The sequence below is a fragment of the Ambystoma mexicanum genome, chromosome 4p (genome assembly GCF_040938575.1).
Source record: "Ambystoma mexicanum isolate Mex_15411 chromosome 4p, UKY_AmexF1_1, whole genome shotgun sequence".
Taxonomy (NCBI): Eukaryota; Metazoa; Chordata; class Amphibia; order Caudata; family Ambystomatidae; genus Ambystoma; species Ambystoma mexicanum.
The window spans coordinates 427,685,854-427,757,942 of NC_090927.1; positions in this window are offsets into that span (position 1 = coordinate 427,685,854).

A 72,089-nucleotide genomic window follows, 5' to 3' on the forward strand; every position below is an offset into this window, starting at 1 on the left:
GCTAGAAGAACAAATTGTTCGACCACAAGTCCACAAAAAGAAGTTTGAGCTCTGGAGCTGGATACTGAACAATGACCAACGACTACTAATGCCCACGACGCTGAATTCTGGAATTGGAGCTCACAAACTTCATGTGCAGAGTCGATATTTAATTAATTGTCCAATAACATCATAAATGATCAGTGTCAAAATAATATCAATGAACACTGCATTTGGCATTATGTCAACATAAATATTGTTAATATCACAAATTTGTTGAAAGACAGTGATGACAAGGGATGGGTGAAGGGGAGGATAATTGTGGTAAAAGATAAATATAGAGAAAAAGAAAAAATAATAATAATAAATAATGATACATGAGAAATAATATATTTAACTACTCACTGTTTCAAATATATATTTTACATGTCGTAAATGCCTAACCTCAAAGATGCAAAGGTCACAAATAAAAATAAATATAAAACAACACCATTCGCTCTTTTAATATAAAGGTGTTACCTTTTTGCTTGATAACGTGTGCTGGATACATTGCCGTCTGTTCTAAACGTAATAACCGGGTTAAATCCCTGAAGAAAAAAATATATAGTCCTATTTAACCATTGCTATACATGATTTTTTACTGGTATGGTAAGATTAATTGGCAGCATTTTGTACATGCTCATTTCCCTTATGGAAATTGTATGTACTTTTGCAGGCTCTTATGCATTGTTTGCCTCGCGTGCTCCTCTTTACGCGGCTAATGCTCTTGATGCATTAATGGATTTGCATTAGGTCAAATTATCGTCATTGTGCCGGCTGTTTGTTTATCTTCGTATCTAAACACATACGCGCATTATTTTTATCAAGCGCTTGTGTTTGCTTGTGCGTTGCAAGACATGTGCGATCCTATTACGGGCCTGATACCTGATCATTTATGATGTTATTGTATAACGTATTGTGTTTAATTGGAGACTTACCTAACAGCCCATGGTTGAAAAAGGCACTTTTGTGTTGCCGAAACACGTGTTACCATGAAGGGCTAACATTAATAAACCTTAATTTTGGAGATACCATATGACTAAATTTGGCGCATTTGTACGAAGGAGATTAAGAACACTATGGGCCTCATTACGACCCTGGCGGAAGACCATGGTGCTATTAGCACCATGGTCCATGCCGGTAAATTACCGACTCCGCCATGGAGAAAGGGGGAATTACCACCCCATTGCAAGGTTGGCGGGGCAGTAATTCCCCCTTCCTCCATGGCCCTTCCCCATTCCCATTTTTGCCCCATAGGGCTCAATGGGAATGGGGAAGGCGCTAAGTACGGTGCCACGGCACCGTAATTAGCACCAAGGTCCCTTTGCGGGTCCCTACATTAACGGCTGGTCTTCACCAGCCGTTAAGGTCGGGTCCCGCAAAGGGACCTCGTAATTAGGCTCTAATAGGTTAACGCCGCCACAGCCTTTTACAGCGCCGTGAACCCATTAGCGCCTGGGTCGTAATGAGGCCCTATAACTTTGCATTTTAGAGATGGGGGTGTGTACCTCTATCTCTCCTGCCAAATGCGACACATCAGTTAATATTACAAGAGTGTAACACTAAGGTCGCAGGATGTGAAAGTCGGTGGCAAACCACCCCCATTTTTTCTTGCATTCATTTGCCAAACAGAACGCCAACACACAAACCCTAGCTAGACCAACAAGATGGCAGAGTATTTACTTAAAGGAGACGAGGAGTCCAAAAATCTGTTCACGGCACGAGGGAGTAACGTGCATGCATTCACAAATACCACCACAAAACCTGAAGATCTCAGGTACAAATTCATCAAGCTAGAACGAGCTTCTAAGAAAGAAATCGACAAGTACTGGGAGATTATATCACTCAAGAATTACCTTACTAATCAACAAATACCCAGAGGTTTGCGAATCTTGATTTTTCCCAACTTTACAAGTGATGACGATAAGGATCTTGCTGAACAATGGGAACAAAACTTGACCACAAGCTCCAAAAACATGCTAGAGCTTCTCATCGAGTATGCCACGAGAGAGCATAAGAAAATCACTACATTGATAGAGGCAATTAAGAAAGAAATTGTCGAAATGAAATCAATGGAAGTCACGAAAGAAAAAAAGCTGCATGAGATTTTAAAGGACTATCAGGACGAAATAAAACTCAGAAAATTGCATAAGTTTTTTAGAGACGAGCGAGATTATCGTGAAGATAGAGTGTATACTTTTCAAGAAAAGTACAATAAGTATACCAAACCCATATCCAAGACCAGTACACCCAATACCTCATCTGGATCTTTGGATGCTGAGGATGCAGCATCAGAGAACGCGGACGGGACAACTCCCATTCCGGAAAAATCAGGTTTCATCAACCAAATCCGCAGATATAAGAAAGGCAACAGAGATATTCCCACTAAGCAAGTCCGTTTTCGTCTCCCCACCGTCTCTAAGAGTGGTCCACCTATAGCAGGAGGAGAGGAAGGAGGGGGAAGGGGGAACATATTAAATCCTGATGCACAAGACGAATTCAGAAGACTTGCAAGAGCAAACACAAGAGATGCAAGGAACCGCAAATAAACAACGTAGTACTAAATCTATCTAATAAAGAACTTACCAGTGAAGAAGTTGCCGTACTCAACAAAGGACTATCGTTTGCTCCTACATGCAGATTCAATCCTATTGACTTACAGATAGATTTATTCAAATACATACGGAAATTGAAACTCAAGAAGTTTTTTGCCACACAGATACAGAAGCATGTGTCAGAGACACCACACATACAAAAAAGCCTGTTAACCATGCAAGATATTGAAAACATACATCTGTTAAGGGCTCTTGAAGAGCCAGAGACCTATGAAATTACCCACATGCTGCAGGAACTGAAAGTGGCACCAGGACCCATGACAGATAAAGAACTCAAGACAAGATCAAAATTCATACCGCAGTTTGCACCTGAGAATGTCATCGATGTATTTCATAAGGCAGTCCTCAATGACATCCAAGAACTAGCCCGCAAAAACAAAACCAACAGAAAGGCCATTTGTAACTTGAATTAATCTGAAAAAAGAGCATTAGACAACCTCAAGAAAGAGGAATATTGTGATAAAAGAGGCAAACAAAGGGGGTAATATTGCAATCATGAATCGGCAAGACTATCTAAGTATGGCATATCAACACCTGTCAACCCCAGATTGCTATGAAAAACTACCGTCCAATCCACAGACAAATATTGTTTCCGAATTACAACAAATGATCAATCACTGCCACCAACAAGGGAATATAACAGATGAAGAGAAAAAATATTTGTTCATCCAACATCCACGCATGCCTACGATATATTTTTTGCCAAAGGTGCACAAAACTTACCAACATATACCAGAGGGAAGGCCAATAGTAAGTGGCAATGGAGGAGCCACAGAAAATATAACAGAATACATCGATAACCTTCTAAGTCCAGAGGTAACGAAATTAAAGGCATATTTAAAAGATACTACTCATACAATACAGATTTTGAACGACATTCAGTGGAAACCAGAATACATCCTTGCATCGCTTGATGTTCGAACATTATATACATCAATACAACACCATTTATCCATTCAAACTATAGACTATGTGTATAAAGATACCAGCGCATCGCATTTTCAGCAAATACACATGTTAAAAGAAATGTTGAAAGCAACACTTGAATTGAATGTATTCATGTTCGATGGCAATTACTACCATCAACGCCAGGGAGTGTCAATGGGTACGAAATACGCCCCGGTATTAGCCAATTTATTCATGGGGATGCTAGAAGATGATGTAGTCTACAATGACAGCCAATATAGCGAGCATGTGGTTGTGTGGGCTCGCTATATTGATGATATCCTCATGATCTGGAGAGGAGAAAAGGAACTACTAGAACAGTTCATAGAACGGATCAATAACAACAAATATGGAATCCAATTTACTTCAGAAATCAATAACGTAACGATTAATTTCTTGGATCTCACCATCTACATAAAAAAAAAATCAGATATACACCAAAACGTTTTGGAAGCCAACATAAGACAATTCTACACTGTTTGCGACAAGTTGCCATTCACAAAGGGTCAAGGTTAACATACCAGCGGGAGAATTTATACGTGCAAGGCGTAACTGTAAAGAACAATCACAGTATGAAAATGAATGTCAACTACTCTCATCAAGATTCAAACAAAGAGGTTATAAGTCCAAACACATCAAGAAAGCAGCCGACAGAGCTTCAGTGATGAAACAGTCAGAGACCCTATACAAAAAACAAGCCATCAAGCTTCAACCTGAGAATGTTAGATTCATCACAACATATTCAAATGACCACTCCAAGATCAGGCAAATACTAAACAGAAATTGGCATTTACTACAATTAGACCCACATCTAATGCCTTTTACTCAAAAGAGACCACAAAGCGTGTTCACAAGAGCAAAAACATTAACGAATTATGTTAGTCCATCATTGCTTCCAAGCATCAGCGAGAGACAATCATCAAACTGGTTAACGACAGACATTTTTGGATTCAGAAAATGTGGAACATGTTCCATGTGCCCATATGCCCATGCACCAGCAACCAAGTTTCAAGATGCCTGTGGAAACAATTTGAATATCAAACAGAACATTAATTGCAGGTCGAAGCATATAGTGTATGCTATAATATGTGTTTGCCACAAAATATACATCGGAAGCACGATTCGCCAACTCCGGACAAGAATTTGTGAACATTTAACCGGTATTGGCAGCCAAAACCAGAATTTACCATTAGCCATACACTGGCAACAAGAGCACCTAATGGCAGATAAAAAAGACATCAGATTCATTGGTTTGAAACAAGAAAAGCTTTGCAGGAGAGATGGAAATCTTGAGATGGCACTACGACAATCAGAAGCCAGACTCATATGTCATTTTCAAGCCCTGAAATTAGGTTTGAACACTGATAGTGAAATGTACTGTTTTATTTGAACCTCTCCAATGTACAATGGGGAATTAATTACAATTTCGCCACATGGCTTAGTACAAACAGCACATGGGTTATGGAGACATATATCTACATATGGGACATGAGATAGGATATCACATTATTCACACACAAAATGATGCACCAGTGCACACTCATTTGATAGTATGACTGTGTAGAAAAGGCTGAAAGAAGGCACTATTTAAAATGTATACCATTTGAATGTGTGAAGATGATGAAAGTGCAATGATCGCTGGCACCTTTGGTATATACATCATATAATTGTTACCATACATTATTCCCTCAAAAACTGGGGGCAAACCCATTCAGTTACAAATATAGACATATGAATAATTGTGCAGTGCTAACATACTCGGATGAGTGTTAAATCACTCAATGTGCAAGTCAGGTCTAAATAGTGTGAGAAACATGTTCAAAGTGTAATTACTGTCCATATAATACTTGCCATTGATTGATAACATTGCTAGCCTTCAACCGTAATCGGAATTACAAACATAACAATAAAACTTGGGTTACCAGTACCGTGCATAGAAGTTATCCCAAAAGATGGCCGACAGGATCATGGCAACAAAGAAATGACCACGTTGTTGCCATGACGCCTGCCGACAACACCAACTTCGAGGTCAGTCATAAGCAGAGACTTGGAGTGAAGGCAGGTGATCCGTAAGACTTGGGAGTCAAGATCACCACGGTAAGCGTTTTACATTTCATTAAATGTGTGCTCACTAGGACAAGAACGTTCGCCGCAATCGACGGCGGCACGAATTAACGCGTATGACAAAAGCAACGCATATATGCGTTTTAACACGAAAATATCAGCTAGCCTGCACAATATCGGTAACAGACCCAAAAGCATTTCTACAGAAGCGGCAACAGCGCCAGGCCCGTAAAGAGGATTGCGCATGTCTTGCAACGCACAAGTAAACACATGCGCTTGATAAAAATAATGCGCGTATGTGTTTAGATACGAAGATAAACAAACAGCCGGCACAATGATGATAATTTGACCTAATGCAAATGCATTAATGCATCAAGAGCGTTAGCCGTGCAAAGAGGAGCACGCGAGGCGAACAATGCATAAGAGCCTGAAAAAGTACATACAATTTCCATAAGGGAAATGAGCATGTACAAAATGCTGCCAATTAATCTTACCATACCAGTAAAAAATCATGTATAGCAATGGGTAAATAGAACTATATATTTTTTTCTTCAGGGATTTAACCCAGTTATTACGTTTAGAACAGACGGCAATATATCCAGCACACGTTATCAAGCAAAAAGGTAACACCTTGACATTAAAAGAGCGAATGGTGTTGTTTTATATTTATTTTTATTTGTGACCTTTGCATGTTTGATGTTAGGCATTGGTATCATGTGTCGTTGCAGACACACACAAGTTATAGTCAAGCAGATATAAACTATGACTTGCAATTTAAGTGGTAAACCGCACAAATAGTGCTGAACTAAACTAAATAATGAGATGAGATATTATGAAAGTCATCCATCTGTGATAAAAGTTTGACAACACATTAATAGCAAGAGAATACGACATGTAAAAAATATATTTGAAACAGTGAGCAGTTAAATATATTATTTCTCATGTATCATTATTTATTATTATTATTTTTTCTTTTTCTCTATATTTATCTTTTACCACAATTATCCTCCCCTTCACCCATCCCTTGTCATCTCTGTCTTTCAACGAATTTTTGATATTAACAATATTTATGTTGACATAATGCCAAATGCAATGTTCATTGATATTATTTTGACACTGATCATTTATGATGTTAATGTATAACGTATTGTGTTTAATTGGTCACTTACCTAACAGCCCAGGTTTGAAAAAGGCACTTATGTGTTGCCAAAACACGTGTTCCATGAAGGGCTAACATTAATAAACCTTAATTTTGGAGATACCATCTGACTAAATCTGGCGCATTTATACGAAGGAGAGTTACAACACTATAACTTTGCATTTTAGAGGTGGGGGTGTGTATCTCTATCTCTCTTGCCAAATGTGACACATCAGTTAATATTACAAGAGTGTAACACTAAGGTCGTAGGATGTGAAAGTCGGTGGCAAACCACCCCCATTTTTTCTTGTGTTCATTTAATAACAAATGAGGCAAAATTAGCTATGATAGAAGTAGAAAACACCATGTGTCAGTATGAAGATAAAGAAGACTTAACTATACTACAATCAAAGCTAAACAATGAGCAACGTAGCATTTTCCAAGAAGTAACAAAAGAAATTGCACCTGGTGTACAACATGAAAACAAAGAATGCACCTGTCAAAATTACAAACCTATACTATTGTATACCAGTGGTGAAGCTGGTTCTGGCAAAACATTCCTAATCAAAATCATCAATAAGTTCTTTCAACAATTGACAAACAACAGACCGTCAGCTGTTGTTACTGCCCCCACAGGTTTAGCTACCTACAACATAGGTGGTGTCACTTTACACCGATTACTACTCCTGCCAGTAGAACACCAAAACAAATTAGATTATTACAAACTTTCTGCAGAAGCTGCAATGGAACTACGCAGAGTATTGAAACAAATGAAAATGCTACTAATAGATGAAGTGAGCATGTGTTGGCTTTGATTCACCTCAGATTACAAGAAGTACTCAAAACAAACTATGAAGAGCTCTTTGCAGGAAAACACATAATTGTTTTTGGAGATCTTCTTCAATTGACACCAGTAAAAGGTGAGCCTATTTTTAAAACATTAGGACACAAACTCTGCCATAAAACTGTTGGCAGCATGGGAAATGTCAACCTTTGGCAACATTTCCAATACAGAGAATTAACAGAAAACATGCGCCAATATGCAGATCTCACTTATGCCAACATCTTAAAAAGTATCAGAGTTGGTATACTTTCTAAAGAAGCAGAAGCAATATTGAAAACCCGGCACATTCATGCACTTTATGGTGATAATGCATGTGCTACAGATGTTATGGAACAATTAGCCCACAAAAATGTCAATTGTATGGCCTTAATGCCAACTCTTGCAAGCTGTTTCAAATTCAATGAAATAATATTAAGTAAAGAAATGCAACCAATAATGGAAATTAGCGCCACAGACAAAGTAGATGTACATGGAATGACACTACCCATGTGTGACCAAGCCACCACAAGACTAAATAGTTTAGAAAAATCCATCTCAAACACAGCAGGCTTGGAAAAGATATTAAAATTATCCTTAAATTGCAGAGTAATGCTGAAACGTAACCTTGATGTGGACCAAGGACTAGTTAATGGAGCACTGGGTACAGTTGTTGGCTTTCAGACATACCCACGTGACAACAAAATTCAGTTTGTCAATATTCTCTTTGACAAACTTTCAGAAGTAAAAAGAATAGGACGCTCAACAGCTCGATTCCTTCTCTTCAAAGACATGTATGTACGCAGAGAACAATTTTCTCTAACTCTTGCATACACAGTCACCATTCATAAATCACTAGACAAAGCAATGATAGACATTGGTAACACAGTCTTTAAAGAAGGCATGAGTTACGTAGCACTATCACGCTTACGTACACTTGACGGTCTATTTCTAATCAACTTTGATGCAAGTAAAATAAACGCTGATATTCCTTGCATTTTAGAATACAATATACTTTGTTCACTACACACTCCCCATCTAAACACATATTCTGTTCCACAAAAAGTAAAACATTATAAAAGACAAATAAATCAAACAGAAAAGCAACAGGATGTCACTGCAAATCCTCCAAAGAGAGAAAAAGAAAGTAATACTTAATCAAGTGCCACAAGCAAAAAAGAATCAATTAGGGAAAGTAAACCAGGTACTTCTTCAAAGAAGGAAGACAAACTCCAAAAAAAGCAGTCAGATACAGAACTACCAGGTCCATTTAAACTCTCAAATATAGTTGGTGTAAGTTGCTACGCAAATGTAGCAATGAATATTCTATTTCAATTACCACCAATTGTTGAGAACATTTACTTACACAGTACAGAGCCTTTGTGTTTGCAAATGTTAGTACTTCATAGAAACGCAGCAAACAATCCTGACAACACATATACAGGGTAATTCATAGAATTTCGCAGAAAAGTGTCGCAAGCGGCTGGCGCAGAGTGTCCGCGTGCGATTGACTGCGCCAGGCACGTGCGCTAAAACCGATTTCCGCGCACAGCGTATTCATGGATTTCATGCTCCCAAACCAGCCGTGGCGCAGAGTATCGCAGCGACCCTGCAGCAGCGCCAGTAACGCCCCCAAGAACGCCCTCGCGCAAGGAAAAGCCATCAAAATCGCTAAATCATCGCAAAGGGCTGCGCTAACCCTGGACCAGTTCACAGGGCAGCCAAACAAGGAACGCAAAGCGGGTAACGTGCATATCAGGGGTACACGTGAAGTCATACAAGCGATTAGCCAGGGTACGTGTATTACAGGGGTACGCGGGAAGTTTAACACGCGATTAGCCAGGGTAAGTGTATTACAGGGGTACGCGGGAAGTTTAACACGCGATTAGCCAGGGTACGTGTATTACAGGGGTACGCGGGAAGTTCAACACGCGATTGGCCAGGGTACGTGTATTACAGGGGTACGCGGGAAGTTTAACACGCGATTGGCCAGGGTACGTGTATTACAGGGGTACGCGTGAAGTTATACACGCGATTGGCCAGGGTACGTGTATTACAGGGGTACGCGTGAAGTTATACACGCGATTGGCCAGGGTACGTGTATTACAGGGGTACGCGTGAAGTTATACACGCGATTAGCCAGGGTACGTGTATTACAGGGGTACGCGGGAAGTTTAACACGCGATTGGCCAGGGTACGTGTATTACAGGGGTACGCGGGAAGTTCAACACGCGATTGGCCAGGGTACGTGTATTACAGGGGTACGCGGGAAGTTTAACACGCGATTAGCCAGGGTAAGTGTATTACAGGGGTACACGTGAAGTCATACACGCGATTAGCCAGGGTACGTGTATTACAGGGGTACGCGGGAAGTTTAACACGCGATTGGCCAGGGTACGTGTATTACAGGGGTACGCGGGAAGTTTAACACGCGATTAGCCAGGGTAAGTGTATTACAGGGGTACGCGGGAAGTTTAACACGCGATTAGCCAGGGTACGTGTATTACAGGGGTACGCGGGAAGTTCAACACGCGATTGGCCAGGGTACGTGTATTACAGGGGTACGCGGGAAGTTCAACACGCGATTGGCCAGGGTACGTGTATTACAGGGGTACGCGGGAAGTTTAACACGCGATTAGCCAGGGTAAGTGTATTACAGGGGTACACGTGAAGTCATACACGCGATTAGCCAGGGTACGTGTATTACAGGGGTACGCGGGAAGTTTAACACGCGATTGGCCAGGGTACGTGTATTACAGGGGTACGCGGGAAGTTTAACACGCGATTAGCCAGGGTAAGTGTATTACAGGGGTACGCGGGAAGTTTAACACGCGATTAGCCAGGGTACGTGTATTACAGGGGTACGCGGGAAGTTCAACACGCGATTGGCCAGGGTACGTGTATTACAGGGGTACGCGGGAAGTTTAACACGCGATTGGCCAGGGTACGTGTATTACAGGGGTACGCGTGAAGTTATACACGCGATTGGCCAGGGTACGTGTATTACAGGGGTACGCGTGAAGTTATACACGCGATTGGCCAGGGTACGTGTATTACAGGGGTACGCGTGAAGTTATACACGCGATTGGCCAGGGTACGTGTATTACAGGGGTACGCGGGAAGTTTAACACGCGATTGGCCAGGGTACGTGTATTACAGGGGTACGCGGGAAGTTCAACACGCGATTGGCCAGAGTACGTGTATTACAGGGGTACGCGGGAAGTTTAACACGCGATTAGCCAGGGTAAGTGTATTACAGGGGTACACGTGAAGTCATACACGCGATTAGCCAGGGTAAGTGTATTACAGGGGTACGCGGGAAGTTTAACACGCGATTAGCCAGGGTACGTGTATTACAGGGGTACGCGGGAAGTTCAACACGCGATTGGCCAGGGTACGTGTATTACAGGGGTACGCGGGAAGTTTAACACGCGATTGGCCAGGGTACGTGTATTACAGGGGTACGCGTGAAGTTATACTCGCGATTGGCCAGGGTACGTGTATTACAGGGGTACGCGTGAAGTTATACACGCGATTGGCCAGGGTACGTGTATTACAGGGGTACGCGTGAAGTTATACACGCGATTGGCCAGGGTACGTGTATTACAGGGGTACGCGGGAAGTTTAACACGCGATTGGCCAGGGTACGTGTATTACAGGGGTACGCGGGAAGTTCAACACGCGATTGGCCAGGGTACGTGTATTACAGGGGTACGCGGGAAGTTTAACACGCGATTAGCCAGGGTAAGTGTATTACAGGGGTACACGTGAAGTCATACACGCGATTAGCCAGGGTACGTGTATTACAGGGGTACGCGGGAAGTTTAACACGCGATTGGCCAGGGTACGTGTATTACAGGGGTACGCGGGAAGTTTAACACGCGATTAGCCAGGGTAAGTGTATTACAGGGGTACGCGGGAAGTTTAACACGCGATTAGCCAGGGTACGTGTATTACAGGGGTACGCGGGAAGTTCAACACGCGATTGGCCAGGGTACGTGTATTACAGGGGTACGCGGGAAGTTTAACACGCGATTGACCAGGGTACGTGTATTACAGGGGTACGCGTGAAGTTATACACGCGATTGGCCAGGGTATGTGTATTACAGGGGTACGCGGGAAGTTATACACGCGATTAGCCAGGGTACGTGTATTACAGGGGTACGCGGGAAGGTTAACACGCGATTGGCCAGGGTACGTGTATTACAGGGGTACGCGGGAAGTTCAACACGCGATTGGCCAGGGTACGTGTATTACAGGGGTACGCGGGAAGTTTAACTCGCGATTAGCCAGGGTAAGTGTATTACAGGGGTACACGTGAAGTCATACACGCGATTAGCCAGGGTACGTGTATTACAGGGGTACGCGGGAAGTTTAACACGCGATTGGCCAGGGTACGTGTATTACAGGGGTACGCGGGAAGTTTAACACGCGATTAGCCAGGGTAAGTGTATTACAGGGGTACGCGGGAAGTTTAACACGCGATTAGCCAGGGTACGTGTATTACAGGGGTACGCGGGAAGTTCAACACGCGATTGGCCAGGGTACGTGTATTACAGGGGTACGCGGGAAGTTCAACACGCGATTGGCCAGGGTACGTGTATTACAGGGGTACGCGGGAAGTTTAACACGCGATTAGCCAGGGTAAGTGTATTACAGGGGTACACGTGAAGTCATACACGCGATTAGCCAGGGTACGTGTATTACAGGGGTACGCGGGAAGTTTAACACGCGATTGGCCAGGGTACGTGTATTACAGGGGTACGCGGGAAGTTTAACACGCGATTAGCCAGGGTAAGTGTATTACAGGGGTACGCGGGAAGTTCAACACGCGATTGGCCAGGGTACGTGTATTACAGGGGTACGCGGGAAGTTCAACACGCGATTGGCCAGGGTACGTGTATTACAGGGGTACGCGGGAAGTTTAACACGCGATTAGCCAGGGTACGTGTATTACAGGGGTACGCGGGAAGTTCAACACGCGATTAGCCAGGGTACGTGTATTACAGGGGTGCGTGGGAATCATCACACGCGATTAGGCTGGGTGGGTCCTCACAGGTGTTCCCTGTACACCCTCCACGGCCCCTGCAGGCAGCCTACAAAACAGGGGACTACCCTGCACACCTGCTCATGTCCCCCTGCACCCCCACCCCCCAGCAGTGCAGGGGCAGCCTCCACCAGGCCCCCACTCATGTCTCCCACCACCCCCACCCTCCCGCCACCAGGGGCAGCCTCCACCAGGCCCCCACCCATGTCTCCCACCACCCCCACCCCCCGCCACCAGGGGCACTCTCCACCAAGCCCCCACCCATGTCTCCCACCACCCCCACCAGTGCAGGGGCACCCTCCACCAGGCCCCCACCCATGTCTCCCAACACCCCCACCCACCAGCACTGTGGGGCACGTGGCCAGCAGGCAGTCAGGCAGCAGCAGATGGCAGGTGGGAGCGTGCTCAGGGCTCTGGGGGGCAGTAATTTCGCCTCCTGGCCAGGAGCGTGGTCTCTCGTGTGTGAACGCGTGGACAGCCTGATAGGTAGTGAAATCCCACACGTCAGCAAAGGCCCTTAGCGCGTAAACCCGTCAACAGCATATGCACGCCTATAGTCACCAGCATATGCGCGCCTATAGTCACCTGCACGTGCAGGAAATTGTTGCGTGACACGTCCCAGTGTCAAAGCGTGTGATTGGTGAAAATCGATGTACACGTAGAAGTGACAAAGCGTGTGATTGGTCAAAATGGATCTACACGCAGAATTGACAAAGCATGTGAATGGTGAAAATGGATCTACACGCAGAAGTGACAAAGCGTGTGATTGGTGAAAATGGATCTACACGCAGGAGTGACAAAGCGTGTGATTGGTGAACGTACACGCCGCGTAAGTGACGCTGTACGTGTGGGCCTGTATATAAGGTACATGTAGAACACCATTTCCTTGTACGTGCTTTTCGTGGAGAGCGAGTGGGTGAAATCTGTACTTCTTGTCGTTTCACACGCGATTTACTTCACGGCGTTTCCAGTTCGTATTCCCTGTTACCTCTGACAGCTTTTTCTCTTTTTTCTCTTTTACTGGTTTACCTGGGCCTGTTCCCTCAAACAGTGTCCCCTTCTACTGTTGTCCTGTCTTCTCAGACAGCGTACACATCTTCTTTTGGCGGGGGTTTAGCCAGCCAAACGCGCTCATTCTTCACGCTCTTTTACCTGGCAGACGGTGAGTCACGCACGTATCCAACTTCTGTGCTTGCCCCGTGTGTAGCCTACCCCTTCAGAGGTCATTCTAGGCTGCGTGTGACACGCATACGTTCATTCTTGTGTTACTGGGTGCCACAGCGTAGTGCAGGTTTTTCTTTATGCACACGTGGTCTAGGAGGGGTTGCGTGCACGTCATCTCCCTTTTTTGGGCCTCCTGTGCGTTGCGTGACCCGTCATCTTTCCCCAGGGGTTACAATCAGCCGTGCTAGAGCACTAGGGTACAATTACCATCTGGTACCCAACCCCTTTGACCCCCAATTGCCCAGGACAATTGTCTACAGCCACTCCCATACGCACATTAATATCAGTGCCATGGCTGGGAGGCGAGGATTCCGTAAGGGTGGCAAAGGTGGAAGAGCCACAAGTGGTGGCCGTGGTGGATCCGGTAGGGGACGTGGTCGTAACTTGCAGGGTGAGCCTGTCCCCCCATGTGTGGAGGACCAGTCAAGGGCACCCATCATCCCCCCCCCTCCCCCCCCTCCCCCCCTCCCGTTGAGGCTGAAGTGGCTGACACCATCCATGCTCAGCCCTTGTTGGACCAGCCCATTGTGGCACCAGACCTGGCTGACTCCATGGCTGACTTCCAGGTCAGCAGGGCTACGACACGTGCGCTGGTGCACGTTGATGCCATCATGCCACGTGGATCTGGGGCAGCAAGGTCATCTGCTGCACCAAGGAGGCAGGGCGGAGTGGCTGCAGGGGCAGCTGCGGCTCCATCCACCCCAGCCCTCACACACCCAGCCAGGACAGTGTCGGTCCTAGTCCATGCTGCTGACATTCCCCCTGACACCATCACACTAGAGCCAATGCCTGCACCAACTCCCATGCTGAGTGTGAAATCCCACACTCCTGATACAGAGTCCACCAGGGCTCCTGCCCCTAGTGTCCAGAGCGGCGCAGGACACTCAGGATCACCACCACCTTCCAAGCGGAAGAGGAAGAGTGCTCGTCCGGCACAGGCTGATGCCCCAGACACGGCTACACAGTCCGGCCCGTCCAGGAAGCCCAGCTTCACGGATGACGAACTGAATGCACTTGTCGAGTATGTGTCCGGACATGACAACGAGATGGTCATTGTTGCAGGATCCAAGACCACACCTGCACAACGCCAGGCACACTGGCAGACCGTTGCGGACATCGTAAGTGCCCTTGGAATCGTGAGGCGCACAGCCAATGATTGCTATAAGCGCTGGAATGACCTAAAGCGCAGGGCAAAGAGTAAGCTGGCCTCAAGTCATGCCGCAACTCTAGTGACTGGAGGTGGGTCTCCAGTAGTAGACATGGAACTCACTCCACATGAGTCAGTCGCTGGGACCTACGTCACGGAGGAACAGATCCAAGGCGTGGGAGATCTGGCTGATTACGAGGCATTGTCCGGTGAGTGCACATGCATGTGTGTGTCATACATGTGCATGGTGTGTGTGTGAGGGCTTCTGTTTGGGTGCCAGGTGAGAGTGTGTGTGCCTCAGTCGTATGGGTCAGCCATGTGCTTCATGCAATACTTCCTGCGCAGCTGCATTTGGCCATAGCAGTATCCCTTCTGCCAACAGTAGACATCTAGCACAACTGCACGCCAGTTACCCTTGAAGTGTCACCTTGACACAACAGATTTGCTTATTTTTCACTGTTCATTCAGTCAGTTTGTTAGCATTCCACCACTTTCACTAGGCATGTCGCTGTCCACTAGTCACATGTCTGACATGGGTATGGTAAAGGGGAGTGACTTTGTTACCTGGATATCATTTGTACACACATGTCCCTGTGCAATTTGACCATTACAGACTGGCAGCTCCAGGTGAAAAATCTGACCTGTTAGAATCAGAAAAGCTATTACATGCGGGAACTGGACTGAATGAATAGGTGCTGCCCTCCTCTCCATCTTCACTCAATAGCAATGGTACATGCCATCTGTGTGATGGCATGTGTGTTTCACCTGCCAATCACAGGCCAATGTGTGATGCCACTGCCAGGCAGCATGCAGAAAATGTGTTCATCTTCCATCTTGGTGTCATCAGTGTGTGCCGTTTGCCTGCACTTCATACGCAGTGAGGGTGCATGCATGGGAGGGTTTTAGTCATGTGGGACATGTCAATCAAGTACTGGTTCTCTTGCTTCTCAGCCCTCAATGTGTGCCATGGTGCTAATGCCTGTTTCCATTACTTTGTTTTCATGTCTTTGCAGGGGAAGACGCACCTGATACTGCTGGGGTTGTGGAGATGGTGCAGACCCAGGAGGTGTCCCAGGGCCGACCAACCACCAGTGAGGGACGTGGTGTGGTGGTGGGGGAGAACCCACAAGTGCTGCAGGTCGTGCTCTCAAGGGGTGTCTCTGGCTGCACCTCCCCCGAGCTGTACTCAGGTGTTGATTCGGATGAGACCTACGTGCCGTCGCTGGTGAGTGTTCCAGGGAGGGATTCTGTTCTGTCTCACCCACCTGCACCAGGGTCAGTACCCTCCATGGGGATGTCAGTGTTGGCAGCTACGCCTTCGGTGGTTACGGATGCAGGGCCACACTCCGCGACATCTGATCCTGTTCCTGGGCCAGCAGATCAGAGGGGGAATGCAGTCCTGCAGCCTCAGGCAGTGCCGGCACAGCAAGGCGCAGTTCGCCTTGCCCCAGACAGGTGTGGTGCCCGCCGACGTGGTGGCCGTACGCCACCCGGCAATACCGCATGGGAGCAATCCATTTACGGTATGGCTACCCAACAGGCTGCATCATCCGAGATGATGGCTCAGGCCATGGATAGGGTGGCCACTTCCATTGTCCCCCCAGAAAGGCTGATGGAGCGACTAGAGCAGGCAACCGACTCCATCTGCCAGTCACACAGGGAGGACATGTTGGGGTCCAACAGGGACAGGCGGGCGGCACTGGCGACTCTGCAGGAGGCCATCTCCATTGAGTCCCAGGGCCACAGGGAAGCCCTGAGGCAGGAGCTCCTACACCTCAGGACGACTCTTGTTGAGCTTGAGGCTTCAACACACCAAAGGACAGAACAGCAGCTGGAGCGTCTCACCCGTACGCTCTCAGCTGAGATGCAGGCAACGAGGGCGGAGGTCCGGGCATCCCGTGAGTTGTTGCATGGGGACCTCCGCACACTCATCCTCCAGAACCAGACCTACCACACCCGCATGCTTGCAGCCATGGAGGAGCAGACTAGGGCCTTGCGTGGGCTGCCTCCCATAGTGCAACCACCTCCGGATGCAGCTGCACAGGGTGATAATAGCGACAGCAGTGACACTCCCACAATAGGGTAGCCGTGTGGGCCATGAGCCCATGGAGGTGTTTTATTTTCCCAGGATCCACGCAGGTGGGTTCTGGTGTGCATCCTGTCCTCGGACCTCCTGGGTGGCCTCCCCAACCCCCCCGGGCCCATCAATGGCCATTTTTGATTGTTTCTTATTTTTATTATTATTTTGATTTCTTTTATTCCCAATTTTTTTGGGAGGATCTGTTGGCTCCGATCTGTTGGCTCCGATCTGTTGGCTCCGATCTGTTGGCTCCGATCTGTTGGCTCCGATCTGTCGGCTCCGATCTGTCGGCTCCGATCTGTTGGCTCCGATCTGTTGGCTCCGATCTGTTGGCTTCCGTGGTTCCTGTGGGCATACGCTGCATTGTGGCTGGGCACATGCAGGCTTGTAATGTATTTGGTTCAGATGCTTGGGTTTGAGTCACACACACCCCTCCTGCTTCCTGTTTCCATGGGCTTGCAAAGGGTGTGCCCAAGTGACAGTGAATTACACAGTGATGTTGGACTCCCATGAGCTGTGTGGCCAGTCTGTAGTCAATACTGTGTATACATTCATAGTGCATATTGCTGTTGTGTTGTACACTGCATGTTGCATTGATGTGTAACTCATCTTCTGTGTCTACCTCCCAATTTGCAGGTCCATTCCTCAAGTCCACACAAGGACCTCTAGTCTGCCGAAGGGGACCATGTTGGCAGCAGTGCACCTACAACTCTACATGGCGCCAACACTGCACAGTTGGTAGTGGTGGGAGTGCAGGCATTTCCAGGTGGTGAGACTACTAATATGTAACCTTTTTGATGTCATGTTAATGGTACTACGTGCTCAAGTATGTTGTTGGTCCGGCATTGCTGTGAGCATTTCAGGTGTTGCAGGTTTCTAATAGTGCCACTGTACATAGTGAGAGTGATGTCATGTTGTGGGGATTACTTTGTTTACCTGCAATTAGCATGACATGGCACGGTGTGTCGTGTGGCAGTGCTGGGGTTGGGTTGGCTGACATGGCACTGTCCTCTTGTTGCATTTTGCAAGTGGGTATTCATTTTAGCTGCTTCAATGTGTAACTTCACAAAACTGCATTGGTGGTGTCTGTGTGGGTAGGGATGCACACATTGTGACACTTCCAGGTGAACAATCTCAGGCTGACATGGAATTCCCGGTTCATTCTCCACACATTCAGGATCAGTGTCAGGTTGAGTCATCATTGATTGTCAGATGGAATGTGCCAGGGCAGTGTGCACTCCACAGGGGTGTGATTTCTATGTGAAGTAATTAGCCACTAGCTGTGTACGGGCTGCCTCCCCCCGTGCCCTTTCCCCTCCCATGCGCAGCGGCTGTGCATGTGGTTGGGGATGTGGGGCCACCACCATGTCCACGGCCAGGCCCCGGCGTGTTGCAACGTTGTGCAGGACACATGCTGCCACTATGATCCTGCACACTACTGGGGGAGCGTATAACAGCTGCCCGCCAGAACGGTCAAGGGAGCGAAAGCGTGACTTCAGCACTCCGAATGTGCGCTCCACTATGCCCCTGGTTGTAATGTGGGCTGTGTTAAATCTTACCTGGGGTGGCGTGGTGGGGTTCCGAATTGGCGTCATCATGTGGGGGCTGAGAGGGTAGGCACTGTCCCCTGTGGAGGTGGGGATTGGTATCATTGGTGAGGTTGTGACCTTGCTCAGTATCCAACATGCATGCATGTGCAGTGGCATACATACTCACCAAGCAGCCATGTATCGCCATGCCGCCCAGCTTCTAGGTCCCGGCTTAGGGTGGACATTCGGTAAATGAAGCTGTCGTGGGTGGAGCCGGGATAGTTGGCATATACTGAGGTGATGATTCCCTTGGCATTACATGCTACCTGCACGTTGATGGAATGCCAGTGCTTGCGGTTCCTATAGATGTGCTCAGATGCCCTGGGGGGACGTAGAGCCACATGGGTGCAGTCGATGGCACCTAGCACTTTGGGGAATCGTGCCACTGCGTAAAAATCCAGGGCGGCAGCATGCCTTTCTGCAGGTGTTCTGGGCAGGTATATGTGCCTGCGGACTGATGGGCGTGCAGTCATGATGTTCAAGACCTGGTGTAGGCAGCGTGAGTGGGTGGCCTGTGACACCCCACCCACTATGGCACTTGTCCGCTGAAATGATCCAGTGGCTAAGAAGTGCAGTACATTGAGGACCTTCTCCAGGGGGCTGAGTGCTTGGGAGCACAGGGTGGGTGATGTGAGGTCATCCTCCCACTCACTCACCAGGTCCAGTATGATGTGTGGTGGAAACCTGTACCTCCCATACACCTGGTCATCAGGCATCCCGAAAAGGCTGGTTCTGGGTGTGAATATTCTGGCCCTGACTATCCTCCTCCTCCTCCTTTGGTAGCCCACTGCCACTGCTGCTAGGAACGGTATGTTCATCCTGGCGTCAGAGCTTGTTATTGTTAAAGTCCGCAATTTATGCTTAGCGCGTGTTCTAGGCGAGCGTGTGACCCGCGCACCCCTGGAATCCAGTTCCCAGTCCAATAGCGTGTGGAAATTCACACGCACCACGGGATACAGCGTGTGACCCGCGCACCCCTGGAATCCAGTTCCCAGTCCAATAGCGTGCGGAAATTCACACGCACCACGGGATACAGCGTGTGACCCGCGCACCCCTGGAATCCAGTTCCCAGTCCAATAGCGTGCGGAAATTCACACGCACCACGTGATACAGGTTCGCTGACGTACTTGCGTGTGTAAGTGGCCACGCACCCATTAAATACACGTACATAGGCCAATCGCGTGTACGCGCACTTTTGTCCAATTACACGCGATGACACTCTGACGTGCAGTATCTCCACGTATGCCCCGTCATCACGTGCTGAGTGGGGAACACCCGTGCGGGTCACGTCACAGACGCGCTTACGCGCTGAGGGACTCTGGTCCAATAGAATCGCGTATGCGTGCTGACGCGCTTACGCGCTAAGGGCCTTTCCTCGGATTTCACGCTGACGTGCAGGATTTTCACGTGCCAAATCACTCCGTATCAAGCTGGCCACGCGAAAACACACGGAAGCCCACGCTCCTGCCCAGAAGGCCGAGTTACTGCCCCCCAGTGCCCCGAGCAGCCTCCCACGTGCCATCTGCTGCTGCCTGCCTGCCTGCCTGCCTGCTGCCACCGTGCCCTGCCATTTGGTGCCTGCACATCAGCCATCTGCAGGGGTCCAGTTGCTGTGTGCACCCCTGCTGGAACAGAAGACTCCCGACTGGTATTACATCGCTCCACAGCCCAGCCCCAGGACCCAGTTGCCCACCCACACCTGCCTCTGGGGTTGCCATGTCGGGCACTTCCACATCTGGCACCAGTGGCAACCCCAGGCCAGAGGGGCAGAGGGGCACCAGCTTCACTGTCACCGAAGTTGGTGTCCTGGTGGAGCATGTCCTGGGGCAGTATGATGCCCTCTTTGGATCGTCCCGCGCCAGCAAGGAAGGACGGCAGAGGATCTGGGCCGACTGTGTGGTTGCCATCAACGCGGAGGGGGTGGCAACCCGCGACGTCCTGAAGATCAAGAAGCGCTGGGAGGACTTGAGGTCCAGGACCCTTGTGAAGGCCCGGCGCCTCGTGGAGGGGGGCCGGGGCCGCATGAGTTCCATCCAGCTGAGGGTCCTGGAACGCGTACGCCCAGCGCTCCACGCCCAGATCCTTGAGAGGGAGGCCCGTCTGGAGTTGAGCGGTAAGTGTCCATGCATTACTGTGTGAGACAGGGCATGTTGCGGTGTGCTGGTTCTATGATACTTGCCTGTATGTGTGCCATAGGCCATGTATGCATGTATGTGTGCAGGGACATCATGGTAATGCATGTGCGACCAGTGATGTGTGATGCACATGGTTGTTGCATGTGTTGAAATGACGCATGGGGAGCCCTATTCAGATTTTGAACATGAGAGCATGCCAGTCTCTGTACGTGGACATGGGTGGGGGTGAGGGATGGGTGCTGATGCCAGGTACATATATGGTAGCCATGTCTGTGTGCCTGACCTGCGTGTCTGTGACTTGTGCATGCCATGGATGCATGACACATGTGTGTGACAATGCAGAGATTCAGTAAAGCAGCCAAATTACCCTTGTAACCGCTGTGTTTGGTGTGTTTGGGGCCAGATGGATGTGACTGAGGTGAAGTGTGTGCATGTGATGGGCATGAGGCATGATGCATGTGAGTTACATATCATTGAATGTTTCAAGAGTCCATTGGACATGCATGGAAATGTCCATGGCATGCACCATGCCTGTTACTGTGTGTGTTTTGCCTGGACTGACCCATGTGTTGTGGAGGGACATGATGGAAGTGTACTTTGACAGTGGTGCTCATCTGCTATTGCTTCCTGTCTAGGGGACCATTGTACAGTGCCCTGATGCTTGTGTTCTTTGTCTCCCTCAATGCAGCGGCTAGTGAAGAAGAGGGCGGAGACGGCGCTGTGGAGCAAGGCGGCGGGGATGCCCCCACGGCTGCAGCGGAAGGGGTGGGTGAGCCCCCACAGGGGCCTGCTACGGTGGGAGACGGTGAGGAGCCATCCAGGTTGGTGGTTTGCACAGAGGAGGAGGAGGCCGCCACTGGGGCACACATGGGGCCTGGTGGGGGCATCCCTGCTGGTGCAAGTGGTGCAGTCCAGGGCCAGGGGCAGGAGGCAGCACAGGTCACCGTGGAGGGGCCTGTGCATGTCGCTGTCCCTGACCCTGTGAGTGCACCACCATGCACCAGCAGGGATGCCCCGTCCCAGGCCCGTCCGCAGGTAGAGGGGATGTCCATGTCACCTGACTCCCCTCCACCTGCGGACGTGGGAACCCCTGGCCGTGCGGAGAAGGTCCTGATTGGGGTCGCGATGCGCACGGCTGTGATCCGTGATGCCGTGCGTGCTTCCCGGGAGGAGCACGCACGTCATCACGAAGTGCACCGTGCCGACGTGGCCCAATTGGGATCGGCCATGTTCGGGGGTTTCCTGCATGTGTTGGCCAATGTGGCGGCCCTCTCCTCCTCTGTGCAGGCTATCCACCAGTTGTTCTCCTTGCCGTCTTCCAGCCCAGATGCCACCAGGGCCCCCTGTGGACCTGCCCCGACCAATGCAGCCAGCTCGGTGGGGATCCCATCCCTGCCACAGTCGGGAGTCAGAGATCCAGCAGGGGTGGACACCAGAGCAACTGGACCCCAGCAGATGGAGGATGTGACGGCATCATCGGGCAGGGCACGTGCACGACGGCGTCGGTGGTTTCCATCAGCCTGGATGCCGTCGTGCTGGCACAGGCAGTTGCGTCGGAGGCAGCAGCAGGCTCAACGTGGGAGGCATCATGGCTCGGGGCCATCAACATCGGGGGTGCAGGCATCGGCCGGAGGGCAGGAGAACCCTGGAATGGGAGTGGCTTCCGTGTGGGAGAGGTTGTGCCAGCGGATAGGTGTGGAGCGGCAGCGGGCAGAGGAGGAACGGCTCACGATGGTCAGGGCGGAGGACTCCATGCGGAGGGCGCTGAGGCGGGCTGAGTGCCTCGAGGGTCTTCGCAGGGAGTTAGAGCTGGACACTGCGTTATCCCTGCGGGACCTCGGGGCCAGGGAACATGCCCGCCTCCAAGCCATTGACCAGGAGTTCGATGATGCCCTGGCCCATGACAACAACCAGTGAGCCGTCCGAATAGCCCGCTGCCTTTTATATATAGTTGTATAGTTAGGGTTAGGTTTCCTTTGTTTTTTTGAATTTTTTTTGGTTGCGATTGGACAATGCACCACTTTTTTGTATATAGTTCACTTTTTAGTTAGTAGTCAGTTAGGTTTTATTTGCTAGGGCTCATGGACCCAGGATGATCTTCTTAATTTCCTTATCTTTATAATTCAGAATTTTTTCTTGGACATTCATCTTGTTTAGTTTGATTTGCTTTGTGTTTTTTCTTGTTTGATGTTCAATACATGATATTTTTTTATTCTTCAATGTGTCGTATCATCTCATTGCTTTCAGGCATGTCATGTTGGGTGTTTTGTCATTCACTTGCAGCCATTGTGTGTGACAGACATGTGTTAAATTGCATTATTTACATTTGGGGTGTAACATGTAATTGCCTTTGATATGTGGGTGGGTGTGATAGTTGGTTGGGCCTTTTGGCAGGGGAGGATGGGCATTACGGACATGATTGGGGAATGTTGGGACCCAGGTGCAGGGGGGCATGGATTGGACATGGGTGGGGGCCTGCTGGCAGGTGCCCCACAGTGCTGGGGTGTGGGGGTGGTGGGAGACATGAGTGGGGGCCTGGTGGAGGGTGACCCTGCACTGCTGGGGGGTGGGGGTGGTGGGAGACATGAGTGGGGGCCTGGTGGAGGGTGCCCCACAGTGCTGGGGGGTGGGGGTGGTGGGAGACATGAGTTGGACATGGGTGGGGGCCTGCTGGCAGGTGCCCCACAGTGCTGGGGTGTGGGGGGGGTGGGAGACATGAGTTGGACATGGGTGGGGGCCTGCTGGCAGGTGCCCCACAGTGCTGGGGGGTGGGGGTGGTGGGAGACATGAGTGTGGGCCTGGTGGAGGGTGACCCTGCACTGCTGGGGGGTGGGGGTGGTGGGTGACATGGGTGGGGGCCTGCTGGCAGGTGCCCCACAGTGCTGGGGGGTGGGGGTGCAAGGGGACATGAGTTGGTGTTCATTAGTTCAAGGAGACATGTGCCTTTGCTGGGGGGCATGCCCATGGTGGGTGGGCTGCCTGCGGGACATGACCAGGGATGCAGGGTAGTCCCCTGTGGTGTGGGCTGCCTGCAGGGGCCGTGGAGGGTGTACAGGGTACACCTGGGAGGACCCACACTGTGAAATCACATGTGGAACTTCCCGCGCACCCCTGAAATACACGCGCCCAGGCTGTTCGCGTGTGGAACTTCCCGCGCACCCCTGAAATACACGCGCCTAGGCTGTTCGCGTGTGGAACTTCCCGCGCACCCCTGAAATACACGCGCCCGGGCTGTTCGCGTGTGGAACTTCCCCCGCACTCCTGAAATACACGCGCCCAGGCTGTTCGCGTGTGGAACTTCCCGCGCACCCCTGAAATACACGCGCCCAGGCTGTTCGCGTGTGGAACTTCCCGCGCACCCCTGAAATACACGCGCCCAGGCTATTCGCGTGTGGAACTTCCCGCGCACCCCTGGAATACACGCGCCCAGCCTGTTCGCGTGTGGAACTTCCCGCGCACCCCTGAAATACACGCGCCCAGTCTGTTCGCGTGTGGAACTTCCCGCGCACCCCTGAAATACACGCGCCCAGGCTATTCGCGTGTGGAACTTCCCGCGCACCCCTGAAATACACGCGCCCAGGCTATTCGCGTGTGGAACTTCCCGCGCACCCCTGGAATACACGCGCCCAGCCTATTCGCGTGTGGAACTTCCCGCGCACCCCTGAAATACACGCGCCCAGTCTGTTCGCGTGTGGAACTTCCCGCGCACCCCTGAAATACACGCGCCCAGGCTATTCGCGTGTGGAACTTCCCGCGCACCCCTGAAATACACGCGCCCAGGCTATTCGCGTGTGGAACTTCCCGCGCACCCCTGAAATACACGCGCCCAGGCTATTCGCGTGTGGAACTTCCCGCGCACCCCTGGAATACACGCGCCCAGCCTATTCGCGTGTGGAACTTCCCGCGCACCCCTGAAATACACGCGCCCAGCCTATTCGCGTGTGGAACTTCCCGCGCACCCCTGGAATACACGCGCCCAGCCTATTCGCGTGTGAAACTTCACGCAAACCCCTGTGATGCACGTACCCTGCTGAAATCGCGTGTTAGACTTCCCGCGCACACCGGTATACACGCACACGTATTTTTTGTCAGCGGGTGTCCGTGTTTGTGGGTACCCCTTTGCACGTCTTTGTTCCTGGAGGGCCACAGTATGGGACATTCATCATGGCAGTATATAGGTGCGATTAGTTGGCGCACCTTTTGGCGCACATTTCTTACAGCCGCAGAGACGCTACCGCCTGCTTTCTTGTGGCGGTCGTGTTTGTGCCTGTGCGCTGGTTTGAGCGTGCGCTTTTTTGCCCTATTCTATTCCATGAATACGTGTTGTAAGCGAGCGTGTGGGCGTTCCGCGCACTTGTGCCCTGTACTTCCCCCGTGACGCCCACGTTTTGGCAAGTTGTTCCCCATTCCCAGTGTTACGCCCGTGTTCCGCCTACTTTTGTTGCGTGCGCCGCGCTATGTGCGATTTTCGCTGTGGCCTGTGCGATTTTCGCAGTGACCTGGCGCACGCTGTTAGATGGCCTGTGCGCCAACGTGCGCCGCGCACTTTTTATCGCACATCCGCTGGTTTTCTCGCGCACGGCCTTCCATGAATCGACGTGCGCTGCTTTTCGTGCGATTTTCGCAATTGCACTGCGATTTTCGCTATTCCACTGCGATTCGCACGTTTTTGCCCACTTGCGCCGCGCTAATTATTCCATGAATCGGCCTCATAGTGTTTATGGAATAAGACAACAATTGGACTACTGTGCTGGAATGGTGAAATTCACTATAAACTCACAGGAAGATCCACAAGAATTTCTAATGTACTTACTATTAGTACTGGAAAACAAAAACATACCTATAAATGAAATCTTCCAGATTTCATACATGTGGAAACATACATGCACTCTCTGCAACAATGTGACACAAGAACAAATCCCCAATGAACGCTTTGTGTATATATCAATACCTAATTGTGAATCCGTTCCATTTCAGCAACTTGTACAAAATGCAAACCATGGTAGATTATGTTCGACCTGCAATTCAGATAATCGCTCCACGTTAGTAATACAAACACATAGTAAATACGAAATACTAATGCTTCTACGTTACAATGCAGATGGTACCACAAACAACTGCAAGATGACTGGATTCACACATGGTCAAATATCACTTGGTAGGAAAACCTTCACAACAATAGGTATAATCTACCACAGAGGAGCCACAACCACTTCAGGGGACTACACTGCATATATAAAAAAGAAATGTGGGTGGTTTGAATGTAATGATAGTAGCGTTACTCTAAAGCAGAGATTACCAGCAAATCTTACAAACGCTTATTTAATGTTCTTAAAACCAAAATGTGATAACTAAACTGTACTTAAACCTTAAGTACACTTGTACTAAAAAAATGTAAACTGTCACAATATTCCAAAAGCTATCTAACTGCCCAAAGATGCTACAACAACTAATCAGATAAATTAATACCACTCAAAAAAAACAGACAGAATACGCCAATTGGTATCTAACTGTCCCAAAATTTAGAAATACCCAAACAGATAAATCAATACCACGAAATTATATCAAAAAATAAACAGTTAGAATATGCCTACTGGTATCCAACTGCTCCAAAATTTTACAATATCCAAACAAATACCTAATATCTTACTGCTCCCAAAAACTGGAACAATCCAATGTATAAAGCATTAGCAGAAACAACAAGTAAACACTGAAAACAAACAAACAAATAAACTGTAGCATAACACAAAACATTTTTTTTTAATCCAACATGGATTTCTTTTCTCCCACAGACCCAATGATTTTAGCAAAAAACACAGAAACTGAGCAAATTGCACAGTACTCTGGTTTGTCATCTACTAAATATGAGGGTAAAAAAAATAAGAAAATGTTGATTGTACAATGTAATAAGTCTTTATAAAATACTAATACTAACATGCTATTTTCTATTATCACAGAAATTAACAAGAAAAACATGGCCTCCCGTTACTAAACCAAATAGTAAGTATAACATGATAAATACAACCATTGCAGCATATCACACCCATACTGGTTTATAACAATGTTCCTTATAAATTTGTTTTTGACCCAAAGTTATAAGCCACTATGAGTGTGATATGCTGCGGTGCTTGTGGCCAGAGCATAGACTCTTGGGTGCATGGCATATGAGTGTGATATACTGCAGTGGTTGTGGCCAGGGCATAGAGTCTTGCGTGCATGGCCAAATGGCCATGCACCCAACATTCTATACCCTGGCCACAACCACTGCAGCATATCACACCCATAGATTCAAGCATTGCAACCAATTTAATGTCCGCGGACACAAGGAAGTTCCTAGAACACATTCAACTTGCCAGCGAACAATACGGACAACATCCTCAGAACACACCCATTTTCCTTATGAACATTTCAGGACACCGTGAGTGTTCTTAGAACACTTTCTGCTTGACAATGAACAATACAGACAACGTCTTCAGGGCACCCCCTGCAAACATTCCAGGACCCCACGAGTCTTCTTAGAACACATTCAACTTTACACCGAATCCATTCTGCTTATTTACGAACATTTCAGAACAGCCGTGTTGTCCGCAGACAAATCGAACACAACAAAAGCACATAAAAAAAATACAACATTGCACCTATCTCATACTCCCCCTCCCTCCCCAAACACTCTTACACACCAACACACTCCACTAAATACAATTTTTAAACCAGGTTTCACCTCGCTGTCCGCGGTGGTCCGCGAATGCAAGATGTCGGGCGCCACCAAAAATCTGACGCGCTCCACGCCGCTTGCCGTCCAATCAGCGAACACGTCGGATGTCCGCGGACATCTCGCAAGCCGCTCGGCCAATCAAGGCACTGTCCGTGGAGCGAACCAGGAAGTCTGTCTGCAAAGCGAACGGAAATATCACTAATTTTTTTGCCTTACATTTTGGTCATTTTAAAAAAAACTACTGGATGGATTTACACCAAATTTGCAAAAGCATGCTTTCGGGACCAAGCCCCCGCTCCTGCCGCAAATTTGGTGTAAATCCGTCCAGCGGTTTGGGCTGTAGGCGTGCGCAAAGTTTTTTCCCATTATGTCTAGGGAAAAAACAAAAGTTTTGGGATCCCGCCTATAACTTTGCCCCCCCTGGACCAAACCTCTCCAAACTTTGCAAAACATTTCAGAGTGGGCCATATACTTTTATTTGCAAAGTTTGGTGAGGATTCATCCAGAGGGAGCGAAGTTATAAGCCACCCAAAAAATGCTCTTCCTATGGAAACACCAACTTAACCATAACTACATGGACGCTACCGCGTCCATGTAATAACAACAAACATTATTCAAAGGAGCGTAGAAACAAGTATGACAACCTTTCTCAGGGCCAAGGTGAACAAATGTGAGGTTATCAGGTAACGGCTGAATGTGGCCATGGGGTGGACAGCTGCTTATAAGGTCTATGGTTTATTAAAGTCAAGTATAATAGTCACTGGAAGGAAAGAAGAATATTTGGTTCATGAATGCAGACCTATCTGAGGTACATCTTCTGCTCATGAGGGTATATTCTGCTTTCATGTTTGTGGGGAGAATTTTGCAGTTAATACTAGCAGGGATCTCCCTCTAGTTTCAGTATTTCGAACTTGGATATAGTAAGGATGTTAGCCTGTGATGATCTTTCTTAGTGGTCCTGTAGGTGCATATTTGTTTATTTAAATGTTCAGGTGTTTCCAAGCAATGTTAGGGAGGATTTGAAAATTAACACAGCTGAATTTGTTTGTTATTATCTTTGCAACTGGAAGCCAGTTAGAATTTTTCAGACAGGTTGATATATGGTCTCATGGTTTGATTCCCAACATATGTTTAGGTGCTCTATTTTGTGTAGGTTGCTGTTAGTTTAGTTGTATTTTGTTTAAGTCTAGTTATATACAGTCTTACAATAGTCTATGGCTCTAGTCACCACAATGTCTATGCCATTCCCAAGTTGGCGACAATTATTAGGAGATGGAGCTGGATGATATTTTGGCTAGCAAGTCTATTTGTGGTTATAAGGAGAGTTTACTGTCAAAAATGATACATAGATTATTTACCTGGCCACAGGGAGGCAATTTGAAAGGTAGTATTTCCATGGTGGGGATCTCAAGGAAGATCATGACTATTTTAAAGGTATTATGGCAGATTTTCTGATCTATGGTCCTATCCTATATTCTATGGATGAGCGTAGGCGTAAACAGGGCAGGGCTTGAGCAGGAAAGGCACAACCAAAATCTGAAAATGACCACTCAGCAGCAATGCACACGATGGGTCGCTTTCCGGCTCATCCGTGCAAAAATGGTCTTTGATGAATTTATTTTAGGAGCCAGAAGCTCTCCCTACTTCCTGGTTTGTGTCTACGCAGGAGCCTGAGGCCTACAAAGTAACAAAGGAGGCAGCGTTGTAATGAGTCTAGAAGAAAACAGGTAAGTACAAAAAAGTGTTTTAGTTTGAGTGTATGCATGTGTGCGAGGATTGTATGTATGTATGAATGCATATGTCCATGCATGCGAGCAGGGATGTAAGTGCGTTTGTTTATGTATGTATGTGGGGGGGTGTCTAAGTGTACATGTATGAATGAATGTAGTGTGAATGGTGCACATTGGTGCGAGAGCATGTGCATGAGAATGTTCTGGATGCTTGTGTGAATGACAGAACAGCTGTGTGGGTGCGTGACTGGTTGGTGAATATGTGTGTGCATCTGTGTGTGTACTGTGTTTGCGTGTCTCTGTGTCTCAGTGTGTGCATGTGTTTGTCTCTGTGTCTGTGCATGTCTGCAAGGCTGGGGCATGGTTTACTGGCGTTTATGGGCAAAGCAATGCCAACTGAGTTGTCTGACAGGTGGCATGGCATTTATTTGTACTGCTGTTAAGGTCAAAAGCAACATAAATGCTCTTACACGGGGGAAGGAGAGATTTGTGCAGCCTACAAGGCAATATGTTCTTACTATATGGTATGACATGTTTTATTGGCATTCGGGGAACATACAACATGAGTGTTTTAAATGGGGGAGGGGTTGGTGTTGCCAGCAAGAACATGATTTATTTCTGTGGCATGACTTTTTTTAACACTAAGGCAAAGCTCACAGTAGTATGTTCTTACATGGGGTTACTGACACATATAGGCAAAGGCCGCATGAATATGTTTTGTTACAGTATCATAACTGGCTTATGGATAAAGCAAACATGAGTATTTTCTTGTTTGGGAGAAATTGGCATGTATAGGTGCACCAGAATGGACTATGTTGGCGCTATCAGAATGACAATGCGATTTAAAATTGCAGAGTAAAAATGTGTTGGTATGGAAAAAGCTCCTGTGGATTGTTTTGAATCTAATGGATTGTTTTCAAGTCTTACCCTATAAAAAATACATTGTAGACTGAGTGACTTTTTACCTAATGTATCATAGAAAATATACTGTAACATTCACCATTTTAGCTCATATTTTAAGAAATGTGCTCGGGGGAGAACCATCCTCCCCGAAACTCACTTGATTGGTTTGTGCTCCCTCACTATGTTCAGTCTCCCCTGCGCATTCGACCGGGGGCAGAACAAATCCACTTCCCTCTGTGGGCTCCCCTTAAGGTGGCCCCTACTATATTAGCTCCAGGCCCCACTTGTTACACAATCCTGGCTATCCTTCTGAGGAGGAGTTCTGTTATAAGCAGATTGTTTTTATCAGTTTCCAGGTTCAATAGTACCTTTGAATCATCCAAGTTAATTGGACAGACTTTGAGAAGTGTTTGATAATGTCTGCTAGGGGTTTAAAGTGAACATGTATTAGCCATGAGAATAACATGGAGCTATCGAAACACCAGCTATTAGGGAGACAATTCTTAAGTTGAAGTCTCCCATTTTAACCAACCTTTCCAATTTGGACTTTTTATCTTTGTATTAGTGTCTGATGGTTTACTGTATCATAGAAACCCTATAGATTAAGGAGTGCTAGAGCTCGGGTTATTGGTGTCAATTGCTTTCAGAATTTACTCTTTCAAGGAAATACAACTAAAGAATGTAAGCAATGAAAGGAATGCTAGCTATTGGTCTGCAGATTTCAGATATCTCTGGGTCTGTGCTAGATTTTTGTAGGAGGAATGTTATGTTATGTTGACTGTTTTTAGTGATGTAGAGACACCACCTGATGTTAGTGATGTGTTCAATATATATGTTCAATAACTTGGTCAATGGACCCACAATGTTCGCTACGATATGATATGGCATTTATAACGTGCCTATACACAAGTGTTTCAAGGCATGACGAGGCAAGGGAGGGGAAATAGAGGGAATACAGACAGCTATCCTACTAGGCCAGGTGTCATTCATATTGTGCAAGTGCATGTCTCCATGGTCAGGGTGGCTGGTCATGAGTTATGTTGTTAAACTGTGGCTTCTAGATTCTTAATGATATTAATGATAGTAATGAGCTCTTCAGTTTCAATGTATAGACATAGATGGAAGGCTCTGGGTTTTGGTGGCTGCTCCATCTGATCATTTCTGGTGGTCAATATTGGCGTGAATGTTGGCAATTGTATCCTGTGAGACCTTAGCAAGGTAGGTGGCCAGTTGCTCTTAAGGTTTGGGTTGATTAATAGTTTGTTGCGGGTGAGTTCATTATACATTTTGAGAGCATCTTTAGTTTCACATTGTGTAGAAAAGATACAGTTCTGATAGCATAGTTTATTTCTTTCAATTGTATGTGGTAGCTTCTGGTATGAATTGTGCATGCCAATGTATCATAAGGTGACTTTGATTTTCTTCATGTGTGTTCTAGATTGCACCTTGTCCTTTTAAGGGAGGCCAGATTGACATTGAAACCTTTTTTTTGGTTTTGGCTTTTATTGTTTTATGTTTCTTTAGTGTGGTAATATCCAATTTCTTAGTAATTTCTAGGTTCAGTTTTTCCATTAAGAAGGATGGGGTTGGGGTTGTTTCTGGCTCTATAGTCTTTCTTGGGAAGTGTGGAATTTCCTTTAAAATTTGGTTTGGTAACTTTGTTCATTTTTCTGATAACCTATGGTGTTTAGGTAGTCTTTTTGGTTAGATTGTTTTTGTAGTGGTTGTGGATCTCCCATTCATTTAGTAGCATGTGGTAATCAAACCATGCCAATCCCACATGTGTGGTCTGTTTGAGGTCCTGCCCAAATGAGCAGATATTAATGTCAAGGGCATGCCTATATTGTTGTATAGCCTTTTTAATCCAGGCTTTGAAACTCAGATGTTTCACTGTGTCGGTGAATAGGTTACATTTGCATTATCGGTTTAGATGATACTTAGGTTAATGCCCCTAATTAAATCCCTTTTATTTGAGATGCCTTGTATACTACCCAGGAGATCTAACTATCACTGGGAACACCAGGGGTTGTTGACTGATGGACATTTACCCACAATAACTGTCATGGAGATTTTAAGGTTCATGTAGCATATCCACACTCAATTCTCAAAGCAATGAGAGGTGGTGTGTCCACCTGGGATTTCCATAGTCCCTCTGCATATGTGAGAGCTACTCCTCCTTTTGTATTAGCTCTATTTGAGACAATTACTGCATAGCCAGATGACATTATAGAATACATTAATACCTGGTAATTGTCAGTGAAGCATGTTTCTATAATTCATAGCAAGTCCACCTGGAACTCTTTTATGCATTGGCAGACACAGTTTGCATTTCTGATAGCTCATCCATTGATAACTCTGCCTATTGTTTAGATAGGTGATTTTCCAATTCTTCAGAAGGAGCAGAATTACTGGTCTTTGTGTTTTTAGGCCAATCAGTGAAATAGGGTATTGTATTGTAGGCAAGGCAAGGCTAACCTGGAAATATAGGTGGTTGGAACCTTAGTAGCCTTTCTGAGTTATGTACAGTTTTTGGGGAAAAGTGTTCTGGGAGCTTTTCTTAGTTGTAAAATGCTTTGAAGGATAATGGTCAGTTGCAGGTTCATACTGTCCTTGAGAACAGTCCAGCAGAAAGAGCGGTTAAGGATCTAAGCGAGATATGGGCAGTGATTGAGACTAAATCTTTGACAATTTGAGTAGCAAAAGGGTTGATAGTGCAGCATAGGTTGACACTGCAAAGGATGGATGAACATTCAATAGGAGAGGTATGGGAGAGATAGTTGAGCATTGAAGAGGTAGAGCTGGTGGACAGAATGAACATTGTGGAGGGACAGAAAGGAAGGCTGTAAGAGTGACACAAATTGTAGACGTTTTAGAAGACAAGTAGTGAGCAAATTAATTTGGAGAGAGGGATGAGGCAATGGATATTGGCCTGGGAGATGTGAGAAAAGATTGGAGGGTAGATGAAAGTCTGCAGGATGATTGTTAAGTAGGAGGATTTGGAAGAGTCTGGTGCAGAGACTAGGGCAGCAATGGAAATGTAGGCCACTTTGCATGTTTGTTTTTGAGGGTCTGAATTTCAGAGGTTATTCAAGGCTGAGGACGGGGAGGGGAAGGTAGGAATGTAAGAGCAAGATAGTGTTAGTCAATTGGAGTTATAATTGCATAGTAAAAGTCAGAGAAAGCAAGTTCAAAGGAAGAGTCATGATTAAGGGGAAGAGACAGGAGAGAGGTCCTCACATCATCAAGGCAAAGGGCAAGAGAGTCCTGGCTGAATTTCCTCTTACTCAATGAAGAGGGTGCATGAGGAGCAGAAGGTGATGGGACCAAGATGTTAAAGTGAAGAATTGAGTGATCAGAAGGAGAGGTTGGAGGAAGAGAGTGAATTAGAGAGGTCAATAGAGGTCCCACCAGAGTGGGTAGGCTGATCCTGGAGGGATTGGGGGAGTGGCCACATAAAAGGGATTTAAGTTGAAAGCAGGAGGCTGCAAGGGGTTTAGAAAGGTTAAAGTCCACTAGCATGACAAGGGTAATACTGTAGGAAGCGACTCATGGAGAAGAGAAGATCAGGGAAGGAGTTGAAAGGACCAGGGGGTCAATAGAGAGCCAGAACAGTGAGAGGAGTAAGAGCGAGGAGTTGAATAGTGGCATATTCAAAAGAGGAAGAATTGGTGTCAGTGGGGGCATAGAACAGCAGTGTTGAGGGCCTTCTTGATAAGGAACCCCACACCTCTGCCTTCCCAACCGGTCTGGTAGAGTGGAGGAAGGTAGCAGAGTCGGTGTAGAGAGCTGCTAGTGAATCAAAGTCAGGAGTGGAGATTCAGGTTTCTGTGACAACAAGGAGTCTAAGTTGAGGGTGATCAGAGCTAATCAGAGTCAACGTGGTGGAGTGATAGGAGGTAGGGGAGAGGAACAGGTGTTGTGTGGTGCCTTTGTTGTGGTAGGTGAGAAGAATACATTAGGTTATAGATACTGGGATTACCGGAGTGTTTTATTTGAAGAAAGGTTGCATCCTAGGAGAGAAGGAGGGTAGGTGGGTGAAAGGGAATGGGTTGATGGCTGGCTGAGAAGAAGCAGGTGTAAGATCTGAGGTGGGCTATAATGGGGCTATAGATAACCAAATAACAGTTAACAGACCCTATACCACAATGCTCCTTGGTCCTGTGGGGTAACAGAAATGTTGTGGTGAATGAATAGTCAATGGGTGGAAAGATACCTATGCATGGAAGGAGAAGTCAGGTAAAGGCTGAGCTTGGTGAAGTGCTTGCTTGAGCAGGGGTTCAGGCCTTAGTTCCCTCGTGGCCCAAACAGAGATCTGCCCTGTGCTGCTTTTGTCCCTTGGCTGCAGACTCCTAGGCAGAATGCCCAATGGAGAGTGGATAAGGGATGTAGTGTGTTACATATTCCTCTGGGAGCCAGTTACACTGTTTTGAATGGGTTCCACGCTTGCAGGCACAGTCAAGCAGGATATGGTCAAGGAGCAAACAAACTTAAACAAATGTGATTGAAATACAAACCTCCAGACAGTCATATATCCCTCTGGGAACCAGTCACAGTGTTCAAGATGGCTTCCACCAATGCAGATTAGATACACCACTGGGGTACAAGACTATAGAAGTCTGAGATAAAAAATCTAATGCAGGTAAGGTACAGATTAAATATACTAGCAAGGGTCCAGGTTATTTTTATTCAAACACAGGTGAGATGCAATATTAATATACAGGCAATACATAAAGGGCCTTATGGGCCAGATACATTATTTTACATTCATGTATATTTAAGCTGCATCTGACTTGAATTCAAAAATATGAATCTGGCCTAATCTGCATTTGACCTGCAAAAAGAAATGTATGTGGTCCCTAAGGCCCTGATTTGTACTCTCTTGGTTAATATGAATTGGACTTGCGTTTAAAATAATGAATCTGCTCCCTACAGACCTGCATTATTGATGGTATACTTAAATTGATATGACATGCATATAAAATAATGAATCTGGTGCATAAGTCCCTGTATGTATACCTGTATATTTAGGCAAACTAGTAGCAAGGGATGAGGACCCTTAATGATGTTGGCACAGCAGGTGGCCTGTCTAGCCAGCAGCACGTGTGTGAGTTAATGTAGAATTGTTTGGCTGCTCCCCATGAGGGCAAAGTCTGAGATAGTTGTTAGTTCAGCCAGGGTTATTTCCCCTAAAATCAGGAGGCTCATAGTGCCACATGTTGAATAAGTGACATTTACATAAACATAAGTGACATTTACATGATTTAATAAACATATGTAGTAACACTTTCATGATATTTTGTAAAATGATATATGTTTAGATTGATGTTTATTTTTTTTAAAAACACTTTTGTAAAGGTTTTCTCTTGTTAATACCAAATACAAATAAATACATACATAAATTAACTATCTGTTCAAGGATTCTGCCAAACTATCTAAGGAACCGTGCAAATCCCAAACATAGAGATTTGATTCTTCGATTTAGATTGGATGTATTAAGAACAAATCAAAATCTAAAGACCTAAGGCAGCGAGAGTGATAGCGTATGCCGACTATGCGCTCAACAAGAGGAATCTCTACGTCATCATGTTTTGTAAGGAATTGAGAACAGAAAGAACAAAACTACTTCACAAGCTATTAATTCCAACTTGCGTTTTGGACTCTGACTTATGGTGGGAAGCCCTCTATGCGATCCAAATCAAAAAATAGTTAGAGCCTTAGGAAGTTTCCTGGAATCGATGTTAAACGGGTTAACAGCACTAGCCGATTAGAAGGAGACACGCACCCACACAGCCAACGAACAAGCATGCTAGAAAAAATGGAACTCGCCATGGAATTCTAGAGTAGATGTCACTGAATCCAGAAGACACAAAAAATGGACAGAAGTAAAGAGCATGCTGCTCTTGGCTAGTGGTGGGAGGGAACATGATAAAGCAAAAAAAGTTTGTAATTTTACTCTAAAATGTTTGTTTAATAAAAAATAAAAGAAATTTAAAACATAAGTGACATTTACTAAAGTGAATGCTCCCTTCACTGCAGAGTACAAGGTAATGATATTTACCCATAGCCCCTTGCAGAGATTATGACAATGATTAGTTACCCAGTATATGTCAGACCCTTCAAAATAGACCAGAGTTGAATCGTGGTTTGGGAACAGATAGTTGTAATAGTAACTGTCACTGAAAGGACACATGATTTGTGCTGTGCATACCAGTATGTCTCACACATTTTATGACATGTAGTTCTCTGGTAAAAACAGAAACAATAAAAAACTACTAAACATATACACTGTGAATACAGCAACAGAAATATAAAAAAAATACACAATGAACAAGTATCAATGAATATTGAACATATTCCCATGAATAAACACCCAGACAAATCCAATAGAAAGCTGAGTGTAAATAAATCATTCAAAATATCAAAGGTGGAGCACATGAAACCTGCGGCACAGTTGATTTGGTGGTCGGAAGGCTGATGAGGTTTTTGCCTACTTGATGACATGCGCACCAGTTTCATACCCTAGAAAATCTATCAAGGGTAGAGAATGTAGGTTCAAAACCTCACATCTAATGCTGTTACAGAAAACAACAGGCATCATGTGTTTGAAAAGACTGCTTACGTCACACAGTATGTTAGTGAGTCAGGGCCGAAGGCACGGGTGCATCATTCCATGTTGAATGACAAGGAGCTGCCATCTTTTGGTGAAGTTATGAACAGTGTCTTGGAAGCCTGTGTCAGCCATGTTGCAGTTATACATTGGGCCCAGAATAGTGCTGAGATGTGTTGTTCAGGTGGCCGGTTCACCCCAAAGAGATCAGAACCTATATGTACAAATGTCACTATCAAGTACAGCATGTGTTCTTCGACTTTGTTGCTTGTATGTTGTTATGCATTAATTGCTGAACCAAATTAAAAGTTCTAAAGGATCATTTCAGTTGTATTGCAGAGAGCTGCTTTTAGCATTGTAGAACGTAACTTGATAAGTGGGTTAAATATCCATGTAATATTAACTCCTCACATTGTCTATAATGCAATATTTGCATGTTAGTCTGAATAGGTATTGCAGGGATATGACTCATTCGTGATGCAATTGATATAATAATATTCATAAAATAATAGTGAGCTATATGTTCAGATTAAAGATTGAATGCAGTGCAATTTGAGACAAAAACATTATTGTAATGTTGGAGCATCCGAACATGAAACCAGTGTTCAATAAACTTTGTGAAATCATTGTTTGAATGTATGTTAAACATACAATACTTCCAATATATTAATGGGGTAATTCATAGAATTTTGCACACAAGTGGCGCACGCGGCTGGCGGACAGTGTGCGCATGCGAATGTCTGCGAAAACCGCGTGCGCTAAAATCGATTTCTGCGCACAGCGTATTCATGGATTTTAGCCTCCAAAACCAGCCATGGCGCAGGGTGGCGAAGCGTCCCTGCAGCGCCAGTTACGCCCCCAAGAACGCCCTCGCGCAAGGAAAAGCCATCAAAATCCCCAATCCAGCGCAAAGGGCTGCGCTATACCTGGACCAGTTTACAGGGCTGCCAAACAGCAAACGCCAAGCGGGGAACGTGTATTACTGGGGTTCGCGTGAAGTTTCACACGCGAAAGGGCCTGTGCGAGAGGGGTACGTGTATAACTGGGATTCGAGTGAAGTTTCACACGTGATTGGAGTAGGGTATGTGTATTACGGGGTTCACGTGAAGTTTCACACATGAAAGGGCCTGTGCGAGTGGGATACGTGTATAACTGGGATTCGCGTGAAGTTTGTCACGTGATTGGAGTAGGGTACGTGTATTACGGGGTTCGCGGGAAGTTTCACACGCGAAAGGGCCTGTGCGAGTGGGGTACGTGTATAACTGGGGTTTGCGGGAAGTTTCACACGCGATTGGAGCAGGGTAGGTGTATTACGGGGGGTTGTGGGAAGGCTCAAACGCGATTGGAGCAGGGTACGTGTATTATGGGGGTTCGCGGGAAGTTTCACATGCAAAAGGGCCTGTGTGAGTGGGGCATGTGTATAACTGGAGTTCGCGGGACGTTTCACACGCGATAGGCCCTGTGCGAGCGGGGTACGTGTATTACTGGGGTTCGCGGGAAGTTTCACACGCGATGTGAGCAGGGTACGTGTATTACGGGGTTCGCGGGAAGTTTCACACACGAAAGGGCCTGTGCGAGTGGGGTACGTGTATAACTGGGGTTCGTGGGAAGTCTCACACGCGATTTCAGCAGGGTACATGTATTACGGGGGTTCGCGGGAAGTTTCACACACGATTTCAGCAAGGTACGTGTATTTTGGGGGTGCCGGGGAGTCCTACACATGAATTGGCAGTGTGGGTCCTCCCAGGTGTTCCCTCTACACCCTCCACGGCCCCTTCAGGCAGCCCACACCACAGGGGACTACCCTGCCCCCCTGGTCATGTCCCGCAGGCAGCCCATCCACCATGGGCATGCCCCCCAGCCAAGCCACATGTCACCTTGCCCTACTGATCACCAACTCATGTCCCCTTGCACCCCCACCCCCCAGCACTGAGGGGCACCTGGCAGCAGGCCCCCACTCATGTCCCACTCATGTACCCCTGCACCCCCACCCCCCAGCACTGAGGGGCACCTGGCAGCAGGCCCCCACTCATGTCCCACTCATGTCCCTCTGCACCCCCACCATGCAGCACTGTGGGGCACATGCCAGCAGGCCCCCACTCATGTCCCCCTGCACCCCCACCCCCCAGCACTGAGGGGCACCTGCCAGCAGGCCCCCACTTATGTCCCACTCATGTCCCCCTGCACCCGCACCCCCCAGCACTGAGGGGCACCTGCCAGCAGGCTCCCACTCATGTCCCACTCATGTCCGCCTGCACCTCCACCCCCCAGCACTGTGGGGCACCTGCCAGCAGGCCCCCACTCATGTCCCCCTGCACCCCCACCCCCAGCACTGTGGGGCACCTGCCAGCAGGTCCCCACTCATGTCCCCCTGCACCCCCACTCCCCAGCACTGTGGGGCACTTGCCAGCAGGCCCCCGCTCATGTCCCCCTGCACACCAACCCCCCAGCACTGTTGGGTAACCTGCCAGCAGATCCCCACTCATGTCCCCCTGCACCCCCACCCCCCAGCACTGAGGGGCACCTGCCAGCAGGCCCCCACTCATGCCCCGCTCATGTCCTCCTGCACCCCCACCCCCCAGCACTGTGGGGCACCTGCCAGCAGGCCCCCACTCATGTCCCACTCATGTCCCCTTGCACCCCCACCCCCCAGCACTGAGGGGCACCTGCCGGCAAGCCCCCACTCATGTCCCCCTGCACCCCCACCCCCAGCACTGTGGGGCACCTGCCAGCAGGTCCCCACTCATGTCCCCCTGCACCCCCACTCCCCAGCACTGTGGGGCACTTGCCAGCAGGCCCCCACTCATGTCCCCCTGCACACCAACCCCCCAGCACTGTTGGGTAACCTGCCAGCAGATCCCCAATCATGTCCCACTCATGTCCCCCTGCACCCCCACCCCCCAGCACTGAGGGGCACCTGCCAGCAGGCCCCCACTCATGCCCCACTCATGTCCTCCTGCACCCCCACCCCCCAGCACTGTGGGGCACCTGCCAGCAGGCCCCCACTCATGTCCCACTCATGTCCCCTTGCACCCCCACCCCCCAGCACTGAGGGGCACCTGCCAGCAAGCCCCCACTCATGTCCCCCTGCACCCCCACCCCCCAGCACTGTGGGGCACCTGGCAGCAGGCCCCCACTCATGTCCCCCTGCACTCCCACCCCCAGCAGTGAAATGCCGATCTCATGACACAAACCAAAAGTCAACTATGTACATCAACACATGTCCGTCACACACATACACTGGTTGGCATTGCTTGTGTAAACCCACATTTTCACATGCATCAACCCAATGAGCGAATCCCACACATGGAACTAAAAAATGAAAATGTATTATGTACATGAAATCAAAAATGAAATGAAAGCATACCAAAATATGAAACCTGAAATGAAAAGCATGTGAAAAAGATGATTGAATGAAAATGATAACCAATCCAAAAAAATTTGAAAGAAAAACAGTCCAAAGTCACCCTCCAACAACGCAAATCCAAAGGAAAAGTACAAAAAAATCTCCATTACTTCATGTTCATAATAAAAAAAAAGAGAAATCAATCCATAGTCCAACTATTTACAATCCATTTTCTGGAAAAAATAAATCCATTGGTCCATGTCCATAATGCAGAAAAAAAAAATGAATACATGATGAAACTATATACAATCCATTGTCCAGGGATGTAAAGGGTCCATGATCCCAACCAAACAAATGAAACCTACCTAACAAACTACCTAAAAATATAACTATATACAAATTTGTGTGGCATTGTCCATTGACCACAAATAAAAGGAAAACGAAAAGCAAACCTAACTGTAAAAACTATTTACAAGGGCAGCGGGCTAGTCTGACGGCTCACTTTTGGATGTCCCGGGCCAGGGCATCATCGAACTCCTGCTCAAAGTCCTGGAGGCGGTTCTCTTCCATGACCCCGAGGGTTCGCAGGGACGACGACATGTTCTCCTCCAACTCCCTACGAATTGCCTCGAGGCATTCGACCCGCCTCAGTTCTCCGCCCTGACCATCGTGAGCCATGCCTCTTCTGCCCGCTGCCGCTCCGCATCTATAGCATGGCCTAACTGCTGCCACACGGAAGACACTTCCAGTCCTGGGTCCTCCTACCCTCTGGCCCATGCCTGCCCGTCCGATGTCGAAGGCCCCGAGCCATGACGGCTCCCACCTTGTTGCTGCTACTACTGTGTCTCTGCCTGTGCCCTGGCTCTTGCTGCCTGCACATCCTCCTCCGGCTGGGGAGCAGTTGTTGAGGTGGCCACCTCTGCTGGATGTCCGACTCCCGACTGTGGCAGGGATGTGTCCTCCACCAGCCTGGCCGCAGGGTCAGAGGCAGCTCCACAGGGTACCCAGGTGATACATGGGTGGGAAGGTGGCATGGAGGACAACTGGGGCATAGGGGGTTCAGTTGAGGAGGGAGTCGGAACAAGGTCCAGAAAATGGAGGAATCCGGCCCTGGTGAGCTGTCCCAGTAGGTCAACGCGGTCAATGAGCCATTAGAGAAGATGTGCAGTCTCCTCATGAAAAAACTGCAGGTCACCTCGCATGGACCGTTGAAGCAACGCCACCCCACCCAGGACAGGCTCAACCCGATACCGGATAGCCACGTCCGCAGGGAGAGGAAGGCCAGTTGTTGTAAACGGATCCCCTCCCTGATAACGGGTCTGGACGTAGGCATCCCTGCTGGTGCGGGATGATGCAGTCACAGGATCGGGGACAGGATTACACACAGGCACCTCCGCGGTGGCCTGTGCTGCCTCCTGTCCCTGCCCCTGCACTGTACCACTAGCACCAGTGGAATCCCCACCTCCAGACCCCGTGTCTGTCCCTTGCACTGCCTCCTCCTCCACCAAACCCCCCACCAACCTGGATGACTCTGTGCCATCTTCCTCCGTCACACCCTGTGGGGTCTCAGCTGCCCCTTCTGCTGCCGAGGAGTCCAACTCCGACCTCCGCCTCTTGGACCTTCCCTCGGCAGCTGCGGCCTGGGATGCAGCACCGGACTCCTCACTCCCGACAAGATGACAACCTGGCAGGGGAGCCGGGCCTTGCGTCTCCGGCTGGCGGGATGATCCCTGCCGCTGTGCTCCACAGCACCCTCTCCGCCCTCTTCTTCAGTTGACGCTGCAGACAGGGAGAGATAGAACACAGGCATCAGGGCACTGTACAATGGACTGATACACACATGACAGTTGCACATGATTGGCATTGTTTAACTACAGAGACGGCATCACACTCCACGACACACATGTCATTATAACTCACACACAAGAACATTTCAACAGCAATATTGCACCAGGCAACACCATCCATACACTTACAACAGCATGAACAGCCAAAGGTGAGCCTGACATCACATGAAACACAAGGAGTGCACTAGACATGCACACACGCCACCACACTTACATGCATGTCTACATCTCCTCCAACTGTTGCAGTGATGAGATCGCCATACATGTCACATCTGCCATTCATCCTTCTACATATCAGTGTCATGTGCATCCATGTTGCATCACAGTTGCACACTTGTCAGATACACATACATGCACATGTACACAGTGCAGATACATGCATTATGAACCATCATCCATGCCACAACCATGCCAATGTACATACACAGAAATTCAAACATTTGTGCTCCCACACCTGCATTTGCCCAGCATGCTTACCAACACATACACCATCAATGTGTCTCACAACTGAGAGGACTCACATGTGGCAGCCTCACGCCCATGTTCATACACATCCCTTCATGGCCCTACATAAACACATGTGCAACCTGCACACTACTGGCACACCACGACACGCACAGCATACTATCAACATGCATGTACACTTACCGCTCGACTCCAGATGGTTCTGCCTCTCAAGGATCTGGACATAGAGCGCTGGGCATATGTGTTCCAGGTCCCTCATTTGATGGTTCGACACCTGGCCCGGGCGCCCCTGGGCATCCGCTGCCTTGGCGAGGTGCCGGGCCTTGTTGAGGGTCCTGGACCTGAAGTCCTCCCAGCGATTCTTGACATGATGTAAGTCACGGACTGCCACCCCCTCCGCATTGATGGCAGTCACTATGTCCATCCAGATCCTGGTCCGTCCTTCATTGTCGGCGCGAAAACTTCCAAAGAGGGCATCATACTGCCCCAGGACTTGCTCCACCAGAACACCAACTTTGGTGGCAGTGAAGCTGGTGGCCCCCTGCCTCTTTGGCTGGGGGTTGCAAGTGCTGCCAGATGGTGTTGTGCTGGACATGGCAACCCCAGAGGCAGGAGTGGGTGGGCAACTGGGTCCTGGGGCTGGGCTGTGGTGCGATGGAATCCCAGTCGGGAGTCTTCGGTTCCAGCAGGGGTGGTCACAGCAACTACACCCCTGGCTGATGTGCAGGCAGCAAATGGCAGGGCACGTGGGCAGCAGGCAGTCAGGCAGCAGAAGATGGCAGGTGGGAGCATGCTCTGGGCTCTGGGGGCAGTAATTCAGCCTTCTGGGCAAGAGCGTGGTCTTCCGTGTGTTTTCACGTGGCCAGCTTGATACGGAATGATTTGGCATGTGAAAAAATTGCACGTCAGCGTGTAATTGGAGGAAAGAGCCTATGCGCGTAAGTGCGTCAGCACACTCACGCGATTTCATTGGATCAAAGGCCCTTAGCGTGTAAGCACGTAAGTTACATTACACGCGCGGGCGTTTCCCTCACAGCACGTGATGACAGAGCACACGTGGAAAAACTGCACGTCCGAGTGTCATCGCGTGTAATTGGAGGAAAGCATCCGCGTACACGCGTATCTGACGTGTACTTGTGGGCCGGTTTAAAAGCTATGTGTAGGATGCCATTTCCTTGTACGTGCTTTTCGTGGAGAGCGAGTGGGTGAAATCTGTACTTCTTGTCGGTTCACACGCGATTACTTCACAGCGTTTCTAGTTCATACTCCCTGTTACCTCTGACAGCTCTTTTCTGAAAAGTTGGGACTGTTTCATCAAACAGAGTTCACTTCTTTTGTCCTGTCTCCTCAGACAGCGTACAATTCTTCTTTTGGTGGGGGTGTTGCCAACACGCACACGCGCATATTTTTCACGTTCTTTTTGTGGCAGACGGCGAGTTCCGCACGTACTTAGCAACTGTGCTTGCCCCGTGGGTCGCGTTCCCCTTCAGAGGTCATTGTAGGCTGCGTGTATTACACGTACTCTTAGTTTTGTGTTTCTGGGTGCCACAGCGTAGTGCAGGTTCATTTTTTCACGCACGTGGTCTGCGAGGGGTTGCGTGCACGTTAATTTTTGATTTTGGGCTGCCTGTGCATTGCGTGACCCGTCATCTTCCCCCAGGAGTCACAGACAGCCTTGTTAGAGCACTAAGGTACGAATTCCATCTGGTATCCTACCCCTTTTACCCCCAATTGCCCAGGACAATAGTTTACTGCAACTCCCATATGCACAACAACATCAGTGCCATGGTTGGGAGGCGACCAAGCGGTAAGGGAGGCAAAGGTGGCCGACCTTCAAAAGGTGGGCGTGGTGGGCGCGGTAAGGGACGTGGCCGGGATTTGCAGGGTGCCCCTATACCCCCATGTGTGGAGGAACAATCAGGGACACCCATGCCCCCCCATGGTTGAGGGAAATGTGGCTGACACCATCCCAGCTCAGCCCCTGTTGGACCAGCCCATTGTTATACCTGACCTGGCACAGGATGACTCCCTGGCTGACTTTCAGGTCAGCAAGTCTAGGCCATGTGTGGCGGTGCAAGTTGTTGTCACCAAGCCACGTGTATCTGGGGCAGCTATGTCATCTGCTGCCCCAAGTATGCAGGGTGGGGAGGCTGCAGGGGCAGCTGCAGCTCCATCCGCCCCAGCTCTGACTCTCCCAGCCAGGACAGTGTCAGTCCAGGTCCATCAAACTGATGTTCCCCCTGCCAACCTTATCCTGCAACCAATGCCTGCATCAAGACCTATGGTCATTGTGCATTCCCACACTCCTACTACCCAGTCCACCAGTGATTCTGCCCCTACTGACCAGAGCGGCGTAAGCCACTCTGGCTCTGCTCCACCTTTAAAGAAGAGGAAGAAGGGTGCTTTGGCACGACAGGCTGAGACCCCAGACACGGCTACACACTCCGGTACCTCAAGGAAGCCTTGTTTTAATGATCCGGAACTTGATGCACTTGTGGCCTATGTGTCAGCACATAGCTGTGAAATGGTGGTGACTGCAGGGTGTAAGACCACACCTGGTCAATGTAGGGCACACTGGCAGACCATCGCGGACCGCAGAAGTGCCCTTGGATTTGAGAGGCGCACAGCTGATGATTGCTACAAGCGGTGGAATGACCTGAAACGCAGAGCAAAGAACAAGCTGGCCTCAAATCATGCCGCTATTTTGGTGACTGGCGGTGGGTCTCGACAAGAGGACAACGAACTCACTGAACATGAGTCTGTTGCTGGGGCCTTCGTCACAGAGGAACATACCAAAGTGTGGGAGAACTATCTGATTATGATGCATTGTCCGGTGAGTGCCCATGCATGTGTGTGTAATGCATGTGTATGTTGTTTGGGTGACGGGTTCTGATTGAGTGCCAGGTGAGGGTGTGTGTGCCTGAGTGGTATGGGTCACCCATGTGCTTCATCCAAAACATTCAGCAGCCTTGGATTTGGGTGTGACAGTATCCCTTCTGCCCACAGTAGTAATTTAGCGCAACATTACGGCAGTTGCCCTTGAAGTGGCATCTTGCAACAACATTGTTTGTATTTTTCAGTGTTCGTTCAGGCTGATTGTTTCAATTCTCCCACTTTTGCTACGCATTCCTCAGCCCTATTGTCAAATTTGTGACATGCTTTTGTCATCGATGAACCCCACATTGGCCCACATGTGTTACTTTGTTAGGTGAATGATTTGACCATTCAGGCTGATTGAGTATTGGCCTGATCACATACATTTTTGGGGCCTGTTTGAATGTGGAACATGATAGTTGTTTCCTGTCATGTTGAAGTGCACAACCATTGATGTGTACATCAGCCTGCAATCACTGTATTTTTGTACACTGGATGTGTTGCAGTGTGTGGCACATGCCTATTGTGTCACACTATGTAGCATTTTTCATCTCATCATGTCCATCTCACATGGATGGCTGACAGTATTCATTCACTGACATATGGATGTACTTGTGGAATGTACCATGGCTATGGTACATGCCATCTGTGTGATGGCATGTGTCATGCATGTGTATTGGACATGCAACCCATAGGCCAATGTGTGATGGCAGTGCTACCCAGCATGCAGCAAATGTGTTGCTCTCCCATCTTGGTGTCATCAGTGTCTGCCTTTTGCCTCCCCTTCCAACTCAGTGACAGTGCATGCATGGGAGGGTTATAGTCATGTGGGACATGTGTAAATCATGTACTGGTTCTGTAGCTTGTCAGGCCTATTTGTGTGCTATGGTGCTAATGCCTGTTTCCATTTTTTGTCTTTCATGTTTTTGCAGGGGATGACGCACTTGATGCTGTTGAGGTTGAGGAGATGGTGCAGACCCAGGAGGGATCTCAGGCACGACCGGGCACCAGTGGGGGATGGGGTGTGGTGGTGGGTGAGAACCCAATCTTGCTGCAGACCATTCTGTCCAGGGGTGTCTCTGGGTGCACCTCCCCAGTCCTCTATTCAGGTGCTGATTCGGATGATGAGACCTATGTGGCGTCGCAGGTAAGTGTTTCTGGCAGGGATTCTGTTCTGTCCAACCCACCTGCACCAGGGGTAGAACCCTCTATGGGGATGTCAGTGTTGGTAAGTCTGCCTTTGGCGGTTACGGATGCAGGGTCACACTCCACAACATCTGATCCTGTTCCTGGGCCAGCAGATCAGAGGGGGAATGTAGTCCTGCAGCCTCAGGCAGTGCCAGCACAGTAAGGCGCAGATCGCCTTGCCCCAAACAGGTGTGGTGCCCGCTGACGCGGTGGCCGTACGCCACCAGGCAATACCGCATGGGAACAATCCATGTACGGCAGCATCAGTTGAGATGATGGCTCAAGCAATGGAGAGGGTGGCCACTTCCATTGTCCCCCCTGAAAGGCAGATGGAGCATCTACAGCAGGCAAAAGACTTCATTTGCCAATCACACAGGGAGGACATGTTGCCGTCCAACAGGGACAGACGGGCGGCACTGGAGACTCTACGCCAATCGATATCAATAGAGTCCCAGGGCCACAGGGAAGCCCTGAGGGTAGAACTCCATAACCTCAGGGAGACTATTGTTGACCTTGAGGCTTCCACTAACTTGAGGACAGAACAGCAGCTGGAGCTGCTCACACGTTCGCTCTCAGCTGAGATGCAGGCAACTCGGGAGGAGATCCGGGCATCACGTCAGGTGGTGCATGGGGATCTCTGCACTATAATCCTCCAGAACGAGACCTTCCACACCCGCATGCTTGCTGCCATGGAGGACCATACCAGGGCTTTGCGTGGGCTGCCTCCCATAGCACCACCACCTCCTGTGGCAGCAGCAAAGGGTGATGAGAGCGACAGCAGCAGTTCTCCCACATTAGCATAGCCGTGCAGGCCATGAGCCCATGGAGGAGTTTTTTTTCCCAACATCCACACAGGTGGCAGTAGGTGCGCACCCTGTCCTCGGACCTCCTCTTTACAATGTGTTGCCTTGTGTGGCTCCCGTGGGCATCCACTGTATTCCGGCTGGGCACATGCAGACTTGTCCTGAGTTTGGGTTAGATGCTTGGGTTCGTGAGACACACACCCCTCCTGCTTCCCGTTTCCATGGGCTTGCAAAGGGTGTGCCCAAGTGACAGTGACTTACACAGTGACGTTGGACTCCCATGAGCTGTGTGGGCAGTCTGTAGTCAATACTGTGTATACATTCCTAGTGGATATTGTTGTTGTATTGTACACTGCATGGTGTATTGATATGTGCTTGTGCATCCATGTCTTCCTCCTAATTTGCAGGTTCATTCCTCATGTCTTCACAAAGCCGTCTACTTTGGAGATGGAGTTCATGTTGTAAGCAGTGCACTTACACATTTGCGTGGCAGCAGCACTGTAAAGCTGGAAGTGGTCAATGTGCTGGCATAATCAGGTTGTAAGACTACCACTACTTTAACTTAGTACTGTCATGTTTATGCCATGTTTGAGGTTGTGTAGCTGCATTGTATTGTTGGTAAGTATTTGGTCATGTGTGTTGTTAGTTCTACATTACTGGGAGCATATTGTGTGTGGCCGGTTTCCATTAGGGACACTGTACTTTGTGACACTTGTGTCATGTTTTGGGGATTGCTTTGTTTGCACTCACATAGCATGACATGCCATGGTGTGTTGGGTGGCGGTGCTGGGGAGGGTTTGGGTGACATGGCACTGTTGTCATGTTGTATTTTGCAAGGGGGTAATGAATTTAGCAGCATAGAAGTGTGTCTTGTGATGGCACAGCATTGGTGGTGTTTGTGTAGGTAGGGATGCACACAATGTAACACTTCCAGGTGACCAATCTCAGGTTGGTATGGTTGTGACAGTTGACTGTCCCTTATGTCATCATCATTGATTGTCAGATGGTATGTGCCAGGGCTGTGTGCACTCCACAGGGGTGTGATTTTAGGTGAAGTAATTAGCCACCAGCTGCGTACGGGCTGCCTCACCCGTGCCCTTTCCCCTCCCATGCACAGCGGGCGTGCATGTGGTTGGGGATGTGGGGGCACCACCATGTCCACTGGCAGGCCCCGGCATGTTGCAACATTGTGCAGGACACATGCTGCCACTATGATCCTGCACACTACTGGGGGAGCGTATACTAGCTGCCCGCCAGAACGGTCAAGGGAGCAAAAGCGTGACTTGAGCACTCCGAATGTGTGCTCCACTATGCCCCGGGTTGCAATGTGGGCTGTGTTGTATCTTACCTCGGGTGGCGTGGTGGGGTTCCGAATTGGCGTCATCATGTGGGTGCTCCAAGGGTAGGCACTGTCCCCTGGGGAGGTGGTGATGGGTATCATTAGTGGGGTTGTGACATTACTCAGTATCTGACATGCATGCATGTGCTGTGGCATTTATACTCACCAAGCAGCCATGTATCGCCATGCCGCCCAGCTTCTAGGTCCCGGTTTAGGGTTGACATTCTGTAAATAAAACTGTCATGGGTGGACCCTGGAAAGTTGGCATATACTGAGGTGATGACTCCCTTTGCATCTGATACTACCTGCACGTTGATTGAATGCCAGTGCTTGCGGTTTCTATAGATGTGCTCTGATGCCCTGGGGGGACGTAGAGCCGCATGGGTGCAATCAATGGCACCTAGGACTTTGGGGAATCGTGCCACCCCGTAGAAATCCTGGACGGCAGCCTGCTTTTCTGCAGGTGTTCTGGGCAGGTATATGTGCCTGCGGATTGATGGTTGTGCAGTCATGATGGCCAAGAACTGGTGTAGGCAACGTGACTGCGTGGCCTGTGACACCCCCCTCCCCACTATAGCACTTGTCCGCTGAAATTATCCAGTGGCCAAGAAGTGCAGTACATTGAGGACCTTCTCCATGGGGATGAGTGCTTGGGAGCACAGGGTGGGTGATGTGAGGTCATCCTCCCACTCACTCACCAGGTTGAGTGTTATGTGAGGTGGAAACCTGTACCTCCCATACACCTGGTCATTAGGCATCCCAAAAAGTCTGGTTCTGGGTGTGAAAATTCTGGGTCTGACTATCCTCCTCCTCCTCCTGCGGTATCCCACGACCAGTGCTGCTAGGAATGGTATATTCATCCTGGCGTCTGAGCTTGCTTGTTGTTTGCACGCACTTTTATGCTGCGCGGGTCCACGTACGCCTGCTTCCTGCTAGCGTACGTGTTTCAGGATTAGCACGTCTTTTTTGGCGCACGCGTTAGCCCCGTTCGAATCCATGAATACGTGTTTTGAAAGTGTTTTGCCTCCTGTACTTCCCCCGTGACGCCCACATTTTCATGCGTTGTTCCCCATTCCACATGTCACGGCCTCTGTTCCTCCTACTTTTGTTGTGTTTGCCACGCTATGTGCGATTTCGCAGTGGGCGTAGCGCATGCTGTTTGGAGACGTGTGCGCCAGCGTGCGCCACGCAGAATTTTGGCGCACATCTTGGGATTTACACGTGCACGGACTTCCATGAATCGCTTTGCGCGGGTTTCGCTGCGATTTTCGCACTGGAACTGCAATTCGCACGCTTTTGCACGCTTGCGCTGAAAATTTCAGTGCACATTAATTCCATGAATCGGCCTGTAAACGTGTCCTGGAGAGCGTGAACATTCTTAAGGAAGCATTGCATTCCATAGTCTTAGTGACATTCACAGTGCAAATGAGTGAAGATTATCTCAGAATAAGCAGGATGCTTATAAACTGAGTAAGGAGAATGTATAGTACCACGTTGTGATGAAAGTTGGCATCCGAAAGCTGTTTCACAGTTACAGTCAATTTCTACCCAACAAATTAAAACAGGCGTCAGTAAAGTCCAGTGGTCTGGCTTCGACAATATAGAGGAGAAGCTTTTTTCTGTGAAACATCCCATAGTGCAAAAAGGCTTATCCTCTACATTTGTAAAGCAACATCTTTGTTTTCAATGCTCGTTATTGTAGATTTGCCTTTCAAGAGAATACTAAATATTTGCATTTTATGATGTAGGACAAACTACCGAGCTCCCTATGATTTCTGCAGTCTTTTTTGTGTTTCTATTTCTTTGACCAACACCTAAACTGTACGTCCCAGAAATCACCCAGGTCTAATTAGCATATACATGTGTCCATGCCATTTGGATTAGGCACTGGCATTTTTTTCTTACAGTAACTATTATTAAAATTCAGAATAGGATCACTGAAAACATTTTGAGAGGAGAGAGTCTGGTGGATTTAGTGTTGTGAGAATTATCATGGTCACGCTGACTTACAATACTTTTTCTTATACATATTGCTTTATATGTTCGTTTTTTGAAGACTCTTCCGGTCAACCAATCATTGAGTAGCACTCTCCACAGGGAAAAAAATCACAGTCCAGATTCGTTTTGTTTTGTAACCATTATTTCTTTAATTGCCTCAGAAAATGAGGAAAAACACGGCATCCATACAATTACAAGTTGTAATCCTCTCAAAGTGTGGCAATTTAATTTGCCCAGGCATTAACGCGGTACGCGGCTGCTTGCAGCTTGTTCACAACACTGAGCCTTGTTTTTGCAACATATTTAAAAGCAGCATAGAGTGGGGGTTAGAGGCAGAAAAAGGACCACATTCTCAGGTAGGTCTTGAACATAGACATCTGTGTCAGACATCTTAACACTGAGCCATTATGACATATTAGTTAATGCATCAGAAGTAAACTGCCTTTATCTTAATGGTTTTGAGACCTGGTTTCTCAGCCTAATTGTTAAGTTGTAAAAGCTAATCTTGGAGCTGCCAAATCATTGGCCCTCATTATGAGGAAGTCGGTAGAGGGTTAACGGTGCCGGTAGCGCTGCCAGCGCCGTTAACCCTCTACCGCCTCATTATGAGGTGTGCTTGCGGGTCCCGCTAAGGACATCTAGTAAAACCAGGCGTCCTTAGCGGGACCCGCTAGCATCCTCCCCATTCCCATTGAGCCCTATGGGGGCTCAAATGTGGATGTACGGGTCTGGGTCCCAGGAAAGGGAATTACCGGGCCCTCCAAGGTCAGAATGGCCCGGTAATTCCTCATTCCTGGAACCCGTTACCCGGCACCCGGTACCAGGTATGCGAGTAGCCATGCCGCTAAAATCGGCATGGCTACCTCCATACTCGTAATGAGGCCCATTGTCTACAGTACTTTAAGTTTGTGCTTGCTTGCAATCTGAACGTGCATAATTGGCTTTTTCCAATGCGAGTTTCCATGCAGTGAAAATTCCCACTTTCTTAGTAAGTTTAGAGGCCAATTACACTCCGACTGGCTCATTTTATGGATGAAATACCAGCATGTGAGTGCTTGGACTGTTTTACAATACCAAAATGCGTAATCTCGACACAGTAAAATACTAAGTACGTACAGCCACATTGCATTTCTGAACTCATTACAACCTTATAAAAGCATTGTATTGCTTTATATATCAATTTGTTGTACTCCAGAACAAATTCTTCAGGACAAAATACAGTGGATAAATACCACGAACGGGTTTAATAAAGGCAATCAAAAGATCCCTCCTCCATCAGCGTTGTGACTCTAAATGGAAAACAAATTGCAGTACGGGTGCCCATGCTGATTTTCGAACGAGTCAAGTTGTTCCAGAAGGTCTTTTGCTATGGAAATTTAAAAGAAAACACTAGTAAAAATAGGATTGTGTTGTTCTGATTAACCATCTTGCTCTATTTTTAGCTTTCTGATGTGTTAGTTTGTTTGTTTGTTTTATTATTTGTATAGCGCACCAGATCCAAGGGTATTAGCGCGCATTGTACAAGATCACTCAAAGCTTAGTTACACATAAAAAGAAAATATACATTCGGTATAGTTACACAGTGGAGTAATAAGGTTACAAATATACAGTATATTTACAGGGATGAACTTCAGATTGAGGTAATAGCAGGCTGGTGTAGTCTATGGAAAAAAAGCAAAAGTTTGTATAGTGATAAGAATGTAAGCATTGAGCGGTGGCAGGGTGGGCCAGTTAGTCAGGGTGTAGCAGGACCACTAACAGTCAGTGGGCCTCATTACAGGGATGGCGGAGAACCATGGCGCTATTAGCGCCATGGTTCATGCCGGTAAAATACCGGCACCGCCTTGGCGGAAAGGGGAATTACCGCCCCATTCCAAGGTTGGCGGGGCGGTAATTCCCCCTTCCACCATTGCCCTTCCCCATTCCCATTTTTGCCCCATAGGGCTCAATGGGAATGGCGAAGGCGCTAATTACGGTACCGCAAATTGCGGTACCGTAATTAGCTCCCTGGGTCCCTTTGCGGGTTGGTTTTTAACGCCTGCAAAAAGCAGGCGTTAAATCCCCAAGCCCGCAAAGGGACCTCATAGTAAGGCGGTAAGGATTTAACGGTACCGGTATTTTACCGGTACTGGTAAATCCTTACCGCCATCCGTGTAATGAGGCCCAGTGTCTTTAAACCACTGCATTATGCTATGTCAGAATATTTGGTAAGAATGCTCCAGTCTGTGGGCGGAGGGAAGTGAGTTCCAGAGCTGGGCTGCCTTAACCTGGAAGCTGCTGCCTCCCACTCTGGACAATTTGAATCTGGGAATCAGAAGCCAGTTCGTAATGGAGAGTCTGGTTGTTTTTGTCGTGGTTTTCATGCTAATTCTGTCCGAAAGGTAGAGTGGAGCTACCTTGTTTATGCATTTATGAGTGATCGAGGCAGCTTTCAGTTTTATTTTGTCAGCTGTGGACAGCTAGTTGTTGGCTCTTCTCATCTCGGAAATGTGTTCTCGCCTGGCAATTCCTAGTGCAGCTCTGAGAGCGTTATTTTGCAAAAATTGGATTTTCTTGGTTATTTGTTAGTTAGCCCCTAAGTACATGGCATTAAAATAGTCAAGCTTTGAAGTGCTCTGGCAAAGGTAATGCAGGTGTCATTGGAAAGGAAGGCTTTACGTGCTCATATCAATTTACAGGTATAAGCTGTGGCAGAGGCCATGCATTTACCTTTTTGTTATGGGAGAGAGTGGAATCCAAGTAGAACCCTAAGGTATTTACTTCCTTGGCGACAGTGATGATGTTTTGGTCAATGTTAAAGGCTGAGTATTTGGGACTCCGTTTTTTGAGGGAAGATGGAGTGCCCAGGATGATAATCTCAGTCTTGTCATCATTCAGGTATAGTCCATGGGTGGCCATCCATGCCTGGAAGATAAGATACACCTTGTTCACCAAGGCCATATCGTTTTCATAATCACCAGTAAGAGGTAGGAGGATCTGTGTATCATCTGCATAGTTAGTGTAGGTGATACCCAGATGATCCAAATCATCGAAAAGGGGCTTTGTTAAGATGTTGTATAAAGTTGGTGAGACGCAGGTCCCTGGGGTATGCCACATGTGATAGGAATAGGGTCAGCAGCAGCCATGGGTGAGAAGACTCTCATGGAGCGGTCACTAAGAAATGATTGTATCCAAGCTATTGCTTCAGTGGAGAAGTATGTCGCCGAGTCCAGATGACTGCATAGGACTTGGTGATCAACCAAATCAAAGGCGGCCAATAGGTCCAAGAGTAGAAGAAGGGCTGTCCCTCAGTTCATCTATCTGAGCGTTCAAGTCTATAAAGGAAGTTTCTGTTCCGTGCTGAGGCCGGAAGCAAGATTGTCTTGATCCTGCTAAGGAGTTTGATTCCAGATGTTTTTGGATTTATGACTAGGCAATTTTATCTAGGATTTTCAGTAGAAATGGTACCGTAGTAATGGGTCGGTAGTTGGTGGGAATTAAGGGGTCTAGAGTCTGTTTTTTTAGTAGTGGGAGCACCCATGATTCCTTAACGTTGGTTTGGATGGTATTATAAGCAAATGACGCGTTAATAAGTTTTGTTATAAATGGTGACAGATCTCTGGCTGCATCCTTTATGAGTTGAGCAGGGCATGAGTCGCCCTGACAGTTAAATGGTTTGAGAGATGGTATGTTTTTTTCTGTTTCAATTATGGGGACTTTGGAGAACTTGAAGCAAGGTGGTTTGACTGTGTTTTTGGAGGAGTCTAATAGAGTTCTGATAGGCGTGATACTAGTTAATGCAGCTTTTTTATTAGCAATTATTACTTGTAGAGTCGTAACTTTGTTTGCCTGTGCTTGCTGAATGTTCGGGCACCAGAGTTTGTCCTTGGTGCAGTTATCTGGCACAGGGATAGGGGCTTCCAATTCTTTAAGGATAACGAAAAGTTCTTTTGTACTACAGTTGGCTTGGGGAATTCTAGCATTATATGTTTTGCGTTTGGCTAGCAGTATTTCATTTTTATATAGAGTTCTGATAGCACTGAGGTTAGTCTTGTTTTCTTCAGACGGAAATGATTTCCAGGATGTTGCGCATAACCTTTTTTTGGCACGTAGTGTTTTCAGGTATGGCGTGTACCAAGAATTTTAGGAGTGCTTTGGGTTTGCTTTGTTTGAGTTTAAGTGGTGCTATTGCATCTAGAGTGGTGGTAATGATATGATTATATTCCCTGACCAAGGCATCGGGTCCCAGGTTATCTGGGATGGCATTGAGTGTGGGTAAGATGAGCGGGAGTAAGTTGTCACAAGTGATATTGTTTTTATTTCGAGTGGGATTAGGTGGAGCAAGGGATACAGGTGTAGAGATAGGTTTATCAGTGACTAGGGTAAAGGTTATAAGATAATGATCTGACCATATCCGAGGGGATATGGAAGAGATAGTAACATTACAATTCTGGTCTGCCACCCAGTCCAAGATTCTTCCTTTGGTGTTGGAAGGGTGGAGCACTTTTTGTGTGAAGCCTTGTTCTATTAGTATATTTGCCACACTGAGGGTGTACATCCTTTGGGTCGTTATAGCCTAGGTTGAGGTCCCCTAATAGTAGAACTTAGGAGGAATTTTTTAAGTTATTGGAGGAAATATTGGATAGGTCATCGTCGAAGGTTCCAATGGGACCTGGAGGTCTGTATATTAGGTGGATTGTATGTGTCTGGGTGTAATTTATGTTTAGTTTGGCGGTTAGGTTCTTGCAAGAATTAGTATCTAGTGAACGCGCTAGTCTGATCAGTAGATTGTCTCTTGCAATGAGTGCAATGCCTCCTCCTCGAGTTTCCACTCTATCTGATCTTAAGATAGTATATCCCGAGGGGATAGCTAGTGAGAGAGCTGGTCCTGCAGTAGCATGGAGTCAGGATTCGGTGATCGCTAAGAAGTCAAGGTGTTCTGCCTGTATAATATCTGCTATTTCGGTAGCATGAGCAACCATAGACCTTGCATTTATTAGAGCACCCTTAAGACTTTTGCAAGATGAGGTTGGAGCTGATGATCCTAATGTAGTTTGGGATCTTGGGGTAGGGTCAGAGGCAGTGGGTCTGGGCTGACCTTTAGATTTAGGGATAGGTGTAACTGGCATGGGGTAGATCTTTTGTTACTGGGGCGAGGGTTCTTGCTAATGGTTCATAGAGTTTGGTGAGTCTTGAGCAGAGTCTTCCATTTCTGTCAAGCATAGTACATGGGTATGTCGTCATTGGAAGATCTAGTATGCTATGTTTAGTAGGCCTTTGTTTACTTACAGGGGAAGGTACTTAGGCCAGGGTAGGGTACAGATTGCAATAGTGGTATTCAACCAGTATAGACACTAGAAATGCTATGGCTATCACAGTAGAGAGGAGAGTTGGTAAACTCCTTGGGGTGTGCATGTTTTGAGTGATATTAGAGGGGATCTTAAGCATTCTGATTGTCAGGTGGAGAAATATCACTATATGTGTGAGAGCAACGCTCAGGCAGGGTTGTGGTAGCAGTCAGATGGGCACGTGTGCGGCAGTCAGTACAAGATCAGTGAGTTAGGCAGGTGAGCAGCCATCAAGGCAGTCAATGCAAAAACAGTAAGTTAGGCAGGTGAGCAGCAATCAATGCAGTCAATGCAAAAACAGTAAGTTAGGCAGGTGAGCAACAACAGGTTAGGCATATAAGCAACCGTGAATATGAGCGGTAATCCGACAATCAATGCAAAAATAGTAGGTTGGACCTGAAAGCTACAAACAGTGTCTATGCCAAAACCAGATTTTAGTTGCCAAATGCAGTGGTCGAGGCATAGTTCTAGTCAAGCGAATGCAAGTGTAGGTCTGCTGGGCAATAAAGGCTATGTACTTCAAGCAATGAACTTTCAAGTATTAACCATGTGGGCAAATCTGGTGGCAGGTTAAGCAGCGACACAACAGGGAGTATGTAGTACGCAATCAGGGTATGGGTGGGAGCTAGGTACCTAGGGCAGCATAGGTCGAAGGTTGTACAGTGGCGAGTGACAGACTCATGGCATGCACGCACCTAGAAAATAGAAGGTAACAAATATTAGGCAAAGTGCGAGCTTGTACTAATTGATTTTAACAGTAGCTTAGGATTGGATGCAACGCATAAAGTACGTTGTAAATGTGTCGGTCGTTCACCATATATGGGCAACCATGTACGGCGATTAGCATAATAGACGTGTGGGCCACTGGCAGTCAAGTCACGAAAACAGGGGTGCACAGTGGAGGGAACTGCAGGGCTTACCATGTTAGCAGCAAGCAGGAGGTATCCGACAGTGTTAGTCCGTGTGAGCGTGCGGCACACTTATCTTTGGCGGGCGCATAGAAGCAGCTGAGTGCAGGCGAGATGCTACGGATCTCAGGACAAATGGGCATCGTTTCACGCCTTGGGGCTCCGATGCGGTATGACAGACTAGGACAGGCATCAGTCTTCTCTCATGGGCTTCCTGAGGAGGGCCGTTTTACGCCTGCCGGCGGCTGATTGGCCACTTTGTAGCCAGGCTGGCCAATCGCAGGGATGGATGGCTCAGGTGGGGGTAGGCAGAGGAGAGGTGGATGCCTATTGCACCCCGGTGGCCATCTTGGAACAGTCGTCCTCGTGCACCAGGAAATAGGAGCACAAATAAAAGTAAATTTAGCACTGCATGGAGTTCAGCTTGTCCTGCTGCTACTATTCTATCAGAAAGCATTTGATGGAGCGCATTTAGCCACGCTTTGTGAATAGTATAATGAGTATATTCCGGGGTGTAGAGATGAAGTGCACAGGTTTACCATAATATTTAGAGGAAGCTCCAGCTTCTCCTCCACACCATGGCACTGCTCCTGCAGCATTGGAGGGAGCACCTGCCCCTTCGTGAAGTCGTGTGGTCTGGTCAGGTTAGGACAGGCATCAGCCTTCTCTCAGGGTCTTCCTGAGGAGGGCCGGTTTACGCCTGCCATTGGCTGATTGAGCACTTTGTAGCCAGGCTGGCCAATCGCGGGGATGGATGGCTCAGGTGGGGGTAGGCAGAGGAGAGGTGGATGCCTATTGCACCCCGGCGGCCATCTTGGAATGGTCTTCCTCGTGCACCAGGAAATAGGAGCACAAATAAAAGTAAATTCAGCACCGCGTGACGCTCAGCTTGTCCTGCTGCTACTATTCTATCAGAAAGCATTTTATGGAGCGCATTTAGCCACGCTTTGTGAATAGTATAATGATGATATTCCGGGGTGTAGAGATGAAGCGCACGGGCTTACCATAATATTTAGAGGAAGCTCCATCTTCTCCTCCACACCAGTGCACTGCTCCTGCAGCATTGGAGAGAGCTCCTGCTCCTTCATGAAGTTGAGTGTGTAAGAAACAAATCAGTTTCTGAGAAAATATTTCAATGTTTTATAGAAATGTAATGAAATGATTACCTAATGTAGTTTACTCAAGAATACTTGAGGCCTTTTGTCAACAGTAATACATGATATTTTCATGACCTGAAGCCAGGCATGTATTGCTTTTTATGCATGTCCGAAATCCACTTTTGCTAGCATGCAGAATGCATGAAGTTGGCAAGTATTGCTAATTGGTGCTGTCAGACATTTTAAATTAAAGTCTGTAGTGGTTGTATGTGCAGACTGTAACAAATCAACTTCCGGAGCACCAGTGTTCCAGGGAGGAATATCGGTTTTTAAACCATCAATCAGCCCCACACATCCAGTACACCAGAAGGGATCTGAACAGATTGGAAACATAAGTCAATTATAATCATCCTTGTCCAATTTTGGTAACGTGGACGGAATGGCAGGCTTATCGCTGCAAGGTCGTGGGTCGTTGGTTAGTTGCAACACAGGGAAGTACAATTATTACCCAATGATAAAAGAGAATGCCCAGGCATGGTTGTATACAAATATCGTATGTATGTATTATTACAACAGACATCTCTAGCACACTTTAAAATACAACCCACCCTGTAAAGGAACAAAGAGCACAGACAGGAAGGTAGACGAAGGAAAGGGATGCACACTTGATACTGACATGAGGGCAGTCGGTAAAGCAATCAGTCGTAACTGTTCATGGTTATTTGGTTTCAGCAACAAGGGAGCAAGGCATCGTAAATGTCACTAGGGGCCTTCAGAAATGGACCAGCGGGACAGAACCACAATGTACGTAGTGCTTGGGATGATCTTGATGCTCAACAGGGTTGAGTCGGTTCCAGGAAAATTGAAAGAAACATGGTTGTGATTTTTTAAAAAAAGCATGATGCAGTATTTTTGGTGGAATCTGTTTGTATATTTAATGGAATTGACAAAGGTGTATAATAGTATTTTGGATGACGGACCGTCCAGATGCTTGGTAGATAGAAGTGGTTACATCATAATAGTCCTGATTAATGTGTATTGTTTTGTTTTAGACACTAAAATGTCCATACGTTAAGACATATTTTTTACTTTAAGAATTATAGCTGTTTGTTGTTTGTTGAGGTCTAAACATAAGAGACCGTATTTATCATAGATGGTGATTTTGTACGTTGTACATTGTATCATATAGATACAATGTACAACGATTACAATAGATACAATAGATTCACTTTTATTGCTACTTAAACAATTTAGGCTTTTTCTTTCAGAACATATCATTCACTAATTTTGTAAACTTTTTCAGAAGGGGTATGATCTAAGGATACCCTTCACTCTTCCTCCACAAGAGCACCCATCCGAACTGGAGCACATGCTCCTACCCCCTCCTTTAATTCACCATCTTCCTCCCCACACTCCTGCTCACTCCACACAACTGGAGTTCAGGACAAGTAGTCTGTTATGTTCTCCTTCAGAGTGCGTGCTTGCCGCAAAATCATGACCTTGGAGCAAAGTTATCCTACCTCATTATTCAGTTGTAATTACCATCAGGTCCTCTGGAAGTAAAGTTGCCAGCCAGTTGCTGTAGTAGTTCCTGGTAATGAATATCCTTCCACAGACAAAGTTGTGAAATTTGTTTACTCCCCACATCACGCTCAGTGCTTCTTTCTCAATTACAGAGAATTCAAATTCATCCCCATAAAGGGTTCAAGAGGTCTATGCAATGATACATTCACATCCTTCTTGATGCAGGATTGGAAAACTGTCTTCACTGAAGCTAGCCCATAAGTATTAGAGCTTTCAGCGATGATACATTTGGTCATTCATTTAGAAGAGATGCATCTTTATTAGATTTTAGGCTGAGATGAGGTCCGCGGTGCTGAATAATATTGCATCACTGACAATGCTCACAATCTCTGCAATGTTTGTGAGTGGAACACAATCCACTAAGCACAACGATTAGCGAACATAGGTCTACACACAGTATGATCTGCCCCATTAGCTTCCTCACCACCACAATGGGTGAAACATAATCTGAGGATTGTAGGGCTCTGTGGCACTCTGATCCAGTAGTTTTTTCAGCTCCTTGGAAAGCTCATCACACAAGTTTATGGAGACATTCCTCATCTGTGCGACAACTAGCACTGTGTCATTCTTGAGTCTGATCTTCTCTAGGAAGCCATTTTCAAAGCCCATATTTTGGGAAAACTGCTCTGATACCTCTATTCCACTCTGCCTCTAGCCCCCCCTTCCCACTGGCCCTACTTGCCCAGGAATGCCGTCATCAATAATAGTTCGCCTGTCACTCTGTTTGTACAATCAAGTAGACAGACTCCTTTGTTACAGACATAGCCATGAGTTGTGAATACGCAGTATGAAAATGTGTAATCCTCCATAGATAATGGCACATATGATGTCTCCTTATTTTGGCCTTATTTGGAATGATTAGACAATCCCAAATCTGCTGATCGATGATGATGTAATCCAAGCTCCTATCAATAAGCATTGGCACTTGCATCCTGTTGACAACTATGTCTGCAAGGGTTTCCCCTTCCTCTTTCTCTGGACCCCCACCTCACCAACAGAGAAAGAGATCCCTCATTATCTCTCTCCCCAACATTGTCACTCCCTTCCAGGGTTAGGTCCCAATGGGTTCCTAATAGCCCCATGGTAAAATGAGTGCAAATGATCCCCTTTCCCCCACACTTGCAACACTATATGCAGATTGCAGGACAGGTGCCAGATGGAACCAACAGACACATGAGAAAGAGCTCCTGGAGTGAGTGCATTCCTCATGTGAATCTGGGAAAGCCCCACTGTGCATGACTACCCCTTTGGCATATATGGTAAGTCTGACACAGATGTTGTGTGCAAACTTCGATCTCACCAAACAGTTCTTCTTTTCTCGCCCCTCTTTAATAATTACAACACACATATTCGTACCCTCTTTTTTGTCAAATTCCCTTACACACAGCATTATATGTTCCTTCAACTTGGTTATGTTTATTACTTCTTGTAACATGGGATCCCCCATATGTCCCCACTTATCTTGTGGTCTCTTAATCTCAACATAAACTGGTCTCTAATATGTTTATCGTGGGACGTTCTGAAACTGCATTTGTTAGCTAACTCTAACTCTCTTGTTGTTGACTTTGCTACCTCATGACAAAATTGTAGTGTTAAAGCATCACACACACGTTCGTTTTGTAGTTTAGGTCCATGTTCTCTAACACAGTTTCATATCTATTGCGGGTCTCTGCCCTCCCTTTCTCCACATGCCATATCTAATCCTAAACTCAGGGAAGTCTTTCGGTATTTTCTTTCCGTTGATTCCTAGACAGTGCATTAGAAGGGCTCTTTTCTATTACAAGCTTAATGCCACACCAGGTACAGCTACAACATATTCCTCAACATTTTGCTTTGAAGTGCTCAATCTCTTGTTAGGTTCTCCAGCACCATCTTAAAATTGTGGTGACAAGCTCGACATATCTTCTACCACCTTCATTTTGTGTAGCGGCACTGGGAGGATAACACAGTGATATAATGAGTAATTGAGCAACACTAATAACTTGTAGCACTTACTGGCACAAAGCTTCCACTGGTATTTGCCCTTACCCCCTTCAGTTCCCTTTCCTTTTGTATATGGGGGTGAGAGCACCAACAGAACAACAAGCAAATTTAAAAGCTGGTAACTGATCTTCACTGAGCATAGTCACAAATCCTGAGGTATTGCAGACCACTGTTTCTGCATCTTGTGTGAAGAATTGCCATTGGCAAGAGGGTAGACACAAATACTTTTTTTATTTGTATTCATTAATACAATTGCTGGTAACTAGAACCCTCTTTTGTTAAACTCCATTCAAAAGGATAATTACACATGTGCCCTGCAGCATCAGTGTCCTGATTTCAGTAGCACAGATTATGTTCAGAGCTCATTGGTCCTCTTTTCTGACTGCTGCTGTGACAAAGTCACTGTAGTTCAGAGGCTACATTTACAATCTACACCTCTGTTCCAAAACCACATAATAATGATTAACTATCCTACTGGTGGCTGTTTACTCTTTAATCTTAAAACACTGCTGAGTTGGGGTATGGTGGCTGCTAATTTACAAAGTTTGGACATGTGTCACAGATATGTCAATACTGTGAGCACAGGCTAGCCATTGAAAGGCTGGGTGCATTCTCCCTAGGGTGGCTGTATCTGGTGCAACCAACGGGATAATAGCCAGTGGGGGCTGCTACTCTATTAATCATTTGTGAGGTCATGTAACAAATCTTTCCAGCAGGGCAGCCCTCAGCAGTAGCTTTATGGAAAACTGGAATCAAAGGGTACACCATAAACAAAAGGACTAGACTCACACCAGGGTGTTGCATACCAAAGTGCCTTTGATGGCATGACTCTTAGATGATGGTGAGGTTAGTGAAGTCAAATGAAGCTCAACATAGTGGGGGAAGGATTTCGCCAGTTTGATTTTCTCTCCTTCCTTCTTGTCTCCAACACTTCCTTTAGAGCTTGGCCAGGCAAACAGCAACTGTCACAGGGACAGAGATTAGATGCTTGCATTAATCCAATCCTGTGGGGCCTTTGGCATGTAAAAGAAGAGATCTAACACATCTAATGTGTGTCATATTTTTGTGTCATATTTTGACCATCCTGGACTTAAGAAAGAATATGTTTTAATTTATTTTGGAGAGTTTATCTTTTCAAAACCATTAGCTTTGAAAAAAGTAGTACTCCAAGACAGTGTTATGATATTCAGACAATGAGTCAAGAATATTCACAGTGGACTCCTACCTGAGCTTGAGAAGAAAACCCAATTTTTTTTTAGCTTGTAGATGAGAGTTTGAAGGGCGGAGTAAGTTAAATCTCTAGAACGCCAAAGGAACAGTTAGCAAGGGCAGTGAGCCTGTAATCAAAGACAAGAAATGCCTGAAAGAAGAAAGGACTGGTAAGAAATGAGTGCAGGTAAAGATAACCGAAAGGCACACTAGCAGTAAGTCCCTTCTCTGATAATAGCAGCGTGTTTCTGGCTGGGAAAGAATGGGAGCGTGAGGTAAGCATGGAACAAATGTGCTAACAGCGGCAGGGAAAGGGTCCGCCACTATCAGGTGGATTATTGCTTTGCTGAAGAGAGTCAGGGATGCGAGAAGAGACAAACCTGTCCGCTGCTTGATTAACTGAACGGCGGATCTTGCGGCAAAGTTAATTTTCTTGTGTAGAGGCCTGCCAACGATTGGTAGAGTGCGAGCAGCGCTGGCAAATTCTGAAGACAAGTGTAGAGCGAGTGCATGTGCGAGAGCAAGTCTGAGAGGCTCACGTATGGATGAAGCAGGCAGTCACGCTTGTGGGGAACGTAATAGGATAATCAATGGGGAGCATGTTGTACTCCGTTTGGTAAAGCAATTGGTGAACGTGTTGTGCAATAGAAGGCACAAGCTGAATTCAGAAGTCACATCCCGAGTTGCACGAGAAAGTGACAGAAAAGGACAGGAAGCAGGAAGAAAGAAGGGAAGGGGCATCAGGAAGTAACAAGAAGAGACTAGGATAGCCAGGATCGAAGTATAACAACTCACAGGAGCGCTGATATCAAAGTTGAATCAACACACAGAGCTGATTCAGAAGTGCATTCTTAAGCTGTCAGAAAAATATTCCTGACCAATGAATCAACTTGTCGGTGGCCATTTTGAAAAAGACTATCAAGTTGAATGCTACTTGCTATTAAGGACCCATTCAGCACCATCTTAGATGAGGGTTGCATAGATATTAACCCTACCCTTTTTCACTTGCACCAAAGGGACCACAAAGAATAGTGGTTCATTATAGACAGAGTGTGAAACTAGATATGTACCCTTACTGTTGTAGCTGTAACCACAGAAGTTCAAGAACAGCAGGTCAAAGCAATTGTTTGGCCTGATTTCTCGAGCTGTTTAGAAAAGACATGAGTTGCTTAATTTTAGCAATCACAGAGTGAATCAGCTGCTCAATGAATCTTTACCGCCCACTCGGGAGGTTGATTCTAAACATTTCAACGAAACAATACAACATTTAAACCAAAATTAGAAAAGAAATATATTTAAAAATTAAAAAACATCAACATATTTTGAAACAAATTATAAACAAATAGTAGTACAAGTTTCATCTTTTTTGAAGCATAATAGGACAAGTAGAAACAACTCAAAACAAATAATGCTTCAGATTCGGTTCAGTAACAAAAACAAAGGATACAAGCATGTGTTTTCATAAAATGTTCATTGCATCGAGTTCCCCTTATTCAGTACATTAGTTTCTCATTAGTAGGGCTAAAGTTTTTTGATGCTGATGAAAGTCAATGAATTATACAGGGTCTTTCGATGCAAGATATCTGATTAATTGCCAACGCGGTTGGATGCTAGTTGGTAACGGAGATTCCAACAAGCTGGAGTACAGGTAGACCCCTGTTCCCTGTAGTCATCACGTTTTGGTGGTCGGGGATGGATATACAAGCCGCCTTCATCAGGGCTCCAAATCAGGGACCTTGCCGGTGCACATTATCTCAAGCGCTTTGGTGCCCAACCATTGGATAGGCAAAGGGGTGCCAGACGCCAGGACCAGTAATGCAGATGTTGGGCCAGGTGAAAGGCTTCACAATAAATGTTGAAGTTTCACAGGTGATCTCGAGTCTTGTTATTTCTGTGCCGCACGCGAGACGGCAGCCGCTTGAATCAGCTCTTACCGAATACTGCTGGATCGGGTGGGCTGCTCTGCTCCCTGCCTAATCCCAGAACACATTAGGAGTAACCCTTGTTGAGGACCAGGACCTACCATTCTGCTTGAAACTCCCTTACGTTGGGAGAGCAGAACCTGAAAGGTCTGATCCTGTCCCAAGGCCCTGCTCTGAGTCTTGCAGCATGCTGAAGCACAGAACAGACATGATTGATGATTTCACTGCATCAAACCAATCAAACCACATTTGACTCGTGTGAACGACATTTGAACCAGAAGGATCAGCTAGTGCTGCTTTTGGCACTCCATCAAACTTCAAACCTCTACTGCTGTACTTTCAAACCAGCTGACTGCTGCATTATGCCAGATAAAGCCCATCATCTGCTTGGCTCAAAAAAACAGTTCCCCACTATTTCTATTTCTATTTAAGCCTGCAGGCGTCAAAGCGCACAAAAAGACATAGTGCACTACAAACAGATTTGAGGCCAGCTTTCTGCTTGGGCTAATACTACTTGCTGCATCCGAACCTGGCTTGACCCACATCTGCAACACCTAGGAGCTTGGTTGAAAACCGTGAAACCACTTAAAATTGAAATCAAGCAATTTCAGTTGACTCTGTCCCCGTGGTCCAACGTTCTGGGTGATAGAGTCTGGTTAGCACATTTGTCCAGCAAGTTATATCATTTTCAAACTCCTTGCTGCATTTATTGCCTGTTGTCTTCTCTACTAGGTTCCATGGTTCTGTGCCATTGCATTCTGCATTTATCTGTGTTCCTTTACAAGGGGCGGTTTTTGATAGTGTTTTTGATAGTTATGTGTACAATTCAAATGTGTAATTAAAGTATGAATTTATATACAACAACAACTTGATTTGACATTATTTTATTTTTAACTGTGTGCTATTGCTATTTGGGTTGCTACTGGCTGACATAAACACTGCTTCTGAGAGTATAGCCTTTTCTTGGCAAACGCTACTACAAAAGGCGAAGGGGTATATCTCTTAGCTGTGCCTGTTTTACCTTTATGATTGGGATCACTGTGGGTTTGTAGTGTGGGGGCTGAGTAGGTGGTTTTGTCACTACTCATTCTTATAGTACTGTGGAGCAGAAGAACTTTTGTCACAACATGTCACTGAGTAAGTCCGAGAAGCACCTCTGCAATGTCTTCCCATTCCAATATGTCAGCTGAATGTGTTCTACAAGACACCTTACACAAAAGGCCTCTCTATCTTATCATTGTTTGGGTCCCCCAATGCTGGTGATTACTTTTAGTTCACTGATGTGACTTCCTAGTGGACAACAAGTAGGCTGCACACTGGCATACCACTCCGGGATGGTGAGTCCTGTGCAACACTTGCCTTCCAGCTCCTTTGCCATGATTGAGTTTTGCACTGGCTTGCTCCTCCACAGTGCAATGCTGCCTTCAGGCTGCTCTGCTGCTAAAGCGTGAAGCAGAATGTGTCCTCACTTAATCCTGGTAGCAGGGCACATGACACCCTGACTAAGTGCCAACCCTAGGGAATGGGGTCGGTTCTCCAATCAGTGACAAGCCAAATCATTATGCTGTTGCAGCCCATGCATCAGATGCCCCACAGTGTATAAACTGTTTCTGCATACTTTTTTCCACAAAAAACTTAAAACCATGCTTTTTAAGTAATCCTAGATAAGATTCTCCGTACTCTGCTGGCTTAATCCCTCTATGCGCTGAATTGTCCCGTCTTCTGTTTTGTCCTTCATTGTCTGTCCATGTCTTCACGTGTGTCCACTGAAGCTTGCGAGCAGTTTGGCGCAATACAAATAAACACATAAAATAAATAAAAATAAACAGAGCACTTCAGTGAGACTGGTGCCCTTTAGTAACTCATAAAGCAAACCTGTCTAAAGGGATATGCTATCTGGGAACACGCACTGTGTGCCGCCACTCCATATATGAGGAGCACCTTTAGGGTCTTCCTCGCATGGGAAGGCACCATTCACCACCTTCTTTAGGCAACATTTTCATTGCGAGTGTGATGGCTAGGTAGACAGAGGTACTCACACAGTGTGGCACTTCATCTTAGACCTTCATTGAAGATGCAGGCACAACAACATGTGTTCTTCATGCCCCTATTGGTGCCATGATCCATGTCCACAACCAATCCACAAATTCCTCCCAGCAACGGTCCTTCCACCCTCTAGAACCTGCCCGCCTCCAAGGTTCCAAGGCTGCACAAGGATAGTGCATGGTAGAGGAGGATCTATGGAAGCCCTGGATTGAAACACCAGACAACAATATTATTTCAACTCTTGGTCAATGGAATTAAGAAGACGTTCAGAAGAGCTCAGAATATTCCGTTTGCCAATATCACAAGGCTGCTCTGCAATAGTGCATTCACTTTCCAGTGCCGTGTGCTTACATTTCTCCCATTGTTTGCAAAGTAAGAACTTACAATTTAAAGTTGGTGAAATTTCACAACACTGCACAGCATTAGATCCCTTAACACCCATGTGCTGATTCCATATACTTTCCACCACTGAAAACAAGATGTGTCAATGGCTTGGCCTTCATCATAAGGCTCTAGTACCTCCGCATAAAATATACGAGAGCACAATATATGCCCCTGTATCCCAATAATAATGTGGCTCTTTGCCTCCTTATGAATCACAAGAGTTATGTTCCTATGATGTTTATCCAGGTTCACTGAGCTGCATACAATGACAAGCGTCATCCCGAAGTGCTGAATCCGCCTTTAACTCCCCATGAATAAAATCACTCTGAATGAAGGATCTGCACAAGATCACAAAGAGCCACTTCCCGCCCTGAAGAAGAAAACACCCTCTCCAACACAATCTTGATGTAACTCTAGCCATACTACACTTTAATTGTAACTCTAAACATACCTTTCTGCTGTAAAAACTCAGTTGTGAGTTCATTCTTCTCATGTCTAATTCAGCTGTTACTATAAAGCATTGTTTATATTTACGTGATGTTATATGAAGCAACCAATGCATGTTCACAACTATGACATCAAAAGTCATTTCTAATTTGCTTTTATATTTATTGAATGTGGAAAATGATTGTAGCCCCACCAACCAAAAGAAGGAGTCACTTCATCATAAAGCTACTGTGAATCGTAGGGTCATAATTCAATTCCAGGAGCACAGCATCTGGTTCCCAGGTCCTATGTGGTGCAACATTAATTCACACGCACTTGCAAAAACAAAGTATAAGCACAAGATATCTCCTGTTGTATGAAGCAGCCACACCTCAAAATAAAGCTCTCATATTAATAATATTCTCCTTTAACAAAAAAGGAAGCAATCGATTCAGTCAAATGTATCACAACCTGTGGAAGCTAAAAGTTGCAAGACACAAGGAAAATGTACCCTGAATATACATATTATCACAAAACGATCAAATATAAGTAGCAGTAACTTCGCTGTATTACCATAATTTGTTATTTATAACGCGCTTAATACCAAAGAGGTTTCTAAGTATGGACCCGGGATTCAAACCTGTGTCGTCTTGCTTCCAAGACAAGCGCATTGCCACTGAGCTATACTACCTGTGCCATACCATATGCAGGTCGTGTTTTATGAAAATACTTCTTTATTTTCAATACAGTGGCCACATGAAAGTCAGTCTCAGTATCAGAGAGAAGCTGATTTATAGGAAGTGAGGGTCATTAATATATTCATTAGCCACATTGTAATGCAGCACACAAGTGGAAAGGACGTTAAAATATGATGCTATATGGAAACTAAAGAAGTATTAAAAGGAACATTTGTCACTTGTGTACAGAGCTCACACAGTTGCACTAGCGTATACAAAATCGCCAACCCTGCTGGAACATTCTGGTAGGGAAAGACCTCCTTGCACATTAGCACTGTTGTTAACGTACATTTATATCTGAATGCATTTTGAACATAGCTACTGTTTTGTGCCACTGCCCTCAATCTTTTCCCACAGGGATAGTTCTGTGGACCTGTATTTCGAGTTTAGCTGTATCTTGAATCTAGCTACTGTTTTGTGCCTACATCTTTCTCCTACAGTGATAGGGACGTAGGCCTGTATTCTGAATTTAGCTACAATTTGAATTTAGCTAATATTTTGTGCCTCTACTTTGCATCTTTTTCCGCAATGGTAGTGTTGTGAGCTTGCTCCTGGAGTCCCTGCTATTTTGTGCCACTCACCTGAATCCTTTCCACATGGAAGATGTTGTAGGCATGCACTTTGAATCTCACTGGTGTTTTGTGCCACTACCCTGCATCTTCTCCCACAGGGACAATGTTGTAGGCTGGCATTTTGAATCTTTTTGCCGCTACCCTGCATCTTTTCCCACATGCTAGTGCTGTAGGCTTGCATTTAGAACCCTAGAGGGACACTCTGGTACATATAGCACTCCATCCTAATCGAAAATAGCCTTAGCCTGGCTTGGGTATGGCCACTCACCCGCATACATCTGCAGCAATTCACTACTCCATAACGTACATCACCTCTGTCATTAGAATGCAGCTGAGTCCAATGACAATAATACGCTCCAAAAGGGCAGATAATCTGTCTCTTTTACTCGCCTACTCTCCTGACAGTCTATCACAGCATTCTAAAACCCTCCTTTCAATTCCCATATCTTCAGTCCTCCAAGAGCGTTCATCCTACAGGGCTTTGAAGTCATACCAATGGCAAGGGGCACTATATAAATGCCAAATGACATGACATAACATTACTTTCTCTATAGAACAAGCACTCTTTGAGCATCATAGAGAAGCTGGTTGACCTAAAGGCATCTCTACTTCCAAATAAATGAGCTCTTTTAGAAAGCTAATGCTCTCTCTCGACAGATTTTATCATGAACCCATGTTTTCAAGGTAATCACAATGAACATGCAAGAACACATACAATTACAACAAGATATTGAGAGGAGATTATTTGCATGTGTTTGGTTATTTTTAAAACCATGTCTATGGATTACATTTTACAAGTCAGCTATTAAAAGTAGATAAGCATTTCTTTCGACACATTGTGCCTTTAAAACTTTATAATAACAGTACGTTTATATTCATGCAGACATGTTCATATCACTTGTGCTTTTACTAGATAGTTGTTTATGTGAGCGCATTTATAATTAGCTAAGCATTATGGTAATACTTAGGCTGCACACATTAGCATTTGAGCAACGTTACGCACTTGCTAGTAAGCCTAACCGTGGCAACAGCAAGGCCATCGTGGGATTAGATCAATGCTTTCGAGGTGTGCTTTATAAGGGTCTTCGATGAAAATAGCAACCTTCATAATGGGGGGAACTTGGGAAATCAGTTTAAACTATTGGAAAAAGAATTAGTTGAATCAATGTGGAGTCGAAGTTTGTGAATTGTTTAGATAGGAAAACGTGCTTTGTATCAGATTTAATCTTTCAATGGCAATTATGTACTAGGGGGTAACACTTCATATTACATTACTTAAAAAAATACAACTTGTGAGTATGCATCAGCTCTGTCCAGAAAAGCTTGCTTAAAATGAGCTGCTACTATAATGCATCTAAACAAGCAATTAGAATGCGTTTGATGGGGGTCTCACTGTTAGGAAAGATTTCAGAATTGTAGGTAATGTTCCTTCCATGTGGCAACCCCCAAACATTTTGCTGTTGTTTTACACCCTGATCTAGATATATATATGGGTATATTCCATTACCTTGAAAATGCTGGAAATGCAAATGTGCAGCATTGATGGCTCCATGTGCATAACTGCACATAAAGATCCCTAATTGCGCAGGTCTCCTCACCAAAGTACTCACACGTAGCAAATGGTCCCTGAGACAAACTCTACCCACATCGCTTCCAAACTATTAGATGAAAGATCAAAACAACTGCCCTAATCCCTTTTCTGTGATTTTAGATTTCACTTGGCGACTCCCCCTGACGTATAACACTCCACCATCACATCCCCACTTCTGGTTATGATAACAAGCCAACAACACAAGAGTGGAGGGAAATGGGGACTGTCAGGAAAAAGATATGGATTCAATGTCGTGAAGAATATGAGTAAGACATGGGGCATTTCCTCATTGTTTTTTCCCTGTCACATTCCTTACAAACATGAGGATTTACCAAAGAAAAGCTAACAACTAAGGAAGAAAGTAATCATAATACTAAAAGCTTTGCATTCCTTTTAGATTTAGTATTAAAAGAAATCAATGTGTTATAGAAGACAAAACAGCTTTACCGAATTCAGAGGCAGGTGAGCCCACTCCATCAATTCGTCGTGAGGAATGAACGCTGGGAAGGGAAGCACCCCGAAGTCTGCTGAGCATGCTAAGACAGATCGAGTTAACCAGTTCGCCTCTGCAGATAACACTGAAACTGCCACTGCTCGAACATCACATCAGACTTGACCCACCAGACCTCGACTCAAACTGCTGGAGCATCACGACACACGTCGACCTGAACCAGCAGTTACCAATGTCTCGATCTGATCAACCTCTGAAATAATCCTGGTGAGCATCTGAACTGCATCACTAAACCTCACATTCAACCACATTAAATTTGAGAGTGGGCGAAGCCCAAAATGATTTCTAATTGGAATCCAGGACCAACAGACAGCTTTAGCACTTAAGGGATTATGGAAGGCAGGGTTGATACTGATGATTACATTCCTCTTTGTAGAATGAGAAAAGTAGCAAAAACAAAGTATGCCTTTTCAAATTCTTCATTACATTCTAGATATATTGTCAGAGACCTAGCCCGATCTAGTGGGTGGGTGATCAAATCTGATAAATAAATAGAAACATCAGAAAACACTGGACGCACCACTTCCTGCTTGATGTTGAAAGAACAAATCCCCACAGGGTGAAAAGAATAAGATGACTTCACCACAAATATATCCTGAAAATGAATATATGTTTCATGTTACAAAAAAGTGGCAGTCACACATATCCTGTGCCCCAAGGTGATTGCAACAAAGAAAGCAATCTTAGACATGAGAAAATGTACCTGAACCTCATAAAGGGGCCGTAGATGATGGGAGCCACTGGAAGGTGAAAGTACACACCAACAAATGGATCACTGGGCCTCAAAGAGCAAAGCAACACAATTATTTTGGGACTAAGGCCCTCATTACGAGTTTCATACTATCAAACACATTTACCATTGTGGCCATTGGTGACTGTTGTAAATGTACCTATTCATATGTTTGAGTCGTTTCCCACTTAGAAGTGCCATAAGGCTCCATTGCAGATTGGTGGACTTACTGTTCCTGGTATTTCCGACTGCAGGTGATTCCCCCATGTTCTGCATGCATGCTTCTGTTTCAAATATATAATTAGGCACAATGTGATAACTGGTGGTAATTCCATGACTGACGGTTTTATGGAGTTACCGGCAAACTCATAATGTGGCTCTGTGTGCTTCACTTGAGGGAAATCTCCCGATTTCCCCTGAAATGC